The 72,089-nt window shown below is 33.6% G+C and overlaps 3 protein-coding genes and 1 long non-coding RNA gene across 6 annotated transcripts; 2 read left to right on the top strand and 2 right to left on the bottom strand.

Annotated features, from left to right (window-relative positions):
* Positions 1 to 3,315: 3,315 nt before the first annotated feature.
* LOC147076176 (uncharacterized) lies at positions 3,316 to 6,707 on the bottom strand. The gene is made up of 3 exons (XM_085941204.1): positions 6,511 to 6,707; positions 5,529 to 5,675; positions 3,316 to 4,276 (listed from the first exon to the last, which is right to left on the bottom strand). The coding sequence occupies exons 1-3, from the start codon at positions 6,676 to 6,678 to the stop codon at positions 4,151 to 4,153; spliced, it is 441 nt and encodes a 146-aa protein (XP_085797330.1). The 5' UTR covers positions 6,679 to 6,707; the 3' UTR covers positions 3,316 to 4,150.
* A 6,329-nt stretch (positions 6,708 to 13,036) lies between these two features.
* On the bottom strand, positions 13,037 to 18,886 carry LOC147076175 (uncharacterized). Of its 2 annotated transcripts, XR_015069867.1 has the most exons (4): positions 18,680 to 18,886; positions 18,275 to 18,421; positions 17,511 to 17,648; positions 13,037 to 14,515 (listed from the first exon to the last, which is right to left on the bottom strand). XR_015069867.1 is itself a non-coding variant. In XM_085941653.1 (3 exons), exons 1-3 carry the CDS (start codon positions 18,833 to 18,835, stop codon positions 17,469 to 17,471), a joined length of 483 nt encoding a protein of 160 aa, XP_085797779.1. In that variant the 5' UTR covers positions 18,836 to 18,884; the 3' UTR covers positions 16,558 to 17,468. The 2 variants fall into 2 exon arrangements, 1 of the variants encoding a protein (XP_085797779.1); XM_085941653.1 differs by lacking the exon at positions 13,037 to 14,515 and having other exon boundaries at positions 16,558 to 17,648; positions 18,680 to 18,884.
* A 2,724-nt stretch (positions 18,887 to 21,610) lies between these two features.
* Positions 21,611 to 30,558, top strand: LOC147076174 (uncharacterized). The gene is made up of 4 exons (XM_085941645.1): positions 21,611 to 21,816; positions 22,186 to 22,305; positions 25,356 to 25,508; positions 27,989 to 30,558. Exons 1-4 carry the CDS (start codon positions 21,670 to 21,672, stop codon positions 28,235 to 28,237), a joined length of 669 nt encoding a protein of 222 aa, XP_085797771.1. The 5' UTR covers positions 21,611 to 21,669; the 3' UTR covers positions 28,238 to 30,558.
* An 18,800-nt stretch (positions 30,559 to 49,358) lies between these two features.
* LOC147076173 (uncharacterized) lies at positions 49,359 to 55,586 on the top strand. Of its 2 annotated transcripts, none has more exons than XR_015069869.1 (3): positions 49,359 to 49,556; positions 50,133 to 50,237; positions 52,015 to 52,813. It is a non-coding gene; the product is annotated as an uncharacterized LOC147076173 (long non-coding RNA). The 2 variants fall into 2 exon arrangements; XR_015069870.1 differs by lacking the exons at positions 50,133 to 50,237; positions 52,015 to 52,813 and adding exons at positions 52,846 to 52,998; positions 54,275 to 55,586 and having other exon boundaries at positions 49,362 to 49,556.
* The last annotated feature ends 16,503 nt before the right edge of the window (positions 55,587 to 72,089 follow it).

Here is a 72,089-nt window from a genome sequence, read left to right as displayed (position 1 = left end):
AAATCAATATTTTAATGTGTAGGTAGCAAAATAAAGGAAGAGTATTAAATTTATCGGATAGTATTAGGTATATTTAACTGTCATATTTGTACAAAAAAATCTCTCTACCTATATAATTAAATACTAGTTATTATCTATCATGCCATGTTAAAAAGTATTCCCATAAATACTATAATATAAATAAGACTTATTCGAAGGTATTTTTCAAAAACAAAAAATTACAAAATAATCAATATATTATATACCAATTATACTAAAACTATGCACGTAATTTTATAATCCATTAAGGTACTACTTCGAGTAGATGTGTTTTAAAAATGTCATTTATTGTGTATTTTTTATTTTTAATCGGGAAGGTATATAGGTAATAGATATAGTCTTTTGTACACACTATACTTTAAGAATTTATTATTTCCTTAGCTTATTCCATGTAACCACATAATTATTGTAATTTATAATTTTATTTAGCATTCAAACCTCATCTTATCTCTTTTGTACATCCCTTTTATATTACAATATTGTTTTATGTAAGTAATTAATAATACTTCGTTTTTTCAATCAATTACATTGAATGCGGTATGATTTGATGCGGTGAACGTGCGTACGCAAAACCACATATTATGCGGTTTAAGGTGACCACCACCCCATCGACATCCGACTTTGTCCTGAAGATGATCAATGATGACATATTGTAGCGGCCGTTTCTACTAATTCAGAACGAGAAAAGCCTTAATCGGATTCGGACATGAACGTACGGTTCTTGATGGACGATTACGTGTTAATTGCATGTTATGTACACAAAACAATGTGTAAATCGATGACCAAAGAGTTTTAAAAATCATTGTTAACCACTTGAAACGATCATTTATCTTTAAAAACGAAGTAAAATGCCAAATTTATTAAATGTAGACAGAGTCTAACGCATGGCATCGTACAATATTTTAGGGATTGCATGTAAAAGGTTAACTTAACAATATTCTTTTATTATGTTATTTCAAATCTGATGTTAAGGATGAGACGAAAAAATAAGAAATTTTACACCAAAATGTGTCATTTTTGATTTCAGTGATTTCAAGCCACCGCATTGTGTACAGTAGTATCAGAATAAATAAAAATTGAAATAGTATACACATAAGTATTAATATCCTACAACCTTAAAATGCTTTTCGCCAGAATGTGGTGTAGCATGCATGTGGAATGTAGGTTATGATTGATTACACGAGTAATCTCATAGTTTAAATTTGAACAGCATTTAATCAGTATGAGTCAAGTTATACGATCTAAGTGTACCAGGTTGGGCACATGAGTAATTACATTGATCACATTAAAATGGCTTTTCGCCAGAATGCGACATCCTGTGTCTTTTAAGGCTGCTAGAATATATACAAGAGTAATCACACTGATCACATTTAATTAGCTTTTCACCAGAATGAGTCATTTTGTGTTTTTTCATGTTAACATATGTTCTAGATGAATAATTACATTGGTTATATTTAAATGACTTTTCACCAGAATGAGTCATTCTATGTTTTTTTATGTCACCAAATGTTATAGATAAATAATTACATTGGTCACATTTAAATAGCTTTTCACCAGAATGAGTCATTTTGTGTGTTTTCATGTTACCAAATAGTATACACGAGTAGTCACATTGGTCGCATTTAAATGGCTGTTCACCAGAATGAGTAATTTTGTGCGTTTTCATCTGATTAGATGTAATAGATGAGTAATTGCATTGGTCACATTTAAAAGGCTTTTCACCAGAATGAGTCATTTTATGCGTTTTCATCTGACCAGATGTAATAGATGAGTGATTGCATTGGTCACATTTAAAAGGCTTTTCACCAGAATGAGTCATTTTGTGTTTTTTCATGTAACCAGGTTGTATACACGAATAATTACATTGGTCACATTTAAATGGCTTTTCACCAGAATGAGTCATTTTGTGTAATTTCATGTTACCAAATGTTATAGATGAATAATTACATTGGTCACATTTAAATGGCTTTTCACCAGAATGAGTAATTCTGTGTTTTTTCATGTTACCAAATGTTATAGATGAATAATTACATTGGTCACATTTAAATAGCTTTTCACCAGAATGACTCATTTTGTGTCTTTTCATGTTACCAAATAGCATACACGAGTAATCACATTGGTCGCATTTAAATGGCTTTTCACCAGAATGAGTAATTTTGTGCGTTTTCATCTGATTAGATGTAATAGATGAGTAATTGCATTGGTCACATTTAAAAGGCTTTTCACCAGAATGAGTAATTTTGTGCGTTTTCATATGATTAGATGTAATAGATGAGTAATTGCATTGGTCACATTTAAAAGGCTTTTCACCAGAATGAGTCATTTTATGCGTTCTCATCTGACCAGATGTAATAGATGAGTGATTGCATTGGTCACATTTAAAAGGCTTTTCACCAGAATGAGTCATTTTGTGTTTTTTCATGTAACCAGGTTGTATACACGAATAATTACATTGGTCACATTTCAATGGCTTTTCACCATAATGAGTCATTTTGTGTAATTTCATGTTACTAGATCGTTTACATGAGTAAACACATTGGTCGCATTTAAAAGGCTTTTCTTCAGAATGGTTTATTATATTTAGATTCTTGACATCATATCGAATGCTTTCGAAATTTTTCATTTTATCCGCTATTGATTTTTTATGACACGCTTTGTGAAGCTTCAATAGAGATAACGATGCAAAAAAATCAAAACAAAAACTGCACGCAAAATTTTCGTTACTAAACGATTTTTTTTCTAACTTTATTACGGCTACTAATAATTTGGGGTCTGTGACTTTAGATTGTGTGTGCTTACGTTTAGCAGTGCGACTGCCTATATTCGTGATAGTTTCATATACTCCCAATTCTTTTTTAATGTCTAGATAGTCAATCTGTATTTCATCGTATGGCTCCTGTTCTTCTAAGATCCTCTCTGGCAATCCGAGACTAGCGGAACATTTCATGGCAGTAGTTGCAGGAATCAACTAAAATAACATAGAGTATTGAAAATAAACAAAATATGAAGGTATAAAAGACTTTAAAATGAAGATTTTATGCTATTTTCTAAGCATGATCCTGGATATTTCGTAAACGTTGTAGATAAACTATATATATAGTTTTGAAGCCTTATTATCCTTTATATTTATTTTAAATATTTGATGACTGCATAAAGTATTTTTATTACATGAAATAGTATTGTTTTAAACCTCTCGCTCTAATGTTTTAGAATATAGTCATATTTCGGAACATTTATGTGCAGTGGTGTTATTATTTTTTAGATTTTTTAATTTTTAAACGCATACTGATTATAAGCTATGTCTTTGAACATTCAAATGTGATAAACAAACTGCGCATGTGGGCCGTTAAATATATGTAGGATTTTCAAAATGCTGAGAGGGTAGAATTTAGAGGAAGAATGGGTGTGTTGAAAAATTATATCAGAATGTTTATTTGAAGTATATACGCATGGATCCTAAATATATAATTTCAGACGATTGCTTATGTTTCTAACACTACATATTATATTATTATCCGATGCCCATTTCTAAGGCATGCGTAAGAATTAAAGATAGCACTTCTACGGAATCTGGCTACATGTATTCACTTGACCTTATGGGGATTCATAATAGAACACCAGTCTCCCATCTATTTGTATCAAATAATAGTAATCGGGGCCCAGTGGCGAATGGTGGAGGTAGACTATTAACATCCTACATAAAAATAGTTCATATTAAACTTTGTCAGTCATAATTATGTTCATGAAATAAGACTACAGTTTACAGTTGGTGAAATTATTACATACATTTTAACGTTTACGAAAGTTACCATAACGTACTTCGTGCGAAAAGGATAAAAAATATCTTGTATATACATTCACCGACTCTGTAGTTCAGCCAATTAGCGAAACAGTAGACACCTTATAATAACAAAGTGCACGTGACATATTGACAATTATTACTTCAACGTTCACTTTGTGGAAGAACCCATATCATCTACAAATGTCCTAATATCTGTTGTGAAAAGAAAATGTCTTTTATTCCATTGCCCCGATGTGTACTTTCAAAGTAGAAACAAACCCTTTGACATAAACTTCTCCATATCAGTACGTACATACACTGTTCAAGTTTCTAAGAATATTGTGTACCTACCTGACTTACTGGTGTGCATTCCGAATAAGGGCAACCGGGTTTTGGAACCTCATGAATGCTTTGGCTTATTGTGTCTTCAACATACTCCTCTTTAAAATCAACTCCCTGAAAATTAATATCAGATTGTTTAGTGACCTTCTGAAACTATAATAATTTATTTCAAATACATTTTAAAATAAAACAAATCAGATTTGTGATAAGGTTGCAGCCTACAATCGGTATTGGAAAATCTGGTAGGAGATTGTTCTATAACGGACATCATGTGCGGGTTTTTATCCCGCCTGCAGCCACCGCATGAAGAAGCATGATAAGGTGAAAGTACAGCATGTTGTAAGGAAAGAGTGACAACAGAGGGGTAAGTACGTCGTGTACATGGGATTCGGAATGGCCAAAACGATGGCAGATAAAAACCTTAGCAAACAATATGTTTGTTGGACTGAGACATTGAACGGTGATCAAGCAGTTCGTTTTGTTATAATTAATAAAACATCCTTTTTCATTTATTCACGTTGTAAAATCAAGACAGATGGTAAATCAATGTGATATACGACGGTTAGACTTGAGCAGTTATAGTTTGTTATCTGATCACTTTAGCAAGTGGTGATGGATTGTCTTTCTCCGCGTTATCACTCCTCCACTGCTATCCGACTACTTTACGCAGTGTGCTTTTCGAGAAGTACACCTAATAAATATTGATCTAGTAGTTTTTTTTAAATTGTTGCAGAATTCGAGAAAACTATAAAAAACATTAAGTACCTATATAAAAAGCAAAAATTTATATCGAAATCATGAACACTTAATTATTGTATTATGTATAAGTATTGGGCCCACGATGGCCGAGCGGCTTAAGCATCGGTCTATAATTCTGTGGGTCCAGGTACGAATCCTGGGTCTGGCGAATATTATTTTTTTCTCTTCCTGTTTGTAGTCTTAGAGTATGGACCTCATAGGTTGAGCACGTGGCAACATCCATTTCTCGTAAAAAAATCTGTTAATACAAACCTCTACTTTTTGGCGGCACAATATTATCATCCTATTAAGATCGGACATGGTCGAAAAAAAGAAAATTAGTATTCGAAGATTTTGTCGTCACTGGCATTTCTGATTTTTAATGTATTCGTGTATTCGAGTGTTGTCAGTTCATTCCATCCCTTACACGATCAGTATTTCTGTCAATATCGGTGTTGCCAACCGTACTATAATTGTAGTACAATACTATAATTTTGAAGGATTCGAGACGAAAAGTGTTCCTGTACTATATTTTTTTCTGAAATACTATAATTTTTACCCTTTTGAACTATAGTTAACATAGAAAAAGATGGCAACACTGGTCAGTATTTAAAATAAAAGTCCCTACCCGATGAACTCGCTGCGAATAAGAACCACCTTGTTGCTGATCTTCATAATTTATTGGGAATTTTACGTCTTCAATAAACTCAGTCTTGATGTCAATTAGCGGAGTGTCTGACTTCAATGTTATTAGTTTCGGGTCTGAAACAATATTCTGAAAAACAAAATATTGTGTTATAAATCATATTTTTAAGAAGACCGATAATACGTGTGTAGCTCGACCACATACTTGAAGAGCCTCAGGTCGTACACTCTGCAATGTGGATATGGTGTCTGTCGTTATCTACCTACTAAACAAAATAAACAATCAAACAATAGGTACTAATCTACGAGAACATTTTAATTGTTAATGTCAATTATTATTCATAACTAGTAGGTACCTATAAATTAGTTTGAAATAAAACAAATTAATAATATTAATATAATTGGAGGAAACTTGTCGATAGGTACTCAATTATGTCGACCAATCAATGGCTATTAACCTTTTGAATAAGAATACTCAATGTCCATTCAAAAATAAATGATCCGGTGTTTATTTTGTCGTTTGTGTTATTGTTATTACTGTTTGTGACAACGTACCTACCCAAGGAAATCAAACGAATCCAGTTTCAAATCGTCGCCGCCAATAATAAAGCTTTTATTATCATTTGTTGCTCTATCGAGTTCAGTAATGTATTTTGTTTTAGTTTCTTTTATTGGAGTCCCATGTAAATAAATGCCCTGTTTGTGGGCAAAGATATCAATAACAATGACAATGATAGGTGTGGTATCAATTGTTAAGAAAACTCATAGTTATAAGTACAGGGATAGTGTTAGCAGCAAAGTTAACTGGGTTTATACGGGTCAAATAGGCCGCTCGGAACTGTGTCGCATTTGCACGCAGTTTTCATTACACAAAATAGATACTTACACTGTTTATTACGTCTGACGACACACATCTTTAAACAACCAATAGTACGACATACAACAATCCGTTATGAAAAACTAACCTCAAAAGTGTATCCGGCCTCGTCGGTGTCCTCTAGCTTTATGTAGGTAAGCAGCTGGCTGTTTGGATCATGATTCACAGGCACCTCAAACCATTGCTTCCCTTCTGCGACAGGTTCGGAGTCTTCTCGTTCGCGTTTAATATCCATTTTATGCATGCGATCGGTCATCAAGTTAATTTGATCGTGGAACACAAAACGTAGTAGGCGAGACTTGACGTAAGCATTTCACCATAGACAAAAAGAGTTTACCGTGTTGCCACTTTCGCAATATTATAAAATTAAATACAAAACTAAACTTCCTTTACGACCTAAACGACCTTTACGAAATACAAAACTAAAACTGTACGAAACAAATCCAATTAAACCATAGACAATATACATACAAATTATTGTATGAGACCGGAAATGGTTTGAGATTTGACGTTTGGTTCAGTGTATCATTGAAAATCAAACCGTTCTCGGATCATCAGAAATGGTTTGACATGAAACTTCAAACCAATTCGGACGATTCATAGACTAAGACGATCTGTCAAACGGGAAATCATTAAAAAGTATACATAACCTGAAAACGATATCGATATAATATTTTCTACAAATATTTCGTTTGTTATTTTCACGGCATTTGACTTTTAATATAATATTTTTTAGGATTAAGGAAAATCGACATGCCTAAAAACAGCATTTTCTGGCATGTGTAAGATCATCGTGATATGTTAATATTACCTAATATTTTAGATTTAGTACTTTGTATTTTTGGTTTTCAATACAATGGATTTATTTCAATGTATCCCATTATTTTTTGAATGGTCGTTGGAAGATTCGTCTGATGATGATTTTTTCATGCTGGAAGACTTTCAGCCCATTGTCAATAAGAAAATGAAAATTATTGCGAAGATACTGTTGCAGAGTACACGGACAGGCAGTTCATGATGCATTTTCGCGTTTCTAGAAATGTGCATGCAGATCTCACGGAGCGATTTCAAAATTCTTCTTATTTTCCAACCCAAAACAGAGGCGGCAATGATAGAATCATTGCCACTAACCATTTACTCATATTCCTTTGGTTTGCTGGACATCAAACTGCGTCATTTCGAGATGTGGCTGATAGATTTAATATCACTATCGGTTCTCTCTCCAGAGTCATCAAAAGAGTGACTGTGCTTATTAGTAATTTATCCCCAGAAATAATACAATGGCCAACGAATTCTGAGAAAGCAGTTATAGAAATGGCTTTTAGGGAGAATGGGTTTCCGGGAGTCATCGGTGTCATTGATGGTAGTCATATAAAAATAGATAAGCCAGAAGATGATCCATTGTCATACATCAATAGGAAATCATATTATTCAATGCAGGTAAGACAAGATATTTTTCTATGATATTTCTTTGTTTTAGATATAATTGTGTTTTAAAATAACAAAAAAGACTCGCCTTAGATTGAAGAATAAATAATCTAGTAGAATAAATTTAATCATAGCACTGGTTCAAAGAATGTTATTTAATAAGTTTTCCAAGTACCTAGCTGAAAATCACAAATCTCATTCGTGCCATACTTGTTTGCGGGATTTTATTGCTTTCTGTATGACTAACTATCCTTTATTTTAGTTGCAGTCTGTGTGTGATGATAATCTCAAATTTCGAAATATCTATGTTGGATATCCAGGCTCAGTGCATGATAGTCGAGTATATCGAAATTCTTCACTGTATAGACAACTACCAAGTAAATGTAACGACAAATATATACTTGGCGACAGTGGATATCCCTGCCTTAGGAATTTGCTGACACCTTATAAAGCCAGGGGAGTACTAAATCAAACACAAATTAATTATAATACCAAACTCAGTAAAAGTAGAATCAAAATTGAGCACGCATTTGGTCTACTGAAACAAAAATTTAGACAACTCTACCACTTAAAACATTGTTTTAATTACTCACTTTATTCGAGCATGTTGTGTTTTACACAATATGTCTTTAAATGACCAGTTTGAGTGGGATATTGATTCACCTACTGGAATTAAGTGTTGAAGCAGGTTCATCCTATTTATCCCGCAATAATAGTACAACTGGTGCAGATAGACGAAATGAGATAGCTCAACTTCTTGCATCCAGGAACTTTCCATAAAATTTTTAATGATTTAGTATATGTATAGGCAGAGTTCAATATTTCAGTTAAGTACCTACCTATCATGTTTTTATCTGTAACTTGTTTCTATGGTATCTATTTTTTGTTGTTCGCCGGTAGTAGGTATATTTTGTTACTTCATCAAAATATAGATTTTGTGGGAGCAAAAAGTATCAACTGAATGGAGTCCTACCTGGTATTCTCAAAGTACCTCTTACCTAGTGTAATTTGTCTTTAATATTTTGTTTAATGGTTAGATATAGGTTATTAGTTTTAGTTAGTCTAGTTTTTTTAATTTTATTTAGGTACCTTACTAGTCTTTATTAGTTACTATATTTGTTTCCACACTTCACTATAAATATGTTTTCTATTTTGTTTAATGGTTAGATATAGGTTGGTAGTTATATTGACATACATTGTATATACTTATTTTTGCTTAGGTTAGCAATAGTTTCAACATAATAAGTATAACAAAAGTATTACTTCTTCTTCTTCGGCCATATCCATCCCTTAGTTGGAGCATATAGACACCACGAGGCGCGCCCAAGAATCCTTGTCGCTTGCCAGTTTTCTTGCATCGTTCCAGGTCAAACCAGCATCCCGTAGCCCCGCCATACATACTCTTAAGATAGTATTTAACGGCCTTCTAGGACGCCGGAATCCAGTTGAATTGAAGAACAGGCAAGCCATGTTGAAATTCTCTTCTGGCATCCGCAGTACGTGGCTGAGCCAGGTCCAATGTCGCCTCTTCACTCTCAGTGCGATGAGAGGCTGCTTGGTGCGTTATACCTCCTCGTTGCTCCTACAGTCATACCAGTATCCATCGCAAACATCTGTTTTCGAAGCTCAGTCAACTTTATACTTAGCTTCGAAAAATATGTAGAAGGCTTCTTTTTCTGTGTACATATATATTACTTATATTGACCATAATGAAGAGACTTTTAAATATAAAACGCTGTGGAATATGCCTCCTGGGGAAACCACAAAGTAAAAAAAAACGCACCATAGCACTATACCTCCAGGGTGGTGTGGAAATCAGTACCTACATAATATTTGTTTCGGTGTTGTAAGTGCCTATTATTTAACGAATATAATATCATATAAAAATAATTCACTGGAATACAACCACACAATTCAGGTTCAAAATCCCACAAAGCCAAGTGTGATTTCAGCCACTGGCATAGTGCCATATACGCTAAAAACTGCTGGAGAAGGGACTCGTGGAATTAAGAAGAAAAAGAATATGCTATGAATATAAATAAAACAATATCTATCAGAAATGGTCGAGGAAGATGCAATGATAGACTTAGCCACGCCTTACAGGTACTTACCCACTGGCTGATCTGGAAAGATATAGAAGATTCGCGTTGTATCTCAGGATACCATTGTGATATAACAATAAAACTAGACTGCTCTTTTAAAATTACATATGACTTAATTGAAATAAAATCATAATGTGTTAAAACTTGTTTTTTTTTACAATTTTCCATAAGTACCATTTCGTAGGTTACCATCCGGCACCACCAGATTTTCTAGTGCTAGTTTACTGAGATTACATCATGATGTTGGGCATAAATTCTAGTTCTGAGACTAGTTTTCATAAATTCTAAAACTTATTCAATTAGTTTTAATTTCAAATCTTGCCAATACAGTTCAATCAAATTTTAAAATAAAGTGAATTAATGATGGAAAGTATATTGTCATGGTAATGCTTAAAAAAGAAAATGTAGAATGTTTTTAATATTTTTATTAGATTAAAAATGGGCATTGGAATTTTAATTACAATAATGGAAAAGGTCACATAAGTATTTAACAAATCAACTTAACTATCACAAAAACTATAGCACAGATCAAAAGTAAACTTGATGTTAATGGAAATATTATTTTTAAATATAAAATAGCAAAGGAACATTATGTGACACATTACTGTGTCGGACAAATACAACCATACATAGGAAATATAAAAAATCAGTTGGTAAAGCCGCGTTCACACGGTCCAAGTACACTTGGACCGAGTGCCATCCAAGCGCATTCGTATGAGACAGCTTTATACAAATTACTCCTATCCAAGTTAGCTTGGATAGGAGTAATTTGTATAAAGCTGTCTCATACGAGTGCGCTTGGATGGCACTCGGTCCGAGTCAACGCGGCTCAAATGATCACAAACATAAGATTGTCAATTGCACAATGGTGCTGCGGTACTCCAATCCGCACAAAGGTATTTCTGAAACAAAATGTATACACATTAATAATCAGTATGAAGGTAGCCATTCAAAAATGCGTTTTATACATGAAAGCAAAATAGGGTAGATTGTTTATCATTGCTGTGTAAACTGAATATTTTGTAATGTTATTAGGCAGCTGAAATTTTGCGAGTATTAACTATAATGTTTGAGACATTCATGGTTGTCACTTTTTTGTGTGAAAATCAATTCTGCGTATTTAAAGGTTGTGAAAATACCAAGCACTTTGTAAACACCAACCCATGCTATGTTTAGTAGGGAACGAGATGCTGCAAGAAATCCACGTGGTGTCCATAACATCTCACTCATGAATATTGATTATCTTGGGACGAGTAAGAGATATAAGTACATCGATATAGTATTAGCCAAAGATATCTGTAACACCGCGACCACGCCAAACTATTTATTATTACGACAATATAGACAGTTCCGCAGAACTGACTTTTATACGCGTGGGTACAACACTTTGGTATTTGTTTTAAATAGTCTGAAACAACTTACCTTGTTCCATTTTGAATCTACGTAAACTTCGTCTCAATTTCTGTTTGACCACGTTAACTGTTGTTAGGCTTCGTTGTAGTGTTGTACAATAATTATTATTCGGACGCGCTGAAGGACTGCCGGTTGACGTTTCAAAGTTAATTTTTGACAGTTTTTTGTTTTGTTTGGTAATGGTGTTGTGACGTAGAGTTGCCGTTTTATGGAAATAAATGATTGAATTAATTTTAAGCATTGGCAACACTAATTAGTTGTCAGAAAAGCGTCTCTGTGGACATTTACCAAACGGTCCCAAACCCAACCAGCCGATTTCGTTTGTTTGATGCAGGTTGCATGATACATACTTTAAGTAAACAGGAAAAAATGCGTTTCCGGAAGAAATATGTTGTCACTTCGGAAATAGAAAGGGTAATTTTTCAACGGCTGTGGAAGGAAACTCTTGAATACTTTTCCAATTATAATTATTGTAAATAAGTCGCCAGTAATGGTACGCTCTATTAATTGATTTAGATAAGATAAGTTTGGAACGTTCGTTTTGAATTTAAATTACGAAAATGTTCTTGTGATAGTACTAAAACAATATAAGTAGGTATCTAGTAATTTAATTGGTCCACATGATTGTCTAACGACCGGTTTCGTTCCCTTTGAGAACATTTTTACCCAATATATTGTTCTATTTTTAATTATATTACTATAAATACATATGAATTGCCATGTGGCATTGTTAATCAATGTGATGTGGTTTTGTTAGCACTTTTCTTGTTGTCATTCTATTTTAAAACGGCTACTCGCAATGACATTAATATGGACGAAGCATCTGGAAAAAATGACACTTTCTTTGTCGTTTCTGCCGAAAGGTATAATCTGTTCTAACACCATTACAATAAAGGTGGTATAGCTATAAATTCCTAATGCTTTTTGTCGGTCTGCTGAATGGTTCGGTTCGAAAAGGGTTCGCTCAAATGAACATTTACACTAGAAACACTGTTCTAACACCATTACAATACAGGTGATATTCCTATAAATTTCCGATGCGTGATATCGCATAATGGAAATTGCTTGACGTCTACCTATGCATGTGCGAATGTCACTATGCGCGAATTTACTTTCCAGCTACTGTATTGACTGCGCTGTCCATTAATAATGTCATTGGCTACTCGTGAATACTGTTGTAGAGTACATAGGTACCTTATGGATGTTTGAAGAATGACCAATGTAGTGACTCTCTGTTTCCACACAAAAAATCACAACCCGATTTAATGCAGACACACTTTCGTGAGAGTATGGTGGGTCCACTCGGCTCGAGTGGCTATTACTCATCAGCGTTCGCATAGCATTATTAAAACCACTATGGCGTATACTTACAATTTGACAGCGTTAATCAGTGATGCCAACCGTACTATAATTATAGTACAATACAATAATTTTGTTTCGCGAAAAATGTAAAATACTATAATCTTCGCCAAATATACCGAAATACTATAATTTTAAAGGATTCAAGACGAAAAATGTTCCTCTACTATATATTTTTCAATATATTATATTTTTATATAATATATATATTATAAATATATTTTTAAAAATGTTAAATAAATAATGTTCTTTTGTTATAATATTTCAAATAACCTGCTGTTATAGATGAGGCAAAAAAAATAAGAAGTTTTTCACCAGAATGTGATATTTTTAATTTTAGTGATTTCAAGTTACCGTATTATGTACAGAAGTATTAGAATAATTAAAAAATAAAATATTGTAAGTACACATTAGTACTTATATTCGACAACAATTTCAGAAATTTTCAGGTTAAGATTGATAACACGTGTAATCTCATAGATTAAATTTTAACAGCACTTCACCAAAATGAGTCATTGTATACGATCTAAGTGCATCAGGTCCTGCACACGAGTAACTACATTGATCACATTAAAATGGATTTTCACTAGAATGCGACATCCTGTGTCTTTTAAGGCTGCTAGAATATATACAAGAGTAATCACACTGATCACATTTTATTGGTTTTTCACCGGAATGAGTCATTTTGTGTTTTTTCATAACATTATATTGGATACATGAGTAACTACACTGGTCACATTTGAATGGCTTTTCACCAGAATGAGTCATTCTATGTTTTTTCATGCTACTAAACGTTATAGATGAATAATTACATTGGTCACATTTAAATGGCTTTTCACCAGAATGAGTCATTTTGTGTTTTTTCATGTAAGCAGATAGTATACACGAGTATTCACATTGATCACATTTAAATGATTTTTCACCAGAATGAGTCATTTTGTGTGTTTTCATGTTATAAGATAGTATACACGAATAATCACATTGCGCACATTTAAGTGGCCTGTTACCAGAATGAGTCATTTTGTGTTTTTTCATATCACCAGATCTTATACAAGAGTAATTACACTGGTCACATTTAAATGGCTTTTCACCAGAATGAATCATTTTGTGTATTTTAAGATCACTAGATTGTAAAGAACAGTAATTACATTGGTCACATTTAAATGGCTTTTCACCAGAATGAGTCATGTTGTGCATTTTCATCCGACTAGATCTAAAAGATGAGTAATTGCATTGGTCACATTTAAATGGCTTTTCACCAGAATGACTCATTTTGTGTACTTTAAGATCACTAGATTTTATAGAAGCGTAATTACATTGGTCACATTTAAATTGCTTTTTACCGGAATGAGTCATTTTGTGTATTTTCATATGACGAGGTTGGATACAAGAGTAATTACATTGGTCACATTTAAATGGCTTTTCATCGGAATGATTTGTTATATTTAGATTCTTGGCATCGTATCGAATGCTTTTGAAATTTATCATTTTATCCGCTATTGATTTTTTATGACACGCTTTGTGAAGCTTCAATAGAGATAACGATGCAAAAAAATCAAAACAAAAACTGCACACAAAATTTACCTTGTTAAACGATTTTTTTTCTAGCTTTATTTCGGCTACAAATAATTTGGGATCTGTAACGTTAGATTGTGTATGCTTAAGCCCTAATTCTTTTTTAATGTCTTGATAGTCAATCTGTATTTCATCGTATGGCTCTTGTACTTCTAAGAGCCTCTTTGGCAATCCGAGACTTACAGAATATGGCATGGCAGTAGTTGCAGGAATCAACTAAAAGAAAGTGGAGTATTTTGCATTAAACAACATTATATGTATGTATAACAGAAATTAATATTAAAAAAATCACACACCTTAAGCGAGGACGTGCGCCTTGTAAGTCAAAATAGAGTTTTTATGCTATTTTCAAAGCATGATCCTAGACATTCCATAAACGTTGTAGATAATCTATTTATATAATTTTGAAGACTTATATTCCTATATATTTATTTTAAATATTTGATAACTGCATAAAGTATTTTATTACATAAAATAGTATTTATTATAGTATTCGTCAGATATTTATCACACTTGAATGGTCAAATACATGGCTTATAATCAGTACGCAACTTTGCTTCGAGACTGTTAAATATTTTAAATATAATATGTGGTTGTGCATTGCAATTTGATGTGATACCAATATTATGATGATTGCTGAATCACATCTGCATATGCCAATCAACCTATTATACCAATTTGAATTTGAGTGATGATTTGATGAAATTGGATTGAGTACTATTGAAAAGGAAAAAAAATATAGAATTAAACAAAACCCCTAGTTCAATTTTGATTGAATCGAAGTGAAGAAGTAATATAATACTTTGTCAAGAAATCAATGCAAGTTGTAAGTAAAGTAGGTACGGCTATATCATTCGTATTATCATATTTTTATGCGAAACGGGATTTTCTGCATTAGCTGCAATGAAATCCAAATATCGACCCTGTTTAGTAGAAAAAGTGCACTTAGTGCAAAGAAACAAGCAGATCCAGCGCATGAAAAACAAATTAATGTAGAGATAAATATACTTAGTAAAATCTTATTTATTTAACAACGTTTTTCTTAACTCGTAATCTTATTTGTCCGGTAAAATCTTGCAATCGATTTTTAACTAACTTCCCGACTAGCTAATGATACCGGGGGAAAGGGAACTCATGTGCATCTAGGTAAGTGTCCTGATCCGGTATCACTTCAGGTTCGAGGTTATGTGTAACATCAGGACAGGATATAATTTTGATAAAACACATTTTTGATTTGACAGTTTTGCGCAGAAAAGCAATTTATTTAAGCTAACACATAGGCAAACATTGATAAATTTACAATATAGGCTACAACAAGGATCTTAGATTACACACATTATTGTCGATATTTTTGTGCACGTGTTTGGTCACACCGGCGGCATTGGCGCCCAAGCACTTTTTTGGACACGTGATTCATTTCAAGGGTAGTTATATGTATCGTTATTGACGTAAAAATGGTAAAAGGGGTCACAGAATTGAAAAGAACTGGGAACAAGCGCGGCCTGCATTTTTGTATTGAGGAAAGCCGCGCGGCCACGTCGACCATAGCGCGTGGCACTATCCACCGTCCTCCCTCGCCTAGGAATTTGCACTGTCTTGCCATTATCTCAATCACAAATCTAAGGGCTGGCTCGGTATGCGAGAGGTGCGGAGCGGGTTACATGAGAGATTTCTAAAGCGATGCGTTCGGAACTATCTCAAGGTTGAATGTTATTTGTTATCTTGGGGCGAGCAGGAGCCCATGGTCTTGGTTTGAAAAGGATACCGAGGTAGCGCCTTCGTTTTGCAAAAATGTTCAAATTTTGTGTTTGTAGTGCAGGGCTTTTTAACTTTTTCAGGGGTATTTTAATATTGATGTTAAATTCCTGATACGGCATTCGAGACCTTTTTATGGAGGAGGGTTGTATTTGGTAATACTAGACATGTGAAACTTTTAGAATATATCAGAACACAATGTCAATGCATTTTTTTTAATTCTTTTAGCCATCTTTAAGTTGAATTGAATTCATTTTCAGTTAATTATATTTTGTATAAAAAAGTTATTTCGACACCATTATTGGTTGTTAGGGGCTGGGGTCCTAGCAACAAAATTATTTATATATATACGTGCGTTACTATGGAAATCAATATGACATGTCAAGTACAAATTTTTTTGATCGTTTAAGCCAGTCAAGTCAAGTTTATATGGTTTAACAGAATTTAAAAACGTTGTATATAATAAGTTCTTTTTATCTTGTAATTATTTTTTTTTCTTTGTTGCATTTAGTAGTACATTTTTGGCTATTTAAAAAGATATCTGTATTATTTAATGAAATAAAGGAGGGGAGGCTCCAAGATTAGGTTTTTTTAAAAGGGAGGCGTAGTAACATAAAGTTTGGAAACCACTGATCTACAACGTTTAAGGAATGTCCAGAGTTATGCTTTCAAAATAGCATTAAAACTCCATTGTGACCTACGCTGAGCATGTGGGCAGTTAAATATATATAAGAAAATTATACAGAGAGGGAAGAATTTAGAGAAAGAATGGGTGTGTTGAAAAGTTATATCAGTATGTTTATTTGAAGTAATTACGCATGGATCCTAAATATATAATTATAGACGATTGCTTATATTCCCAACAATACATATATTATTGATGCAGATTTCTAAGGTATGCGTAAGACCTAAATATAACACTTATACGGAATCTGGCTACATGTTTTCACTTGACCTTATGGGGATTTATAATAAAACACCAGTCTCCAATCTATTTTTATAAATTACTAGTAATCGGGGGCCAGTGGCGAAGGGTGCAGGTAGGCTACTAACATCCCACATACAAGTAACGCACATTAAATTTTGTCAGTCTCACGTAATTACGACTACAGTTTACAGATGGTGAAATTATTACATACATTTTAAAGTTTGCGGAAGTTACCATAATATACCTCGTGCGAAAAGGATAAAAAATATCTTGTATTCACATTCCTCGAATCCGTAGTTCAGCCAATTAATAAAGCATTAGATTCCTAATAATTAAAAAGAGCACGTGACATATTGACAATTTATACATAAACTTTCACGTTTGTGGAAGTAACCACACCATCTACATTTATGTTCACTCGCCCCGATATGTGACTTCAAAGTTGAAATAAATCCTCTGACATAAACTTTTCCATGCCATTACTACCTACATGCATTGTTCAAGTTTCTTAGAATATTGTGTACCCACCTGACTTACTACTGTGTATTCCGAATAAGAGGAACCAGGTTTTGGATCCTCATGGATGCTTTGGCTTATTATGTCTTCAACATATTCCTCTTTGAAATCAACTACCAGCAAATTAATTTCAGATTGTTTAGCGGCGTCCTGAAAAAATAATAATTTATATTTACATTAAAAAAAAAAACAAATCAGTTATTTGATAAGGGTGCAACGTAATATCTGTATTGGAAAATCTGATCTGAGAGATTTTTCTAGAACAGACATCATGTGCGGGCCTTTATTTTGCCTGCAGCTACCGCATGAATAAACATGCGTAAAGTGAAAGTACTGCATGTTGCATGGAAAAGGTATCAACTGAGAGGTAGGTACGTCCAGTGTACATTGGATTCAAATGGCCAGAACCATGGCAGTTAAAAACCATAGCAAATAAAAAATATGTACGTACTGGGACATTCAACATTGGTCAAGACGTTCGTTTTGTTTTTATTAAAAAATATTGGCATTCATTTATTCGCGTTGTAGAATCAAGGCAGTTGGTAAATCAATGGATATACAACAATTAGACTTGAGCAGTTTTACTATTTATACTGACGTACATTATGATCCAATTAGGATCAAACATGGTCGAAAGAAAGAAATAAGCAATCGAAGATTTTGTCTTCATTGGTATTACAGATTATTCATATATTAGAGTGTTGTTGGTTCATTCCATCTCTTAAAGTTTTTACACGATCAGTATTTCTGTCAGTATTTAAAATAAAAGTACCTACCCGATTCACTCGCTCTGAATAAGAACAACCCCGATGCTGATCTTCACAATTGAATGGGGTTTTGACGTCTTCAATAGACTCAGTCTTGATGTCAAGTAGCTCAGTATCTCTTTTCAATGTTATTGATGTCGGGTCTGATACAATATTCTAAAAAACAAAATATTACAGCAAATATTTATACAGTACATTATAATAGTACAGTAAATACAAAAATATTATGACAGTGTTAGCAGCAAAATTAAGTGGGGTTATATAATACGGGTGACGTAGGCCGCTCGGAACATTGTCGCAATTTGCACGCAGTTTTTATTACACAAAATACACACACTGTTAATAACGTCTGACGACACACGTGTTAAAACAAACAATACTACGATGTACAACAATCCGTTATGAAAAACTAACCTCAAAAGAGCATCCGGCCTCGTCGGTGTCCTCTTGCTTTATGTAGGTTAGCAGCTGGCTGTTTGGACCATGATTCACAGGTACCTCAAACCATTGCTTCCCTTCTGCAATAGGTTCGGAGTCTTCTCGTTCGCGTTTAATATCCATTTTATGCATACAAATAATTGGTCTTCAAGTTGATCGTGGCACACAGAACGTGGTAGGCGTGACTTGACGTAAGCCTTTCGCCATAGACAAAAATAGTTAACCGTGTGGCCACTTTCGCAATATTATAAAAATTAAATACAAAACTAAACTTCCTTTGATTCATCTCCACCTGCCGCTTTCCAGATATAATCTTTCTAGTCTACTTATGTCCAAAATAATTGGATTGGATCTAGAATGCTAAATTTTTTGATAATAATTGTCCCATGTCAGTGAAATTCATTCGGATTTAGACATTTTAAAAGAGTTTTTCGCTCGTTGATAGATTTATGTAATTACCAAATGATAATAATTATTCATCTATCCACCTGAGCAGCAGAAAGCAATCATATTATGCAATAATTGACTTTTGATCATTTTGGTTAACAATACAGTAAATAGGTACCTGGGAAGGTATTATATGGGTAGGTGAATGATATTTTAAAAAATAATACCTATCCCGAAGGATAATATTATTATCACAACGTCATTATAATGAGTAAATTATTCTTAAACTTAAGGTTAGGAAATATAACATCAAAGCACACCTATCTGTGGTTGGTTGAACTGTCAAACTTTTTCAGTTGTAAAACTTGTTAAATACTTTAATTCGGCATCATTGATATGACCGGAGTGACCACGTTCAATGTTTTTTTTTCTCATTCTTATCCATTTGAGTGTCATTCTTTTGACCCCAATAGGTACTTATATGTCACATAACAAATGTCTGAAATATAAATGTCAACAACATCGCCATGAACCAACTTATTGTTTAATAATTTATGGTACTGACATACACCCCGGTCCCGGAATAATCTCAAAGGCATTTAATCTTCAACCGGCCCTGCCCTTAGACCGATTGAGAACCTTTGCTTAGCTAGCTCAATCTTATTTGGGAGAGGGTGGTCACCTAAAGTTCTTGTCCGACACTATATGAATGCACTGTGACAATATTATTTAACTTTTTATTGCTTAGAATCGTCACCTAGTAGTAGGTTGACGTTTAGGTCATTAATTATCTAATTGACCTTCAAATCAAATTTACTTTCGTAAATATTTACGTAATCACCAACGACAGCTGATCTCCTGTCACTTGTCTTTGAATCAGATGTTTTCCGTAGAATACATCGCGGGTTATTGTTTTAAATAAAAAAAAAATAACTTCTTCGATAATACTGATTTAATTGTTTATTTAAATTAATTTCAGTAAATAGATTTATTATAAAATTCAAATGTTTATTAACAATTACACAATTTATTTTAGCTTCAAATAATTACTTAATTATTTTATAAACTTATTTTAGTTACTTAATTTTATTATATACCTACGTATTTATTTTAATACTTATTTAATTACACACGTCACACATATTCATGAGGTCCTCTAGATTGAGGGTTATTGATTTTAGCACTTAAATCCTCGTAAGGGTACTGCAAACCGGTTGTCATACGCGGCTGATGATGAATGATGTCATCGTAAAGTGATGCAATTGTTTACATCAAACGCGGAATAATCGAGATAATTACAATTTCGTTACCTACACTTTAAGTGCCTCTCGAATTCAATTCGTAGCAAGGGCTTTCTCACAGAAAACTAATAAATGCATTGAATGCACACTATTTACGCGGTTAAATCTCAGCTTTCTTCCCGAGTGAATATTTTCAAGTTATTTTTGGCCGAGGCACCAACACAACCTTCCCCTGCGGATTATACTTTCCCACTCCCAAAATAAAAATTTTAATTTAAGATCCTGGACGCTATCGAAAAAAAATGACAACATTTCTGGCGAATCATAGTCCAGTTAAATGATGACATTCTTGTTTAATTTTATACTGATGCCCATTGGTCGAGAATGTCTTCGCATTCGACCAATTGAATGCTATAAAATGTCATGCTACTAAAGATTTTACATTGCCCAAAATAGATCAATTACGTTATTGATTATTTTTATCCTCTCTCGCGCGGATTAAAAATATTACGTATATGTACGTAAAATGATTTTATATAATGCAAAGAAGATTATAGTTATAAATTAGCTTTAGTTTACAACATTTAGCTATTGATATTGCATAAGTTATTTACATGCAATGGTTTATATTTAACCTTAAGCTCTAGACTTCTTAATTACTTACATTTTACTTACAAGACCGTTTGGTCTATCTGAAAGAAATCATCCATAGTTCACTCTGAGTGGCTATGAGCCGCTCAGACTGTACTATGGGACTCATTACATAATTGTTATAGCTTTGTTTAGAGGTAGGCCACGTATTTTTAAGTAAAAATCGATATTTAAGGTCAGACCGAAAAGTTGTGACGTCACAAATTTATTGCAATAAATGCCAGCTGAAGACGTGCATTTTTATGGCCTTGTCAGTACCTACGCATAAATTGCTATGATTTATTTTGTACAAAAGTAGGTACTTATCTGATATCATAATAATAATATTATCTATGATGTAGTTGTAGGTAGGTAAAGATTTTTTCATATTTTCGTCAACAGCATTCAGAAATAGAAACTTATCTGCAGAATGGGATGGGAAGTCATTGTCAAAGCAAACTAAACAAAGCCTCGTAACTGGCAAAATCTGACATTCAAATAAAATTTTCAAAAAGGCGTCCTATCGTTGTTCGTAGTTCCATTTTAGGCCATTCTATAGAATATAAGTTTGTACGCCTGTGAAGTTGTCACAGTGACCATACCGACGTTTTGTCTATGGCCGAGAGATGAATAAAGTTCAATTGTCTATTGTCACGTCGCTGTCAATCTACTTACCGAGAAATTTTTTCGTGTATTAAACTTCGTAAAATGGATATAAAACGTGAACTAGATGCTTTTGAAGATGATGCGGAAGTGCAGCAATGGTTCGATGTGCCAATAATCTATCCAAACAATCCGCTTACAAACATTTGTATAAAGCAAGAGAATGCTTTCGATGCCAACAGCACTATTGAGGTTAGGTTTTCCAAACTTATTATTCATTCTAAGTTGAAATGGTTTCTTACAGATGCAAATAAAACAGTTGCGTGAAATAATGGACTTTACTAACTGAAACATGCAATAATACTTATACACGGTTGTGTTGACACTTACGTAATAACGATTGTTTGACCAAATACCTACCTATAGGTTCTACGTCTCTATGGCTGCAGGCTAAGTACTCTCATTCATCGGAAGACAGCTGTTGCACGTTTATTCATAAAAGCTAGACAGTATCAAACCGTGATAATACCTATGTCACATACAGAGACCGTGTGTTTGGGCTCAACGTATAATAATATAGGTGTAAACACGTATTATAAAACACCTTGTCTTGTGTTTCAGAGCCCTGTAACCAGCCTTGCCAATGTTAAAACTGAGACTGACCCTCTTCGAGTTGATTTGAAAGAAGACAGTGATCCGCAACCTGGCTGCTCATATTCAAAATGCGAGCCAATAAATCAGGTGCTGACATACTTATACAATATTGTGTAATATACATACATCGCGCTTGTTAGTGATCATGTCTATTTGACTCCCGGGCTCTATGTTACGACCGTACTCCCTGGATAAACGTCAGATTTTTAAATTCAATACTTGAAAGCATCTAAGCGAGATTTTTTGAGCATAGACAATCATCGAAAAAATCGCTATTATATGGCGAAAACGCTATTATAAGCGTAGACAATAAGTAAAAATATAAAAATAATTTACAATGTAAGTATAAAATTCAAACATTTTAAATTAACAAAATTCGCCGTTTTCAAAAATCAGTATAGCATAATAGAGTTCGCCAATGCATTTCATAAAATTTAAATAATTATAAAGTAACCTAAAACATTCGTGCACACACCAAAGCGAATTATTCGCCAATCAAGCTCGTATTGGCTTACGGGAAAGAGAACGCGACGTTCAGATTTCGGAAGGGAATTAAGTTATTATCTTACAAAGTTCAATATGGAGCGCTGCGATTGTTTGACGTTTCGGTATCGAGCATTCAAATAATATATCAATAATTTTATATTATCATTGATACAATTATTTGCTCTGACACTGCCATCCATTCGCATTTACCACGTCAAAATAACCCGAAAAAAGCACCCGCATCGATATGGAAGGTCCGGTCAAAAGAGTCTCAAAAAATAGCCAAATATATGACAAATTTATGGCTTTCATTGTATCTTTTGATCCCCTGCGTGAATAAATGTCACGTTTGTTCATTAACAACAGGTAAGTAGAGAGCATTACAGCGGCATAGGCTTTTTTTGAGACTCTTTTGACCGGACCTTCCGTACCGATGGCGGGTGCTTTTTTTGGGATATTTTGACGGGGTATTTGGTGAATATTCGCGTTGGTTTGTGCGAGCCTTAACCTTCACATAAAAACGCTCTAAATAGATAAGTAGGTATGCGAAAATAAGGAACATTTTTCAAAATAACGTTATAGAAAACAATATTTGATATATAAAATTGAGCCATTTTAACTAAACGACATTGTTATAATTTCTTCACTGGCTTTTATTTACTCTTTGATTAGTGATTGTTTATATAAGATTGTAATATTAATATCCATAATCAGTATTCCGTATTAACGCATTACCGAGAAAATTAAGATTAAAAAAAATACGAGGTTAGTTTGGTATAATATTTAATATGAAAGATAACACGCTTCATGCATATTTATGATATGTATATTATGCCGAAAGGTAAGTTTTAAGTAGGAAAAGTGGCATTTTAATGAAAACCAGTGACGTTTAATTTCAATCAGTGTGAGCCGTTTTATCGAGGCTATTTGACCGGGCCATTTGTTTGTGGAAGCGAAATAATAAATATCATAAACTGGAGCCTGTTTTATTTATTATACATTTAATTAAATGAATATAAATTAAATACGGAATACTGACTATGGATAAATATTATTATCTTATAAAAACAATCACTAATCAAAGTGTAAATAAGAACAATTCAAGCCATTTTCACTCGTATTTCTTATTTTATTGATTAAATTTGAGTCGAAATTATCTGAAATAATAACAATATCGTTTAGTTATGTAACACGGAAAATTCTTATACAAAAAATATTGTTATCTATAACGTTATTTTGAAAAATGTTCCTTATTTTCGCATACTTAAGCCTCAATTACATTGAGCTTCTTTACGAGTTGTTTGTTGGCGAATTTATAATCTGCCTGTAAATTCGCCAATAAACAGCTCGTAAAGAAGCTCAATGTAATTGAGGCTTTACCTACCTTTTCAGAGCGTTTTTTGACGAAGGTTTAAGCACGAGTGTCTTTGTGTCAAAGATTACTTTATAATTATTAAAATTTTATGAAATGCATTGGCGAACTCTAATATACTATACTGATTTTTGAAAACGGCGAATTTTATTAGGTAATTGAAAATGTTTTAATTTTATTCGTTGTAAAAAATTTTTATATTTGTTCTTATTGTCTACGCTTATAATAGCGCCTAAGCCATATAATAGCAATTTTTCCGATGATTGTCTATGCTCAAAAAGTGACGCTTAGATGCTTTCAAGTATTGACTATAGAAATCTGACGTTTATCCAGGGAGTACGGTCGTAACATAGAGCCGACTCCCGTATTAGTATATCATTGAATACGGCGTATTTTGTAAGAATATGTATTATATAAATTTGTCGTAACGAACAAAACCGTACATAATAATATATCACATGTAAAGATTTCAGCTCCTTCGGTGCTTTGTTTTCGGATACTAGATTTCTGAAAAGTTACGTCTCATAAATGTGTTGCATATTAATCCCAGTGCTGTGCGTTTCTATAGCGATGTTTTGTTCTGCACATTTATTATTTAGGAGCAATGTTTCATATCAGGTATTTGGTATTATTGTTTTATCTGTAGAAAGCAGCGAATTACGATATAAAGTTTGGTCTTGTGTTCAATACGAAAGTACCTACCGAAACATTTTATATGATCGTGCAAGTAAAATTATTGAGGAAGTCCCTAGATTTTCACAGCATTACTTAGGTGGTACCTACTTACGTGTGAAACGGGATAAGAAATCTCTTTTAGGCGAGTGTTATGATAGCTAGTTACCAGGGCTTTTTTAAAAACAAAGGTGCCGGAACTCACTTCTTGCCAAACTTCTTACCTACTAAAGAAAATATATTCAAACATCATTTAAAGCTAATTTTCCTATGCCGTGTAAGGATTATAATAATATATTTTTGTACTCACGAAATGATTATGCGATCACAGAATTTTCTCGTTTGTTGCATTTCTTTCTTGACTAACTTTATGGTAGGTATGCTGAATTTTTATTGATTTTTGTTTAACAAAAGTAATTATTGGTCGAAAACAATCGATTTTTTTGTGACATCTCTATTGAGGTGTAACTTTTTAATAGATGGCAAAAATATTTTGATACACTACAACTATTTTACATACACAAATTTTTGATACACTATATTATATTTTCAGAAGAAGACACTGATATACTTTTATATTTATAAATTCAATGTAAGTATTTTTTAGATCGCTTCAAAATACCCTTCCAATTTAAAATCGGAGACTGATTTCGAGCTCATTGACTCAGAGATTGAGTTTGTTCAAGAGGATGTAAGGCAAAGCAATGATGCTTACCCTCAACCTAGTTGCTCTTATTCCGAATGCAACCCAGGAAATGAGGTATATAACAATCTATTAATTTAAAACAATCTACTAATACTGATATCACTTATCAACTTATATCATATTGTACACCTTTTTCTTTTAAAATTGATCCTCCCAGATGGTCAAAATTCCTACATAATATATTTAGTAAATCCTTTTTCACTCTGGTCAATTTTTTCAAAACGTATTAGCTTTTCTGATCAAAATTCTTTCTTTCTTGTAGAAGTTTAAAGTTAGAAAACTTGTGATGTTTATATTAAATAATAACTAATACTTATCCAGCGAGGGAAAAATGTCAATGAATTTGTCTGTTGTACCTGAATACACAAGAAAAACTCATTTTTCTAAATTTGATATATAAAAAAAAACTTCATTAGATTTAGGTCATCGTGTTAGACAATTCGTATAACCATTATTGACGAAATGGTTTTTTGTTACGATTTGCAAAAAAATGCGATATAGGACTTAAATTTACTTAAAGTAATACGTATGCTTTTAATATATTATTGTATAGTATCATATATTACCCATATATTATGTGAATAGTTCAGAACACAGGTAACATAACCGTAAATGATACTTAAATTCTTGGAGCGGTTTCTTTTTAATTATCCTGTGACTCATTGCAATTTCGTTCGTACGCAAACTATTAACTGGCTGTCATATTCAAGATGACGTCTGGTATTAATTTGTGAATAGGTTTCTTACGTAAAAGGGGCCTACCTTTGGATAGAAAGTATAAACAAGCGATTCCACTAGTTTTGATCACTGTACATGGTGTTTAACACATAATATTTACAATGTATTTAATTAATGATATTTATTTTAAATTTTGTTATAACAATAAAAATAGTTTGCGATTTAAACCTTTAAACCAATGTAACTTGCGTTAATCAGAATATATTTTCAAAGTATGAATTTTTTCAAAGCATACGCCAACATGAAGTGCCGGTTTGTTAACCCGACTGAAAATAGTCTATGGGCTCCAAACAATTTGTTGGTGTATTCGGCCCAATTATTCTATTTTATGATGTAAAATGGTAGTAGACAATGAGTACCTACCATGTTTTCGTTGAGTTACATGATGTCGTAGGATTATTGGGTGTTTTATTGGTGAAGCTGGATTATTGGGTGCTGGATTGTCGCGTGTTGGTTTAATAGGTGTTGAAGGTCTTATCTTCTTCATTACTATCATCGCTGAGATATGCACTTCGCCTTCTTTTGGGCGGGATAATACCGCTTTCACTATCTGTATCATTATGATAATTAACGGCCCTCCCGATCAAACTATCTTCTTTAGTTTGTTCGCTGAAAGAACTATCATTGCTGGTTCCGATAATGACATTTCCACTATCCGCGTCTCTACGACTATTTCCGATATTTCCTAAATTTTGAATAAGTACGCGTTCGACATCATCAAAATTGATACTATAAAATGTATACAAATCTTCGTCGTCACTTGTATCGAAATGATCACTATCGAAATTTTAATTGACGTTTTCCATGATGATTGTTATTTAATTATTTTCTTAATCACGTTATTTACTGTAGATATTTATATATATTAATAGGTACCTACTGTTTTGGAACGGCGAGATGAACTTCATTAAATACGAATTTATAATAAATAAACTGGTTTTATTAGAATGTAATATAAGTATAATAGCTTATTTTGTGTTGATTATGTTATGTTATTTTAACCGTTACTAGATGCAGTTATTTACGGTCGAGACAATGCTGAAGTTGAAAGGGTAATGAGATTATATTAAATAATCATATGATGCAGTGCATTCTTAGATATTTAGATTGATAAGAAAAGTGTAACTCAACACAATATACTTACTTCATACAAAAATAATGGGGTGTTCAAATGACAATGTAAATAATAATGGAACGATTAAGATAAGCAATCAAAAGCGTTCTCATACCCCGTTATATATTGGGTGTTTGATTACCCATTCGATATAAGCTAATTTAATGATACTGATAATATGACACGTCATGTTCAAATTATTGTATGTATTAAGAATATCATATATATAAGAAAAATATTAGTTCTTTAATACAAACAAATATGGTCACTGTAAGTAGGAAAGGCATTACAAATCCGCCCCTTATACGATGGACTATCTCAAAATTATTTGAAAATTGCAAATATTTAATCAGTTGGATAGATAGGTACATCAATTTTTCCAAGAATTTATTCAACCCAACGGTTGATACTAACGTAAATTTGATGATTTATCCTGCGTGTTATAATGTAGTTAAATTTGTCGGCAATAACATTTTATAGAATTTGTTTTCACTTTTGATAAATCGGGGAGTAAATGCATACCTGCTGTGCAGCTGGGCTCCCTACTAAAATTGTTCGGGCCAGAATGTCTGGCCAAGAGAGTACAAAGAGTTGATTTGAAAGATGTTTGATTTTTAAATATTATTCTCTCATATACCTATGTCGTCTGCCTATAATAATGTGATACTTCACCTTCTTTTAGTTGATTCCTGTAACCACTGCAATGACCTATTTCGGTAGTCTCGAAGTGTCAGAGAGGATCTTAGAGGTGCATGGGCCATACGATGAAATACAGATTGACCATCAAGACGTTAAAAAAGAATTGGGGTTATATGAAACCAATACAAATATAGTCAGTCGCACTGCTAAACGTAAGCATATCCAATCTTACGTCACAGATCAAAAACTATTAGTAGCTGTCATAAAGTTGGAAAAAAAAAACATTCAATGACATAAATTTTGCGTGCAGTTTTTGTTTTGATTTTTTCGCATCGTTATCTCTATTAAAGCTTCACAAAGCTTGTCATAAAAAATCAATAGCGCATAAAATGGAAAAGTACAAAAGCAGTCGATCTGATTTCAAGAATGAAAACATAGTAAATCATTCTGATGTAAAGCCATTTAAATGTGACCAATGTAATTACTCATGTATAAGATCTAACCGGATGAAAACACACAAAATGACTCATTCTGGCGAAAAGCCATTGAAATGTGACCAATGTAATTACTCATGTATAAGATCTAGTAATATGAAAATACACAAAATGACTCATTCCGGTGAAAAGCCATTTAAATGTGACCAATGTAAATACTCTTGTTTAACATCTAGTGCGATGAAAATACACAAAATGACTCATTCTGGTGAAAAGCCAAATAAATGTGACCGTTGTGATTACTCGTGTATAACATCTAGTAATATGAAAAAAAACAAAATGATTCATTCTGGTGAAAAGCCATTTAAATGTGACCGTTGTGATTACTCGTGTACAACAGCTGGTAATATGAAAATACACAAAATGACTCATTCTGGGGAAAAGCCATTTCAATGTGACCGTTGTGATTTCTCGTGTATAACAGCTGGTAATAAGAAAATACACAAAATGACTCATTCTGGTGAAAAGCCATTTAAATGTGACCAATGTGATTACTCGTGTATAACATCTGGTAATATTAAAATACACAAAATGACTCATTCTGGTGAAAAGCCATTTAAATGTGACCAATGTGATTACTCTTGTATAACACATAATTCGTTGAAATTACACAAAATGACTCATTTTGGTAAATCAAAATGGTGATAATGCCACTGTAACGGCTAAGGGCCTTAGTGTCTAATGAAAAGAATGTAGCGTATAAAATCACAGCTTTGTGATATAAGATTATAAGGCAATAGAAAGAATATTACCACAAATTCCCCATTTCGACGGATTAACTCAGTTCCTGAGTATGGAAATAGAGCACATGAGACTTTATAGAAATCAAAAATATGATAACGGGTCGTGAGAGCGGATTTTCTACGCTGCCTACCTTCAGTTCAACTTGTGCACAATGGAATGTAACTAGTGATAATTAGGGCGCAATGCCTGATCTATTCTACTGGGAAAAACACAATGGGAATAGTCAGGCAACTTTAAAAAAAATAAAAGAATGTTTATGCTAGGAACCATGTCCAAATCAAAAGGTTTATTAGAACAAAAGTTAAAAAAAACATCGTCGGTGAAATATAAACATAGATGCGAACCAGGAATAACGAACATATAACTAGGCCTATTCTCTACGAGATAGATATCGTGTGGGGTATTTAATAGTAGAGACAGAAGAATTAAACCATATCGTATAATAATGATACTGTTAAAATACCGCCATGACCGTTTTCGATCGGTCCAAACGACGAATGTGAAGATCCTTCCTTCGAAACGTCCTTCTACGGCGATGTCGGTTGTAGAACTCCCTGTTGATCGGCGTTATGACGTTCACGACGCATACGTACCAACGTAAGCGTTTCATATTTCTCAGGCTTGCAACATATCGGTTGCATATATTCTTAACTGCCAGGTGTGGCCAGCGTTAAGTAACGTATTTTTAATTTATGTTGGATAAAGATCGTTACAGTGTCCATTGTAATTACACACATATGACACATTTTGGTGAATAGCCATTTAACTGTGACCATTGTAATTACTCTTGTAAAAAATCTAGTAATATGAAAAGACACAAAATGACTCATTCTGCTGAAAAGCCATTTAAATGTTCCCAATGTAATTACTCATGTATCACATCTAATTTGATGAAAATACACAAAACGTTTCATTCTGGTAAAAAGCCATATAAATGTGATATTTGTGAATACTCCAGTACGCATTCCAGTTACTTGACATTACACAAAATAAATCTCGGAGAGAGATTAAGAAACGATTAAGAAGACCAGAGGCTGGTGACAAGGACTTACGTGTGGGGCACCAGGCAGGACGGACGTGGAGAAGTGGGCCGGTGGCCATTTCGGTCCGCCCGAATGAGTGATGGCTTTCCGACGTCATCATAACGCCCAGACAAAGGCTTGTCGGCGTCGGAACTTGGTTCTACCTCGCAGACCTGGAATACCGTAAGCTGTATCGTTCCATTCGTCCATTTATTTATTAATCCCTCTCGCGGGATTGTCAGAGTGTCTTGATTTCCGCTAGACTTTGATCCGCTAGCTTCAATTGTTCATTTTCCTAACCTGTAAATTATCTGTCAAACCTTTCTCGACAATATACCTGATTATCATGAAATTAACATAAGCTTTTATTTCGCTCCTAGACTCCCAACTTCATAGCCTTTTCAGATCTAGGGGCTGGCGCCCACATACCAGCATTTGTTCTGGGTAATATACATTTAGTTTGCCTTTAGAATGGATTGTTCCGGAGGAATGAAATTTGAGAACGGCCGTTGGTACTCAAAAAACCCACGACCGGAAGGTAGTAGTCTCTTATATTGGCTAGCCGGCCTATATATATATATCTCCTTTATAAACCGTGACACTAAACCTACGTGACAATTGGCGCCAACAGTGTTTTAGTGACAGTTTCTTTTATGTTTCTTTTTTTCGTTTTTATCACTGCTCACTCTAAACAAGTGCCATGCGTGCGTTATTTCATTTCTCCGGATCATTTTCATACATTGTTTGGATTATCTATCATCCCATATATCACTCTGGCAATCTCGGTCGATAGGCGATTTTTTTTTATTTTCGTGTTTTGTGTTGTGCAGTGAAGCTAACCTATTTGATTTTTTTTCGTATCTCGACCTCGCGGCCATTTTGAATACCACCACCTTGTCCTGTGTGCAATGCGGGTTGCATAAGCGCAGGCGCTACTTAATTACGTATAGATTAAAAATTGTTGCAATATCGGCTAGAAAAAAACATCATTAACTCGCCAGACGTCCACAAGTATAGACGCTTTAATTTTTTCTCTTCGCTTGAATTAAAATATTTCATTTAAAATTAACAGTTATTCGTTATTTTGGTCATTATTTTTTTCGCAACAAAGTTTATTTATCTCAATCTAAATTGGAAACGGTTTGGAAATCCTTCATACTTCATTGGACCTTGTCAGGTTCCTAGCAGCAAGAACGTGGATGGGAGGGAGCTCATATTCTACAAACTAAAGGTATTTCCAACTGAATAACCACCATCTTATTGCTGCTATTTTATAAATTTTTACCATCGCTTGACTTCCTGTACCCTTAACTTGTTGAGATATCGCTAATCTGGTTTTCCGCCCATGTTTCAGAATACAATCGGGAATCGTCATGCTGCTGTGGAATAATATGTGAAACAATCTGTGAAATAATCGTTATACTGCTGTGACAAAGCTGCTGTGACAAAATTCGTCATGCTGCTGTGAACAAATAAGCCAGGAATCACAAAAGGAAGTTCGGCAGGATAAAATTGACGAAAACACGGAATTACAACACACTTCTGAAACATAAGGAAAACCAGCTCTGCAATCCCTTGGGATAACCACATGGAGACGCAGATTCCCTGGAGAATACTAAAGATATGTACTTTTTACTAAACATGTGATATTTTTTTTGTAAAAATTTATTTTGCCACGGAAATTATTGTCGTCATTTAGTAACGAGAGTAACATATATTTTTCTAGTTTATCAAATCATACTCAATTCATTCAAAATTAATTAATCAATTTAAATTCATTCCTTTTCTTTCGGACGTTAATTATTGCAAATCAAGCTTAGTTAATTCAATATCTTTGGTTAGAATTTTTTACCCAGGGTGACAATACACTAGGAGTCACATGTGGCGGGGATTGTAAAAAAGGATTATTTCCAATTAACATAATCAAAGTGAAACTTTGTTGCCAATGTATTTACTATTGATTTAAATTTGAAGAAATAATTTATTGGAAAATTATTGAAGACTTATAATTTATTTAATAGAAATATTTATTGACTATTTTAGAAACGTCTATACATTTATATTTAATTTATTTCTCTGGCGAGTTAATTTTTTTTTTATTGGCTTCTGTTTTATGTTTTTATCTATCACGAATGTTGTACTTAACTCACGTTAATTTTTAATCGACAATTATTTATATAATCATTATTTATTTAATCAATTTTTGAACCAATTTTACACATTTATATGCGAGAATGCGTCCACGAATAATTATTTTTTGATTCAATGTGGTTTTTTTTTAGTGAATTTTTCTGTAACATTTTTATATATTCCGGTTTTGTACTAGTCGACAAAAACTATTCATTAACAACGTGATAGCCATTTTATTTGTAATGCATTCTAATTCCTATTTGTTTTATCGTTATTTATTGCTGGGTATTGGTGTTGTTTAGGGATTTTTATATCGTTAGGCGGTTGTGATTGCCACTGAGAGGTAATTTTTTTTTCTCTGTTCTTCTTACTAGTAGACGAGTTAATCAGTAGCAAATTTTGTCGGTTCACTTAGGTACTTCCAAATTATATTTCTTTCTTGGCCCTTGCTAGATTTTTTTTTACGCCTATTTTTATTAACACACGTTTTAGTAAGCATTATTCAATATATTATCAATAGCAAATTTTTATCTAAATTTCACTAGTGTTGTTCTGGTATTGGTACTTGTTGCTTTTGGCAGCTTCATTCCGGATGATGTAATCATTACTACTCGAGTGATTGCCACTCCTTTTTCTATTGTGATTACAATTGATAACAAGGGGTTTGTAATTATTCGCCTGCTTGTTATTGACAACCAAATTTCGATTTGGGGGGTGACGCTAGCCGAAGGGAATGAGAAATTGCCCGGAACAACGGTTTTTAATTGTTTCATTTAAGCCAGTTAGCGTCAGGTACACTACATACACGTCATTAAACACACGACCTTTCGCCAATAACGCTGGACGGCAGCGAACGTCGGATTCTCTGTTTAGTTCTTAGTCTCCAACGGTTGTTGATATCTTCCGTTCTTCGTTTACATCCGCGTTAGGTCGACATCTTACTACTTATTATACCACACACCCCCTTTCACAGCACTCTCTGGGCCAGAGTGAAGAGCGGACACGTTACCACATCACTCACGCAAATTCTGCTGGACCCATTGTTTGCGTGTAGTGAACAAATAGTTCAGTCTTTTCTTTTTTTTAGTGGTTTTCACTTCCTTTTGAACGGTAAACTTATTTATTATTTCATTTAGTAATTCAATGAATAGGTAGAGGGTATTGCAATCAAAAGTTAAGGTACGTCCTCTAGAATTATAGCTGTTCTCGTTTCAGTTTTTTTCTTATTTAACCTTCTTATATAATCTGGTAATGTTGAAAAACAACATGGATCTCGACGCGTCGGAATTAATTAACACGCCTTTCGATTTCGAAGAAACATGGAACAAATCAAAATTAGAAATAGCGTTATTAAAAAGAGGAATTACTCCTTCTAAATCATTAGGGGAAATGATATTGCAAGCCTCAGCTTGGAATGCAAGTTTTGGACCCAGGCCATCACTTGGACCATATTATGCAAATAGTACACCCCAAGCTCTGTCGCATTGTAATTCTACTCCCAAAGCTACGACTCCTCAGTCAACGAGTAAATAAATAAATAAAATTAAAAAGACAATTACATAGTAAATATTTTATTTCAAATTACATATATGCTATACAGCGTTCTATGCTCCGCAAGCTAATACTGTGGAGAGATACAATCAATCAGTTAATACTTCTTTAGCTATTTTAGTCGGCAGAGAACATCGCTTATGGGCAAATTGCCTACCCCATGTGCAAGCGGCTCTGAATTCAACTGTCAATCTTTCCACTAAATTTACTCCCTTTTATCTCATGCATGGCAGGGAAATGATATTAGACGGCCGATATCACTTTCCAAGAGACAGCCCACCCAATGTTAATTTAACTCTTCCGCCTAGCGCTGATCATTCTCAATTTCCGGATATGATTTCAAACTTACCGGAAATTTTTGATATAGTCCAGGAACAATTACTGGAAAACTTTAAAACCAATGCGCAGCGTTATAATCTCAGACGTAAACATGTACAATTCTCACCAGGAGATACGGTGTGGAGGAGAAATTTCGTTCAGTCGAACGCAGCGACTTATTTCTCACATAAACTCGCACCGCGATTCTTAGAGAACCGCGTTGTCGAGAAAATCTCTCCTACCGTGTACTTGTTAGCTGATATGCAGGGAAAACCTCTCGGTAGATTTCACGTTGAAGACATTTTAAAACAATAGCTTCCTTATGAGTAATCTCATTCTGTAGGATAGGCCTTATGCACTTCTGCTAACCACTATGGTGTTTTCTGATACTTCCAGCATATTATAACTATAAATTTGCCAATTATTATTATTCCATTATTATTTTGATTATTCTTGGATTTTAATTCATTCATTTTAAAGTAACTTTCGTTTAGATACATTTAATCATTGGTCACACCTTTTCTTGTTTTGTAAATTAACCTAGTGGTTTCTTTTATTTTTTTTCATATTAATTAACTTCTAATTTCAAACGCAGAAGTCACTGTAAATTTAGAATCCTATTAATTAATTTTCATTAAATTTTTTACCCTGCTATAAATTTTTTTATTATTGGAGTTTTACTTTATTTTAATCTAATGTTCTTTGAAATCTATTGGCATGGTGGTATACTAGTAGAAGAGTACAAATTTCTTTTCTTTTTCATTTTTGGTTGGAGGGTATCTCTTGGCTCTGCTAGCCAATCAACTATTATATAAATACCTATTTGATACATGATTTGATACATATAATATAATTACAATTATGAGATCTATTATATCACAAACTAATGAATTGTTTCATCTTACCTTATTTTGCTCTATAAAGTTTTTCCACTCCGATCTCATTATTCAATATCATAACTGGTTTATAAATTATATAATTATCATTTATTATTATTATTTGTTTTTGTTTTAAAGGAATTAGAATGCTGTTTTATTTTGTATTGTTTGTTATATATACACCCCTAATATTATTTTTTGATTTTGATTTTTTGCTCCTTTTACAAGCTCGAATTTTACAAGAATGAATTAATATTTACAACATAATTTTTACATATATATACAATCATATTAATATCAGTCGTTTTTAACGCTCTTATTTTGTAAAGGTAGAACCATTATTCATCGTAATAATTTCATTTCAGCTACTGACTTCTTTCCTGCACATGGCAATACACCCTTGTTCCGGTGAACGTCCATCGCAAAGGTGGTGGTTGCAGACCTTTCGGGAAGGAGGCCTACTCAAATTCATACCACACAAACAGCACCTGGACCATTTTTTGGTAAACAAGCATAGTTCTAAATACTACCATAAAGCCAGGATGAGTGTTACAGTGACCCCGGAAGGCGCAACCGCTGCCTTGGCGTTTGGAAGGGCCTGTCAGTTTAGCTACATAGTGATATATTTATAATAACAATTACTTATTATTTTTACCAGCTGCCTTTGTACTTGTTTTTGCGTGACGGTTTTGTTTGCTATTTGGTTTTTTTATTTTATCATATACATTAGAGTTTGGCATTGTTTTCTTATTCTTTTTTATCTTAACTTAATTCGGTTCAGGCTAGATGGATGGTGTTCGATGTTTTGTTTTGTCCATCTGCTAGGGATCTGTACCGCTACCAGAACTGAAGGTGATCTGGTAGGGTACCCCTTATTTTTCTCTCTAGCAGTATCTTGATTATTAATTATTTGGTAGCGCTGGTCGGAACTGTAGGCGTTTCCGGCTAAGCCTCCACTGGTAACGGAATCCAGCTGCCTGAGATTCCGTTGCTTCTTTCTGGTTGTATGGTGGGAGGTATGGATTCAACGCGATGCTCTACCGAATGCGGACGTTGTTTCCTACCTCGAAACCCGGTCTTACTGGGTTGGATTTTTTTTATGCAGTTTTGTTGGAGAAGGTGCCTGAACCGAAGTGAGAGAAGCCATTCCTTTTGTTTTTTTTATTTCCTATTACAGGAAAGTGGTCGTTGTAATACGTACTCGTTAGCCTTTTAATCAATTTTTTATTTTTTTGCAACCTGTGTGTGGTTCATTTTAATTACATTTAGCTTCCGATGTGATCATGGGTTCCTTGCCTTTGTTCGCTTTCTTGTGGTGCTCCGTAGAATTGTTTTTTTTTCTGTATCTGGGAGGTCCGTTTCTGATGGGTTCCGGACTCAGAACTCGCGTACCTGGGGCTGGAACACGCCACCGGAAGAAACGTATATCACCGGAGGTCTCGGGTTTGGCGGGATTGAGTTAGTCCAGAATCTGCGGCGGAGTATTTCTAAGTAGTTATAAGTGTGATATATTGTACATAATGTAATATAGTAGAGTAGTTTGAAGCGGAGCCGTATATTCTGGAACGGACGATGTTTTGCTACACCATTGTAGATTTTAAATTAGTATACTAAAGTCGTCGATTAATTTTTAATTTTACATTTTGTACTAGGAATTTCTTTCTAGCTTAGTTTTCTCCTTGTTCGCGTCATTTTATTTTTTGGAGCGCTGCTTGGGACCCGGATCGTGGCTTGGACTTCCATCTCACGTCATTTGTTTTTTTACAGGCTCAACAGAGAAACCACGTCACAGCGATTGTTTATTAACCACGTTGTCAGTTCGGTCGGATTGGTCATCTGCCTAGTATTTTGTAGTCATGTTTTAGTAGTTTTCCTTTAAATATTCGGACGGCGCTTGACGCACAGTATTTATTACTTTCCGACAGACCAGCCCTCACGCAAAACCAAATTGGCAATTATTGTTCATACATTATTATTCTGTGATTGAACCAGGTTGGTAGAATGCTCTATTTTTACATACTGTCTCTTTTATACATAAAATGTTGTGGTGATATATAGCTCACCCCAGTGTATATTATTATATTATTATTATCCCATGTGCATTATTAATCTACCAACTTTTTATGGTCAATGCTTATAAATGATTTAAAATTTATCCTTTCTTAAAAATCGATCAAATGAAAATTCATTCAAAATTAATTAATCAATTTAAATTAATTCCTTTTTCTTTCAAAATTTGCTAAATCTGTTTTTTTGCTGCACGCCTAAGCCCTCAGCTTGGATTATAATTTAAATAATAGGGGTTGTATTTGTCTTTTATTGTTGTTATTAGTCTCGTTTCAGTTTTATGTTTATTTATTTGTATATGATTATGTAATGATTTTGTAATGTTGAATGTGGATATTCTATTAATTTTTTTTTGCACGGATCAAACTCAAAATTTATTGTATCTTCATATCGCCTTTTCGCGGTAGCTAGTGGAACGAAGTAGGTAGGGAAGACCAGTGATGACTACTAGACCTTCACGACTAGTACCGGACCGCCTTACCTATGCACCACTACGTCTACTCAACGCCGACTCTGCCGCTATAAAATCAGAGTGCGAGCCCCATTTCTCCGTCTTTTTCGACCCTCGACATACCGCTCCTGGCTGCCCATAGTCCATCGCAGGCCGCGAGGCGAAATCCAAACCTTGGTCTGGATTTCTTTTTCCCAACCAAGGGGACAATGTCATGTTATTTTAACACGACACACTAAGCCAAGCGAAGTTTTTACGCTGGCAACACCGAGAAGGAGGGGTGAGCAAGATGGCGGCTGGCGACGGATGTTTGTGATTGTTTTGTGGATGACAAGCGAATTTGTGCGGAAATGGACAATCAATAATCAATTAAGACGAAGAGAGGCTGGTGTGGGGGGGCTTACGTTAGTGACCACGGTGGAGGACGGACGTCTTGGGGGGCCGTTGACAATGACGGTCCGCCGCGAGAAGAAATGGCGTTCGCGTAACTAAATAGGGGAGATTCCATCGACATTAGCCATCGGACAATAGTAAGCTGTATCGTTCCATGTTTTGTCCTAATATTTATTAGACCTATCGCAAGATTGCCAGGTTTTCTTTGTTTCTTGCCAGTCAGTTGATCCGTTGCGTAAAGTTCTTTTTCTAACCTGTAAAATCCAATGTCCAACTCTGGCGATAATATAACTTCTTTAATTGAATTTAACCTTTACTTTTATTTCGCTCCTAGTATCCAAATTCCTTCCTTATTAGACCTAGGAGCTGGCGCCCAGTACATCATTTATTAAATTATGTTTCGACTTGTGGGAGGAGGTTTCGGAGGAGCGGGGCTTTAAGACGGCCGTATGACACTCAAAGCACCTACGGCCTGGGGGTTTGAGTCCTTCTAATACCTGATAGCCGGCACCTATACTTAATTCTTAGCTTTTAACTGACTATTAAACCTCGTACAAAAAGCTATGTGATAACAGTCAGTTCAATCACACAAAGATCGGGCCTTCTTAAACAACAGGGTAACACAGCCATGGGCGCCGGCAGCGTGGATCAAATGCACCACCTTTGGTTCAGATTTGTTTTTTTTTTAAAATAATTATTGAATAATATGTAAATATTACAATTGTACTTATCGGAGCAAGTTCTACACATAAAAAAACATTTTACGAGTAGAAAAACAATTTTAATTAAAACATTTTTCAGAATATTATAAGTACTTATGTATTTATAATTCATTTATTTATTCATTATTAAATAATAATTGCAATCTATGGGGCTGCTGTGCGAACTTACATATAGCTGCGTCTTCGTTGTCCATAATATTTCTTTTTCTATGTAAACTCATCATACACAAGCCAGCTAGTCGAACTTCGCGCATAGTTAACATTGTCCATGTCCTTAGCTTGCTAAATGAGCGTTCCACGGTACATGTTGTTATAGGTAGGGAGCGTGAGCTCAATTTTATTGGCATGTAATTATAAATTATAGATAGGTAGTGGCATGGCTTATTTGTCAATTAACGCGGTGGGACGGAGTTCAGCACCTTTTTTCATGGTACTTTTAATAAATTAGAAACATGTCAATCAGACGACAACTTGACTAGAATTTACTACAATGAGAAAACAAATATTTACAAAAGCTTAGGCACGCTTAAGCCTGTGATTATCAGAACAGAAAATAAAATGAACAATAAAACCTTGGAACTGTAAGATTAATAACACAATAATGTGTGTATATGAAAAATACATAATAGATAATCAAACATTTATAAAACCATCAAACTTTCTTTTATTCAGCCTCAAGATTTTAGTAAAAATCCCAATGAACTCTAGGGATGTTACAATTACCAACTTGTTTAACTATGAATGCATTTGTATGCTATTACAAATCGATAGTACCAGCTGTCTTTCCACAGGGAATGGTTTGGTTTGGATAGATGAGTTAAATGATAAATAATACATTGGAATTAATACATCTTCTACAAATGTAATGCATATATCAATGCTACATATTTTTTGAAAATCGATATAACCACCAGTTTTTGTGTGAAATACTAGTCTGACATTGACAGCTGATGAATACAGGAATGTTTTTTTATTTATTAATAACACTGATACCTAATTAATATATTAGATTCAAGATATTTTATAATTCAACTTGAAACGAGAAAGGGCGAATTAATATGTCAAGCAATTTGGGATCTCATGTTGACATCTAAACAGTGGATAACTCGTTGCTTCTGCAAAATGTTATGCTCAGGCTTTATTAATCTAAAGATGGCGCTGACTTAATTCATTTTTCAGATAAGTGTGAAAATTTCTGTTTTGCCCATGTACCCCTTAATCAAATCCTTTTATCGAAATGCGTCATTTTGTGTCTATTCATACTACTAGAATTGATAGAACAGTAATTACATTGGTCACATTTAAATGGTTTTTCACCAAAATGAGTCATTTTGTGTATTTTCATACTACTAGACCTTATACATGAGTAATTGCATTGGTCACATTTAAATGGCTTTTCACCAGAATGAGTCATTTTGTGTATTTTCATTCCAGCAGATGTTTTAGAAGAGTGGTTACATTTGTCACATTTAAATAGCTTTTCACCAGAATGAGTCATTTTGTGTTTTTTCATATTACCAGATTCTTTACAAGAGTATTCACATTGGTTACATTTAAACGGCTTTTCACCAGTATAAGTCATTTTGTGTATTTTCATACTACCAGACCTTATACATGAGTAATTGCATTGGTCACATTTCAGTGGCTTTTCACCAGAATGAGTCATTTTGTGTTTTTTCATATCACCAGATTGTATACAAGAGTATTCACAGAAGACACATTTAAATGGTTTTTCACCAGAATGAGTCATTTTGTGAAATTTCATATTACTAGATCTTATACAAGAGTACTTACATTGATCACATTTAAATAGCCTTTCACAAGAATGAATCATTTTGTGGTTTTTCAAAACACTAGATGTGACACAAGAATAATTGCATTGGTCACATTTAAATGGCTTTTCAACAGAATGAGCCATTTTGTGTCTTTTCAAAACATTAGATGTGACACAAGAATAATTGCATTGGTCACATTTAAATGGCTTTTCAATAGAATGAGCCATTTTGTGTCTTTTCAAAACACTAGATGTGACACAAGAAAAATTGCATTGGTCACATTTAAATGGCTTTTCACCAGAATGAGTCATTTTATGTATTTTCATACTATCAGATCTTAAACACGAGTAATTACATTGGTCACATTTCAAGGGCTTTATACCAGAATGAGTCATTTTGTGTCTTTTCATTTTATTAGATGTTCTACAAGAGTAATAACATTGGTCACATTGTAATGGCTTTTCATCGGAATGGGTCATTTTGTGTATTTTCATATTACTAGATGTTATACAAGAGTAATTACATTGATCACATTTCAATGGCCTTTCACAAGAATGAGTCATTTTGTGTTTTTTCAAAACACTAGATGTGACACAAGAATAATTACATTGGTCACATTTAAATGGCTTTTCACAAGAATGAGTCATTTTGTGTATTTTCATTCCAGCAGATGTTTTAGAAGAGTGGTTACATTTGTCACACTTAAATGGCCTTACACGAGTGTGAGTCATTTTGTGTAATTTCATGCTACTAGATCTTATACATGAGTAATTACATTGGTCACATTTTAATGGCTTTTCACCAGAATGAGTCATTTTGTGCATTTTTATTCCACTAGATGTTTTAGACGAGTGGTTACATTGGTCACACTTAAATGGCCTTACACGGGAGTGATTCATTTTGTGTAGTTGAAAATTGCGAGAATGAATGCTGTAGTAATCACATTGATTACATTTAAATGCTTTTTTACCAGATTGAGCCATTTTGTTTTGATTCTTGAATTCGGATCGCATGCTTACATAATTAACGGTCTCCGCCTTTGATTTTTTACGACACGTTTTGTGAAGCTTCAATTGAGATAGCGAAGCAAAAATATCAAAACAAAAACTGCACACAAAATTTTCCTTATTAAATAATTTTTTCTCCAACTTTATAACAGCTACTAATAATTTGGGATCTGTGACGTAAGATTGGATATGCTTACGTTTAGCAGTGTGACTGACTATATTAGTAATCGTTTCATTTATGCCCAATTCTTTTTTAATGTTTTGATAGTCAATCTGTATTTCGTCGTATGGCTCTTGTGCGTCTCTCTCTGACAATCCGAGACTACCGGAATAGGTCACGGCAGTGGTTGCAGAAATCAACTAAAAGAAGATGAAATATCGCATTAACATGTAAGCAAATGACTTAGCTGTATGAGAGAATAATATATAAAAAATCAAACATCCTAATAATACACATAGGAATCTTGACAAGCATGGTGAATAAAATTTAGAGGAAAATGGGTACTTATGTTGATCAGTATTTTTATTTCAAGTCAATTCGCATGGGATTTAAATATATTATTAAGACTTAAAATATAACTATAATAATAGGGAATCTGACAAGATAATATATTGATTTCAGCTTGTGAGGATTTATAAAAAAAAACATTAGTCGTCCATATGTTTATCAGAGCATCCTATTCCTAGCTAAATATATTCGCTGCCGACCTATAGATTATTTAAGCAGCAGACTAGTAGGTACTTTGCTTGAGTGTATGTCACACTATCTCGTTTAAATTTATGGAATATTTTGTTAGTTATTGATTTACAGGTATACATCATAAAAAAGAGAAACCGGGATTTAAATTCTTATGTTTGCTTAGAGGTTTTGTATCAGCTACATACTTTTCGTTGAAATCAACTTCTTTAAATTAAGTATACGAATTAGTACGCAACCTTTTACCCGTACCTTTTCAACCTGTTATTTGACTTCGTAATGATGAGTTGTTTGAAGTGTGTTATAAATCCGCTTTCAGTTAAAAGCATCTCAATTGAAAATCAGTAAAATTTAATAGTCTTATGTACCACGTTTGATATATACTACATCACCTGCCTATTAAATAATAATTAATAATATCACTTAATAGCCCACATGTTCAGCGTAGGTCAAAATGGAGCTTTTATGTTATGTTCAGAGCAAAACCCTGGACATATCTTAAGCGTTGTTGATAATCTATTTATATAATTCTGAAGCCTTATTATCCTTTATATTTATTTGAGGTATTTGATGACTGTATAAAGTATTTTTCATAAAATAGTATTCTTTTAAATCTCTCACTCTAACGTTTTAGAATATAGTCATATTTCATTAAGTCCATGTGAAGTGATGTTAAGATTTTTTATATTTATTAATTTTTAAACGCATTTACAAAACCATTAGTAAAATTAATGTAAACAGTATATACTTAGTGAAATATTTACGATAAAAAATTATATTTTATATTCTTTGTGATACCAAATTTGTTAAGAATTAGGCATTTTATTATACAAAAAATGAGCACGATTAACACATTTGAAGATAATTCTAAAGATACTGATTATAAGCTATGTCTTTGACCATTCAAATGTGATAAACATCCTACGAATAATGTTTGCATTACAATAATTATTTACCTAAGAATAAGGTAGTATTTTTTTGAAATACGCCATTTCTATTGGCATTACCCAGTGAGTAAGCTACAACAAGGCCGTAGCCATAACTTGACAAACGATAATTGAAGTAGGGAATAAGATCATGTTAACGCGCGTCTTTGAACATGTTCCTAACCAAAAAAGAAATTATTTTTTTAAAAACGGTACACTGGTAGTTTACCCAGTACATACCTATTGGTAAAGTAGGTGCCTACTTCAACAACAGGTATGTTTTACGAATAGTACCTATACTAAATAGGTGTTGATATTGTATTGCTCTTAATTGCAGAAAAGACACGAAAAATCTAAAAATTATTAAGTAGGTACCAATGCAAATTGTTTTATTATTTCTATGGTACCTACTGGTGACAGCTAACAATATCAAAATATTCGAATGTTTTACAGTTCATTCCGTCACTATAGGTAATCATTCCATCCCATCACACGATCAGTATTAATTAAAATAAAAGTAGGAACTTACCCGATTCACTTGTTCCGAATAAGAACAACCCTGTTGCGGATCTTCATAATTGACTTCAATAAGCTCAGTCTTGATGTCAATTAGCTGAGTATCTGTCATCGAAGTTATTATTGTCGGGTCTGAAACAATATTCTGAAAACAAAACATTATGTTATAAAATCAAGAATATTTTTAAGAAGATCGACAATCGTGTGAAGCTCGACCACACACTTGAGGGTGCTCGGCACTTACACTCTGCATTGAGGACATGTAGGTTTATTCAATATTTATCGACATGTGGGCATGGTTTCTGTCGTTATCTGACGGCAAACTTCATTAAAATATAATGGTAACAAGCATATTACAAACAATACTAATCTGCTAATGTTTGAACTCTCATTGTCATACGTATTATACATTAATTTAAAATAGAACAAAATATTATTATGAATATAATTATGCAGATGACGCCATGAGGACAGGACACCTCTAAGTGGAGAAAACTTAGTGTGTGTTGCAATTTGAATGAGCGTCAGTGCATAAACCGAGAGCAGTTGTCAGAACGACGGAAAAGCTTAAAATTACGTATTCTTGACACGTGTTTAACTTTATCCCATATTCTTCTACATCCAAGATAGGTTGCCTATTATTCCACACCCATAAGGCATTTCAGTTCCCATTAATTATATGTTCCTTGGTCACTCAATGCCAGTGACGTCCCGTGGGGGTAGGCAGATTGAGCGTCGCTTGGGGGCGGCAGATACTCGAAGGGCGGCAAATCGAGGAGAATCATTTGGTATAATATAGAAATAGCTACCTAAACTTAGTTATATTATAACCAGAGCTTTGGAGATGTTTTGTTCCGGATGCTTTTTTTTATTATTACCCAGTCAGTACTCGCAGCGATTTTAGTATGATGTCACCACGCTCGACTAGTGATTTTTTAAATTTATTTTTGACTGCTCAGTTTCGTATACAAATGCTAATAAACTTGGCGCCTAGATATTTTTATAAATGTAAAACACCACAAACGAATAATAAATCAGTCATAATAATATAATGTCATTTACTCGGATTAAAGAGTTCCTTTCATAACAGTGGTAGGTATACTGCGCAAAAGCCAATTTATGTCGCGCCATGGTTATTAAAAGAAAATAATATTTTATATAATATCAACGTTGGTAACGAAACAAGGAGAATCTATGGTAGAGATTTATAGGTAGGTACATACCGTATTTTTTAATTTATCCAAATATTTTTGCCAGTCACTAGCGAGATTTAAAAGTTGCCGGATGTACCTATTGCAAATATATACCTATTCGTAATGATTATTAATCCTTATTGACATTTGACATAATCAATTAGTATTCGTGCATATAATAGGTGTTTACGTTAAGTACCAGCTAATTGTAATAAAAATGTACACTAATATGTAGCTACCTAGATTATATCATATTTATCGTGCTGTGAATACAATACTGTGCAATACCTTCTTTTAAGTCGTTTTTTTGTAAACATATTTTTTGCTGATAATAGTGTGGATTTGTAGTTTATTTCAATCATCAACGGTTGAATGTTGAGACTATTAATTAATAGTGTATTTATGATTATATTTAGGTTTATATTAAAAAATAATGAGGAAAATTATTTTGTTTACATGTTGTAGGGTACAATAATAGCATAGAAAAAATGGTGTGAAAATAATACATCTGCGTAGGTATTACTAAATGATATAAGCCAAATGTGTCAGACATATCAACCAAATGGCATCTCAGACTCTGGTGATTTGGGTAAGTGTCTAACTAATATTATTTTTATTCGCTTATTTATTTATTGATATCTAAATTTAATTTTGTATGTTTCAGCTTAGTGGTAGGTATATATTTTATTAGTAATGTATCCAAACCATGGCCCCGATAAGAGGGGGGCTGACAGGGCTCTAACCTGGGGCTCGGGCTCGATAAGTGAGATAAACACTTATCACAAATTTGCTCTAAAAGCAAAAAATTCGCCTGCGGGGCTATTTTCCTTCAATAATGATATTATTTAAAATTATGTGGTTACACAATACAATTTATAATTGTGTAGCGATACTCAAAAACTCCATAATTCAAGTGTATGTATTAAAATATACAAAAAAACACTAAATATACACATCAATTTTAACGCGTACACCATTTGGAAAACATTACTGTAGAGCGTCACACTGCTTTTATCCTTAACAATAGGTAGGGAGGGGGACAAAGATCCTAACATGGGGCCCGCTTCAGGATGAGGGGGCCATGCTTCATACAACACATTTCTTAGATACTGGAGTAATGAAAGGATGATAAAAAAATGGGGCGGCATTTTGACGCTGCCTAGGGGCGGCATTTTGTCTAGGGATGTCACTGCTCAATGCTGTTTATGACTGATATGGTGATTACCATGTAAATTAATTAGTTGGGCCAATTATGGTGGCTCTATGTTTCCCTATACTTCCCTCCACCTCAAATCCCAGCTATTGTCAGATATTGAATAACATTCAGTTACCTCATGACAACGGGCGCGTGTTGGCTTATTACAGCTATACCGTCGTTTAATGAGTAATTTAAACATACAGACTGATTCAAAAAATAAAATGCATACCACGAGCGTGTGCAGTGCAACCGTTGTGGAAGCCATAATTTCAACTTAGTCTCCGTGCAAGCTCCGTTAATCAAACCACTTGTATACGTGTTACCAGCACAGGGTGTGTCCTCATTTAGCATATCATTCATCAAAAGTGTACTGTGCAAGAACGAGAGAGCATGCACCAAGGATCAGCTTTAACCAGACCAAAGATCAACATAAAAAGTCAGTGTTTAGGATCCTACGTGTAACCGTGCCCTCTCAGCATCCACATTTACCATCCCAATCATTCCACTAATCAATTACAGTCCACTATGAAAAACGAAACCTTATATATTTCATACAAGTGTTTGAATAAGAATAGCAATAACACAATAAGAATGGAACGTACCTGTGAATCGTTATTGAACATTGACAAATCCGAGCATTCACCGAGGTCTTGGAAGGCTTGTGCTCGAAGGAGGTCCACTTCATTATCACTCAGAGATACGTCATGCATACACTTGTGATTGATCAGAATCTTTTTTGAAGAGAAAAATGCATAACATACATCGCATACAAAATTATTGCGATAAAAGGAAGCCCTTGTCAATTTTAAACAGATTTCTTTTTCGTAAGCATTCACTATTTCCTGCTTAATGTCATGTTCGTGTATTATAATTGCATCGTACCGCATTGCGGCTTGCATCTCAGGAATGTCGCCTGCTTCGTGCTGAAAAAAATGAAAAGAATGCTACTTGAATTATTTTCTTATGAATATTGTCATAAATATTGTAGATATAAATTTCTATAATGAATGAGCTGATATTTTTAACCTAGTATCAGAAAAGCTTATCATCAATATGCCTACCTATACTATGTCAGTAGTCTTTGTCAACGTTTTTTACATTTTTTTGGTATGGCCGCGATAATACGTACATCCAGCAGTAAATCCATGCACGTGTAAACGGGGATTAATAATTTCCCGGAACCCGTTATTTTTGGATTACAGTGACACTTAAATACAACAACGATTTGGATTAGGTAATATGAATAGAATGTTCCAGCAAACGTTTCTGTCTATTTAACAAATCATTTCTGACGAGTTGCCGTTTAGTTATAAATCCATATTCAGTTATTATTTTCGTAAATCGGTACCTACAACATTATAAACCGACGCGTAAACCTCTCGGCCATCGTTGGGTGCCACGTTGCAATGTTTATATTTTCTACATTTAAAATAAATGAATTCGACAATTAAATGTGTGTCCTTGTAGACGACGAGGTATGTAAGGTAGAATTTCATGATACTCTTTTCAAGTTGAAAATTATTCATGTACAGACCTACAAACTTATCTGGAGAATGAGATGGGGGAGCCACAGTCGAAAACAATCATTGCCGACTCAAGTACAAAACCGATACATTCACAACGACTGGTCCTACTTTTTCTGCCCCTCCCGTTGTTGTCTATGGATGACCTGTCAATGCCTGTCATTGTTCTATAGAATGCTCACACTGACGCGTCTGTCAAGTTCACACAGGGAATAGTTTAATACACTAGCATTAACACACCTTCTACAAATATAATGCATAGATCAATGCTACATATTTTTTGGAAAATGATATTACCACCGGTTTTGTGTGAAGGACTAGGCTGACTTTGACAGCTGAAGAATAACAGGAATTTATATTATTTATAAATAACACTGATAGTTCATATAGTTGATTTGAGATATTTTTATATCTCAATTTGAAACGAGAAAGGGCGAAAAAAGTTATGTCAAGCAATCTGGGATCTGATTTTGACAGCTGAACAGTGGACCATACGTTGCACGTGCAAAAAGATATGCTCGGGCTTTATTAATCTAAAGTTGGCGCTGAGACTACCAAATCACGACTCGTAACTGGCAAAATCTTACATTTGAATGACGTTTTTCAATATGGCGACCCATGGTAGTTTGTAGTAAATATAATAATGTATTATTGAAATAATTTTATATACTGGCAAAACTGATGATTAGTTGTAGGAAACGCTTCCTCGTAAAATATCTGTCAAATGGTTTAAATAACAATTCGACTTTATTTGGTTTGAAATGCTGTGAAACATATCTGCAAAAAACGAACTAACGTCTCGGTACATACATTCTACAACAATTAAGAATTTGTAATAACAAACTAACTTCAAAAATGCACGTGGCATCATCAGCATTCTCCCGGTTCATATTGGTGTTGGCGTCTGGTTTGCTTGTATGTTTCACATGAGAGGAATAATAAATTATTATAATCTTTTACATAAGATTCAAGCTCACATATTTCGCGTTTTACGTCCATTTTGAGTTTTTGAATAATTGAGAATAAGCCAAGGATTACCGGGACAGAACACAATCTGGCAGCGGTGAAATGACATTGACAATATGCCACAGTGTTGCCATCTTTTTGTAACCGAATTATAAGAACACACCCCAAGAAATTATAGTATGCGTTGTCATTTTAGCTGTTTGATATAATATATTTGATAATTTGAGATATCATAAGAACCTTTTTTATAATGGTTACTCTTCCAATCAAAAATGCTTACCGGTAGATTTAAAAAAATTAGTTTTAAATCAATAATTTTTTTTACCTCTTTCGAACAAATTCGTTGTAAATGATTGGATGCCCTACATTGGAAGGTATCAAGTTGCTGTAGGTTCAAAAATCGTCGGGCATCGTATTTAAAAAAAAAACACAAAATAATGATATATTTATAGAAGGTAGGTAGGTATATTATTAATCTGAGGTGTTGTCAAATCAGGTGTATTGAATACATTTTATTTGTTTGTTCCTGACCAGTTTAGGTAGACACCTAAAACAAAAAATTTAAACCTTGATCGATGTTCCAATGATAATAAATTAAATTAAATTGATCTTATAGGTACGTGCACTAACGGGTACATTCCGATTCTCGGTGCAAATAAATATGATCACATCGGATAATTAACCTAGCTTTAGTTTGCAAAATTCCCCAGTGGGAAAGATACCAAGGAAATAAAAAAACGTGGTATAATATTAAAAAACAACCCAGTTCTTGGAAAACATAAAATTTGCGATGTGAGGAATAGTTGGAAAACTGTAAAAGTGGCAACACTGTCATTGAATTTAATGTTGTCTTTGAGAAGAAAAGAAGACGCATATTCTCACATGTCCGTGACACATTCTTGATTTAAATACGTAAAATGCATATAAAACGCGAAGTAAATGAATTCGAAGCTGATGCTGAAGAGGAGAGTAGTCGAGAAGCGAACGGTATGGCGTATATTAAGCAAGAGATTCCTGATAGTGCCAGCGACAATTTTGAGGTTAGATTATTAAAACTTATTTTTTACCTACCTACCTGACTTTTCGTTAACCGATTTGGCCGATTAACTCAAAAAGTCTTATATATTTACATGTTCAATATCGTAAGCTAACTACCAGTGTGTGACCATAGAGCAACGCGTGGATAGGTTTGTTACCAATGGAAACAAAATTTGTTGATATATTGAAATGTGCTGACTACATTCCGATTCTTCTGAAGGCACATCAAATCGGAAAACATGAACCGATAATTTATCGCTTCCAACCAATGACACGCAGGCCGCACTTTTTGGTTTGCGCGGTGTACAGTTTTGCTGTCCACACACATGGGTTTGCGCAGGCAACACCATGGTGAAGCATGAGCGTATGGCCGGCCTTTAAAAAGAGAGCCGCTACATTATTTAAACACGCGTTGCCGCCATGACAGGTAGGTACGCTTCTGTGAAGACTTCTATTAATGAAACTACAGCGACTTCTGGTTATCGACGAGATCTTAATTATATTGTCCGACAGTAATCAATATTATTCAGAACCTTTCAACGCACAATCCCACTAAAAAATCTGATATTAATTTCCAGCGAGTTGATTTCAAGGCGGAGTATGTTGAAGACGCCATAAACCAAAGTATTCATGAGGGTCCTCAACCCGGGTGCTCTCATTCGGAATGGAAACCAATAAATCGGGTAGATACCTACACAATATTCTATGAATCTAAAACAATGAATGCATTTACGTACTGATATGGAGGGTTTGTTTATATATTAATCAATACCACTGATTCGGTATAATTGAATGATACAAGGTAAAGTTTTCCTTTCACACGAAATGGATAACAAAAATATATGAGAAAGTTTATGTAACAATTGTCAATAATTTGTCATGGATGCTTCATCATTATTAGAGATGAAAGAGTGTTTTATTTGTTTATAGACTGAATATTTATTATTAAAACTTGGTTAATAAGTACACGCACTATGGCAGGAAAACATAACGTATTTAAATTTGGGACTTGACTCGATATTTCCTCGGCAAATCAATGAGTCTACAAGCCAAACAGATCATGTGCAGTAATTTCGCCTATTTAATACCCACGATGGCCGAGCGATTTAAGCATCGGCTTATGATGTGGATCCTAGAGTGCAAAAATTATAATTTGAGAGTCATGGCCGCCGTTGTGGGGCTGCGATATAATATGATGAAAGGATTGTCAGTATTGTAGTTCTCGAAACGGCCACGCTTCACGTTAAACTTGCCACAGTTAGGTTCGAATGATGAATCAGGCAAATACGCATATTGTTTTTCAATTTGCGCTTAGAGTTAAGTATAAACCGTGTAGCTAACATCCGTTTCTCGTAAAAACAAAAATCTGTTAATTCGAACCTCCACTCTTTGGAAGTCCGTATGATTATATTAGGATCTTGTAAAATGAATAATTTTGGTTTTATACTTGAAGAGCTTGATCAGTTTTAGCATCAGAAACAGAAACATGTCATGTTTCCCAGGTTACATGTAAACTGTACGTAAAACATTTCACCGTGGCACAGTTCGCCGTGAGCTTTCTTATCGGGAAGAGATGACTATCACTACACGGTCTCCATTTTATTAGATTCAATATGAACATTAATTCAATCGTCAAAGCTTAGTGGTTGAATAGTTGTTTGGGTTACCCGGTTCGCGTCAATAAATTGACGTTATACTGTTTATGGATGATAAGTGATAGGTGAGGTTAATGAATGATGATGATAGGTTGTATGAATGATGAGAGCCGGTACCACGGCTTGTATGACGGTCATACTATATCAAGCTGACCTGACCGTGGCCCACGAACAACTTCTAAATCAGTCAATGCGTCAACACGCGCTCGTTTGTTCGCTTAGGGGATTTTGAGCAAGGCTGTCTAGGAGTCACGCTGTAGGTAAGAAACGACGGTAAGGTATAACAACTTGCCCACGTCCGCTTGCTGCTTATTAGTTGAGGTAACTCAATGTTATTTGCATCACGGTCTATAATGACCCGTGACTGCCGGCAGTTAGGGGGGGGTGGGGGCCAAGGAAAAGAATGTAAATTAGTCCCATAGGCTCTTTTTCTTCTTCACAGCCTAATTTCTCGTTTATCGGTCTTTTGTCTATTGCACTCGGTGTACCTACACCATGGTCCCCACATCCTGAAACAGGCCCTTAGGCTAGGATATTTGGCGAACCCCCTACCTACCGCTAAGATTAAAGGCAGTATGAAAAACTAAATTAACGTTTTCCAAATTGTATTTTAGTTCAAATTAAGGGTCCTATACAGTGAATTATTGGAGATTTTTAATACATCTACTTTAATAATAAAGCTGTCAAGTATTGACACATAATAATCAAAAAATATATTGCACAGTTATATAAGTAATTAAAAATGGTCATGACTTTTTTTACTATTAAAGCTAATTTATGATGTGTGTTTATCTCACTTATCTAGTCAATCTGACACGCCGGGCCCCCCATAACCCGGGCCCCCAGGCTAGAGCTCTGTCAGCCCTTCCAAGCTATGACCTACACCACTCCGGAATTCGGGTGAACACGGAGAATTTTTTGACAGTTCCATTAAGGATTGGGTATCTAAATAACCCGACATTAGTATTTCGAAATTTTTGTGTAAAAATTAAAATATAAGAAATTTTTCTAAAAAGAGTGCTGGAGAATAATTACAAAATCATTTTTTTGCCGTGTTTTTATTTGTCTAAGCCCAAAGGTATTTTTAAATGGCTTTCAATTTCAATGTTTTAAATCATTCTCATAATTTTTATGTTTGGGGGGTGCCAGGCCCCTTGCCCTCCCCCCCATCCCTGGGTGCGCCACTGACTGTTGGTCACTAAAGACTAAAATTTTTGAGGAGGTGAGCCTTGAATTTTTATTTTCTGATTTCGGGGGCCCATGGTATGAATAAGTTTGAAAAGCACTGGTCTAGACTCAAGAGCTACAATATTTATGCCAAATTCCACCACAATCACAATTTTCTATAAAGGTGCTGGTGAATTACATTCTGATCATTTTTATTTTGGGGTGTACCAGGGCCCCCTGCCCCCCCCTGGGTGCGCCACTGACTGCCGGTGACTCGGTTTTGTGACAATAATACTGGGATTTGAGATATAAGGATTACGGCCACCTCAATTTGGCGCAAATAATAATTATTGTACCTACTATTTTTAGTTCATTTAACATTCGCGTGCCATAGGTTCGCAATCACTGCTATATAATATAGAAATATGAAGACACTGATATGCTTTTTTTTATTATTTAAATTTTTTAGATCCCTTCAAACTACTCCACCAATATAAAATTTGAGACTGATTTCGAGCGAGATGACTCAGAGAATGAGATGTTTCAAAATCATGTAGCGCAAAGCAATTATGATTACCCTCAACCTACTTGCTCGTATTCCGAAAGCAACCCTGTAAATCAGGTAAATATATAATAATTTATTTATTTTAAATCTATATTAAATTAACATAATGGTGTGCACCAAACCTGCCGTCATTATATAAACCTCATCCTGATGTCAACCTGATCCCTAATGGTCGGTGTCCAAATAGGAATGTAGTCTATATCTAACGATTAACACATGAGACTATTAGCAAGGCCTGAACAAAACGAACCATAAGTGCGAATGAGAAAGGATTCAGCACACTTATGTCTCCGCAATATGCGTAGGAGTAAGATAGAATTTCTATGGCTGAATTAAATATTTTTTGGAAACCACGCCGGTAAATATTAGGGTTAGTAGTAGTTAATTATGTTTAGTGTATTCAGTATAAATGTAAAATATATTTAACTATGTTGCGTTTAATTTTGATAACCATACTGAGAAACAGCATGATGGTATAACGTTTTATAGTTTGTTAATAATAATAAAATTGAATTTCTAATCTTTCACTATTCAAGAATAGAAACATTAGAACCCGAGTAAAATGTTCATTAAAAACAAGTCAAACTGCTTCATTTCTGCCTGTGTAGCAAGTTACACCTGTTTTGATATAATATGCTTTACCCGTGTTCACTTTTCATACAACATTCAGCACTTTCTTTTAAGCCGGTTGGTACTGTGATGACACTACTTAGAAACCACCCCTCTCTCACTAAATCTAACCTAAACCGATAGTAGGAGTTGCTTCAACAAATATCAATTTTTTTAAACATAGCCATTGTTTTTCCCAGAGCCTTTCAACAGATTTGCTCACTACTAAATCGGATACTAATTTTCAGTTGTTTTTAATTTAGAGTATGTTTCTGATACAAAACCCTGAAGAAAACTTGTTAATTTCAACTTGGTTAAATTTGGAATGCTTACCAGTAAATCAATTCGATACCCAATATTCTATAAATTTTAACTACTATAGTTTGTGTGACTTGCACTCAGTAAGGTGTAGAAGTGTGCTGCTAAAAATATGTCAGTCAACGAATATTGGTAACTAGAATTAGGTTCCTAGTTTTTTTTATGAATCCTCCAAATGAAAATATGTCGCCCAATTTCATATAAGTGATAACTTTAGGTCTTATACGTATCCTAATATTACGCACCGGATAATAATATGTCGTGATGGGAACAAAAAGAACCGTCCGAAATAGTTTATTTAAGTTATTTGATGATTTTTATTTTTAAATGTTTTTAAAAATACTGTTTTATCATATTTATATGTTGTTTTGACTTCATGTTAATGCAATACTCCACATTCTTTTAGTTGATTCCTGTAACCACTGCAATACCCTATTCTGCTAGTCTCGGATTGTCAGAGAGAATCCTAGAAGTACAAGAGCCATACGATGAAATACAGATTGACGATCAAGACATTAAAAAAGAATTGGTGTTACATGAAATAATTGCTACTGATTTCAATAATCCAAACAAAATTAATAAAAAAATTCGTAATAAGACATTCGGCAGTCAATCTGCTTTGTTGAAACGAGACAAATTAAATTACTTTAAAGTAAAACCATTTAAATGTTCCCAATGTGACTACTCATCAAACACATATAGTAAGATGAAATTACACAAAATAATTCATTCAGATGAAAAGCTATATAAATGTGACCAATGTAGTTACTCATGTATAATATTTTGTTCGATGAGAAGCCACAAAATGACCCATGTTGGTGAAAAGCCATTTAAATGTGACCAATGTAATTACTCTTTCAAAACATCTAGTAAGATGAAATTACATAAAATGACTCATTCTGGTGAAAAGCCTCTTAAGTGTGACAGGTGTAATTACTTTACTTCACGCTCTGATACGATGAAAAAACACAAAATGACTCATTCGGGTGAAAAGCCATTTATTTGTGATCAGTGTGATTACTCATGTATTACATCCAGTGCGATGAGAATACACAAAATGACTCATTCTGGTGAAAACCCATTTAAATGTGTCGATTGCAATTATTCTTCTAAAACATTTAGTGATATGAAAAAACACAAAATGACTCATTCTGGTGAAAAGCAATTTAAATGTAATCTTTGTGATTATTCAAGTATAACATCATCTAATATGAAAATACACGAATTTTCACATTCTGGTGAAAAATCATTCAAATGTGACGATTGTGATTACTCTTGTATAACATCTCAGAATATGAAAATACACAAAATGACACATTCTGGTGAAAAACCATTTAAATGTGACCAATGTATTTACTCGTCTACAACATCTCGCAATATGAAAATACACAAAATGACTCATACTGATGAAAAACCATATAAATGTGACCAATGTTATTACTCTTGTAAAACATCTGGTAATCTAAAATTACACAAAATGACACATTCTGGTGAAAAACCATTTAAATGTGACCTGTGTAATTACTCTTGTATAACATCTGGTAATCTAAAATTGCACAAAAGGACTCATTCTGGTGAAAAGCCATTTAAATGTGACCGATGTAATTACTCTTGTAGTACATCTCGTAATATGAAAAAACACGAAATCACTCATTCTGGTGAAAAGCTATTTAATAGTAAACAATGAAATTACTGTTATATCCGATCCTTAGCTGTATAAAATTAGACAAAATGACTCATTGTGGTAAAAAGCTATTTAATGTGTCCACTGTTATTACCTTTGTATAACATGTCGTAACATTAAAAAAAACAAAATGGCTCATTCTGATGAAAAACCACTTAAAAGTGACCGATGTGACTACTCATCGATAATATCTGATAAAGTGAAATAACACAAAATGACTCATACTGATGAAAAACCATATAAATGTGACAAATGTTATTACTCTTGTAAAACATCTGGTAATCTTAAATTACACAAAATGACACATTCTGGTGAAAAACCATTTAAATGTGACCTGTGCAATTACTCTTGTATAACATCTAATAATCTAAAATTACACAAAAAGACTCATTCTGGTGAAAAGCCATTTAAATGTGACCGATGTAATTACTCTTGTATTACATCTCGTAATATGAAAAAACACGAAATCACTCATTCTGGTGAAAAGCTATTTAATTGTAAACAATGAAATTACTGTTATATCCGACTTAGCTGTATAAAATTAGACAAAATGACTCATTGTGGTAAAAAGCTATTTAATGTGACCACTGTTATTACCTTTGTATAACATCTCGTAACATTAAAAAAAACAAAATGGCTCATTCTGATGAAAAGCCACTTAAAAGTGACCGATGTGACTACTCATCGATAATATCTGATAAAATGAAATAACACAAAATGACTCATTATAGTGAAAAATCTTTTTAATTTTTAATGGCAATGTAATTACTCGTTTATTGCATTATAAAGTAGACAAATTTACTCATTCTGGTGAAAAACCTTATAATGTGATCAATTTAATTACTATTGTATAACATTTCGAAATATAAAATTACACAATATTACTCATTCTGTTGAAATGTATTATAAAGGTTATCAATGTGACTATTCGTGTATAACATCTGGTAAGATGAAATTACTTAACACGACTATTTCTGGTGAACAGCCTATTATATGTCGCCAACGTAATTGATCGTGTGGGTATATTTTCTGATCCGATGAATAATGTGATTATTCATAATATATTAGGTACATCCTATACGATGAAAATAAACAAAATGACTCACTGGTGCAAAGTGGTTTAAATGTGATATTATTTGTTTCTCGAGTATAACATATAAGTTTTAAATGTAACGACTGTAATTTCACATGTATATCAACTGTTGGATGAAGGCACACAAATTAACTCATATTGGCTTATATAAGATATTATGATAATTTCTTTATGTTTTATAAAAAAAACATAGTTGTTATCTTATATATAAAAACTGTATTCATTTATCATAAATTAGTCCAAAACTAGAGTACAGTTCAGCCGAATGAGTCAATTTAAATTCTGTACGCATGGCATCAACATTACATGAAAATTGAGATGTTATGTCATTGTTGAAATTATCAGAATTTCTCGTTAAATTTAATAATAAATAAATATAACTAAACTGGTAGATTTAAAATTAATGTGTACAACAGGTTTAATAAGAGAAATATACCATCCATTTTATAATTCATTACTAAACCATGATCGAGCTACTCTATGAAGAAGTTTCAACATTGTTTTGTCTTTTTATCTATATTTTAATATTTTTTTTTGTTTTAGAAAAATGTTATGCTTAAATAATTCAACAATTAGTTTGTACAATACTAAATTCTTTCTAATTTTGTCAATCTGTTCATCAATATGTTATTATGTCTAGGATATTTTTTAGCAATAAAATTTTGTTGTATAATTTTTTGTTTTATTTGTAGTGTACTTTTGTACTTGTCATCATTTTTTTCATACTTATATTGTGATGATACTCGCATCCAGCATAATAAATATAATATTAACCTAGTAAGGTGTGTAATTTTATGTGTATCTTATAAAAATAAGAGTGTTCGATTTTGTTATAGGTAGAAATATGGCATATTGCTAGTCAAGATTGCTAAAATCAAGCATTTTGCTAGATCTAGTACTGATGTTAAGAATATGCTGATTGAAAGTAAACTTTGCATCATACAATACACCCAAATCTTTTATCTCCGTTACCCTACTCAATATTATACCAATGTGTATGGGAACAATAAGGTGTGCCTTGAACGACTGAATGAAAAAATATTACATTTGGAGGCAGCAAATTCAAGTTTATTCAAAATAGACCATTGCGCGATAGCATCTAGATCAGACCGCATCATAGCACAGTATAATGGGGTTTCAATAGTTCGAAAAAGTACAAGTGAAGTATAAATAAACAAGATGTTTTTATTAGTATTTTTTGAAATATCAGTGTATGAAGTTACTGTGTTCAAAATTAATATTTATTTAATATAACTAAGTTACAGAGATCGCATCGTGAAATATACATAGAAAAGAAAAGATAAATATTATTTAAATCGATACAAACAATCAAAACCCAATAATGGCTTGTCTAGTCTCTCTAGGGGATTCCGGCCGATGGCGGTGGTTTGAGAACCAAAGCCGCGAAATACAAAACGGAAGATAAAACAAGAAATTAACGATATGGTACAATAGAGATAATCTATGATATAAATTATCGAGATAATATTAAAAGACTTAATCCTTGTAACACTAACAAGGAATCTTGTTCTTGAACACACAAATTAATATTAGTTAATTACCAACACACTTTACAGTTATATTGCATGAGAAAAACACTTATAATATTCAATAAAGCTATGAGAGAATGTTCGTTTTATTTAGATTACTTTAAAAAGAATCGCGGGTTATATAGAATACAACGGCAATGATTTGAAAGTTGTAAATTCTTAATAGATTGACACAAAAAAAAACAAGGAGATGGGAGAAATATTTCAAATAGAAATATGAAGATTAATTAAATAACGATGCAGCTGATAATGGTACTTAATGTTTTTGGCGAGCAAGTTGCTGAGTTCGGGGCCTTCTGGTGGTGGTGCAGAGGGAGATGAAGGGAGAGGTGGGCAGGCCTAGTCTGCAGGTCGTCAGGTAGAAAAGGAGGCCTTCTCTTCAAGATTATTTAATGCCTCCTTGGCGTCTGTTATAGGTGTGGGGGGTTGGGTCGACGCCTGTGGGGATTCTACTAACCGTATGGGGGCGAGTTTTATATTCAAAATTTATGGATTGGCTTTAGGTCGGCTCTCGGGTATTGCCCCCTATGGTATTGTCGTACCTTTGGTCATTATCGTCCCCGGCTCAGGTGTTATGGGTCCTGCGGAGGTCGTCGGTATAGCAGATTTTGGGGGTGTTCTTGGTTTGCCTCTAGCTGTCGTGAGATGGCGCCAGAGTTATCGTTTTCGCGGTACTTTGACTTACGGCGAGAAATGACACTATTCATAAAGTTACGCCGGTATGATTGTGATAGTCAGATCATCGTAGTGTTAATCAGTTTTGTACTAAGTTGATTGGGGTGGTTGTTCGATCGACGAGGTGGAGGTTGTTGATTCCGCTGGGGTGAAGTTGTTACTCGGGGTACGTACGACTTTTGTGCAGGTGGCGCTTTGTATTTCGAACTAACGCAACATGCCAGGTACCTGTAGTTTAGGGTGCTTTGGCTTTGGGGGGCTGAACCTCGTTGCGTCGCGCTTTCCAAATGACCGCATCGGGCTAATCCCGTTGGTCCAGGAGTTTCCATTCGTACCGTGGCAGGGGCTCCAAATTTTGATTTGGTAATCGTACATAGTGGTTTACACTAAATTATAAATCGACAACCTACCTTTTTGTCATTTGAAAGGTGTTTTCAAGGTATGTATGTTCACTATTTGGAATATTACATTCTCAAATCTTGTGAAAAGAAATGGTTTATTAAATATATACATCTTATGTAAAAAATAGTTGACACCCCTGCTATAGGTTTTTTTTTGGATTGTTCTAACTCCATATGAGGCAATTGACAAACGCTTTAGGTGAAAAATGAGACCAATCGCTTTACACATTTTTGACATAAACTGGTATCGCGTATTCGCAATTGAAGGAATCGACGACTGATATTAAAAGTAACGTTCTATATTTTTTCAGTTCGCCATGAACACATTTAAATAGCTTTTCACCAGAATGAGTCATTTTGTTGCAATTTTATGAAACTACATGTAAATGAGTAATACACTTGAGTAATCACTTTTAATTAGCGTTTCAATAGAATGAGTAATTTTGTGTAGTTTCATGTATTTCGAACGTGCACAATACGAATAACACTTTGACAACATCGCAATAACTTTACACCAGAATGAGTCATTCTGTGATTTTTCTTCGCATCCGATTTTATAGATGTGTAATTACATTGGGTACACTAACATGGTTTTTAGCAGAATGAGACATTTTGTGTCTTTTCATAGAACTAGACCATAGACAAGAGTAATTACATAAATCACATTTGAATGGCTTTTCACCAGAATGTGACATTTTATGTAATTTAATCTTACCAGACGTTGTACAACAGTAATGACATTGGTCACATTTAAATGGCTTTTCACCAGAATGAGTCATTTTGTGTGATTTCAACTTAGTAGATGTTATAGAACAGTAATTACATTGGTCACATTTAAATGGTTTTTCACCAGAATGAGTCATTTTGTGTGTTTTCATATAACCGGATTGTATACAAGAGTAATCACATTGGTCACATTTAAATGGCTTTTCACCAGAATGAGACATTTTATGTGATTTCAACTTAGTAGATGTTATAGAACAGTAATTACATTGGTCACATTTAAATGGCTTTTCACCAGAATGAGTCATTTTATGTATTTTCATACCATTAGACTGTATACAAGTGTAATTACATTCGTCGCATTTTAAAGGTAATTCACCGCAATGAAGCATTTTGTGTCTGCTCACTCTACTAGATGTTATTATACAAGAGTAATTACATTGTGCACATTTGAATCGCTCTGCAACATGTCTCCTTCTGTGTATTTTCATATCACGAGATTGTATACAAGAGTAATCACATTGGTCACATTTAAATGGCTTTTCGCCAGAATGCGTCATTTTGTGTATTTTCAAATTACCAGATTGTATGCAAGAGTATTCACATTGGTCACATTTAAATGGCTTTTCACCATAATGAATCAATTTGTGTGATTTCATAGTAGTGGATCGTATGCAAGAGTAATAACATTGGTCACACTCAAATGGCTTTTCGCCAGAATGCTTCATTTTGTGTATTTTCAAATTACCAGATTGTATGCAAGAGTATTCACATTGGTCACATTTAAATGGCTTTTCACTGGAATGATTCGTAATATTAAGATTTTTTAAATTAGATCGAATGCTCTTGTCATTCTCCGTTTTATTCGCTATTGCTTTTTTATGACACGCTTTGTGAAGCTTTAATAGAGGTAACGATGCAAAAAAATCAAAACAAACACTGCACGCAAAATTTTCGTTATTAAATGATTTTTTTTCTAACTTTATTACGACTTCTAATACTTTGGGATATGTGAAGTTAGATTGTGTTTGCTGACGTTTAGCAGTGCTACTTACTATATTCGTAATCGATTCATATAAGCCCAATTCTTTTTTAATGTCTTGATAGTCAATCTGTATTTCATCGTATGGCTCCTGTACTTCTAAGTTGCTCACTGGAAATCCAAGACTATCGGAGTATGTCATGGCAGTGGTTGCAGGAATCATCTAAAAGAACGCAGAGTATATTGTAAATATAACCAAGTATATAATAGCACTATCGTAATGAATGGGAAGAGTATTTTTTTCCACAGTGGCAAATGAAAAATATATTTGTATTATTTGTACTTCAAGTGTATCAATTCCGAAAAGAGGCAACATTGAAAGACATTATTTTAAACCGTCCATGGAAACTATGATGGAAATTATCCGCCTGGTACTGAGTTGCGTAAAAATATAGTGAGACAATTGTAAATACAATTGTCTGGTCAACAGTCTTTTCTCAAGAAGTTTAATGATACATCCAGACAGCTACCGTGCCTTATTTGGTAATAGCAGATGTTTTAATGAAACATAAGAAACCCTTTGAAGATGGTGAAATATAGAAAGTGGGTTTTATTAAAACTGATGAAGCATTATATAAAATTTTTATAATAAAAGTCAAAAAAAGTTAGTCAGTATTTCAATCACATATCAACGTTGCTAATAGAGTTAACCATTTGATTTAAGGATTTCTCTATTTAAGAATGATATTTTTACATTTGATGATAATATAAATGCGGAAGAAATAGCCATTAAAATTAGTGTTTTATTAGATACCGATTGTACACACCTTGCCACACTTGAAAGAGAAATATCGACACTAGACTGTTATGTGGTCATGAAAGCCAGAGCTTTAAGTATTGATAATTTTTGGAGCTTAATTTATGATAACAAATATCCACATCTTGGAAAGCTGCAGCATATTTAACTTGCATTTTTGGTTCTACATGTCTGTGCGAATCGGCTTTCTCTTCAATGAATGCAATCGAAACTAATGATATATTGACTGCGTGCTTAGGTCTAGCGGTAACTTCATATCACGTACAATATGTCAAAATTGCAAAAATATGCAATGCAAAGTTCGGATGAAAATAAAATATAAAATCTCAGGTATATATGAATTGGTTTTTACGCCAAATTTTGGAAAAAGTAGACATTGGAGGGCACTGAGTGAATCCGTAAAATGATTATATTTTTGTTGACGTGTTTGAGTGCTATGTCAAGTGCATCGTTCAAAGCGATACATTCCGCAGTAAATACAGATGCATTTTGATTAATGCTTCTTTTTATTTGAATATCCAATTCCGGACAAATGCATGCAGTTCCAACTGAAGGGGAATCTTGTACTTTATTATTTTCATATAAATTATATATTATTTTATTTTTAATTTAAATTGTTTTTCATGCGACGAACGTGCTTGTCTATTAGCACAATCAATTACAATAGTGGTCAATTCAAATTCATCATTGTTCATTCACAAATGGATTCTATCATGGGCCCAAATCCTCAAGCGGGCCCTCAGGCTAGGATCTTTCAACCATATATTTAAAATATTTAATAGTTATGAAACGAAGCAGCGCTGCAGGCGACTTTTTTACTATTATTAAAATTATGTGAAAACTAACCAAGAACTCAGTAAATAGAATTTTGTTTTGCTTTAATATATTTGGCGTAGAAATCGAAGACATGGCAAACTTATTTTTTTGTAATTTTGATTTCCTAAGCTCCAATTTTTTATGAATGCTTTTACTTTGTCTTTTTAAATCAGTGAATACATTAGTGGTCCTTGCTAAGATTTATGCAGTCATTTTTTTTTAAATTACACCAAATAGACAAGTTTCACAACAAAATTATCGTTCCTACACAAATTCGCTCTAAATTTCAACATTATGATTTGACCCCTTTATTTAATTTTTTCATGAGATAGCAGCACGCTTCACAAAAGTATAGAAGTGAGGTATTATAAAATTAGTTTCCATATTTCAGACAGGTTTGCAAACAACCTTTTATAGGACTGCTTTTTGTGTTAGTTTATAACCAGTGGCTGTTTTATAAACTATGCATTTGCAAACTGCAAACCTGTGTCTGACTTCATTAATTGTGTTAATATTTTTGCGCCTCGCTTTGCAACACTCCGCGCCTTCCCAGGGAGGCGCGCCTCCCAGTTTGGAAATCGCTGATGTAGATAATTGATTTACTGTTGTACATTATAAATAAGAGCTGTCGGGTTGAGGTTTCTTATGTTTGCTTTAGGATTTTGTATCAGCAACTTACTCTTTCTTAAAACCAACTTCCTGTAAATAAGTATACGACTTAGTAGTATAAGGGTTGTGGTAATAACAATGAGTTATACATAGGTTTTTATTAATGCATATTTATCAACGCTTACTATCGGTTTTGGTATGCAAGCGTCAATAGCAGCGCTAAGCAGTAATAGCAGTCAGCAGAAATATGGCAAGTATCTTACACACTGCACCACGAGAGCCGCGCTTCCATACTTCAATAGGGAATGATTTGCGATGAACAAAAGTTGGATGTAGGCACACATTCTTTCATCCGCACCTAATATCACTATTTCACCTTGTCTACTATATGATATCCTAATCGTGGCGAGTTGAATTGATATTTTGATTGACATTGACTTATTTTTGAAATCCTATTTAGAAACTGATCATTAGGAATCAAGTTGACGGAGGGAAGGTAACATAGGTAACGACCGCATCTTTGGAGCATCAGAGAAATGGGAAACTAATAAATTTGCACTCACATTGTGTTTAATAAGGTAAGCAAGTACCAATAAAACGTTTTTTAATTAAATCTAGGCGAAAACGTCAGTGTTTTTCGAAACATTTAATCGAATTCATTACCCTATTGAGCATCTTTTTTTTCTGTGTTACCGTTATGATCGTATTTTATATAGATTGTTATATACCTGATATCCTGGGACACATTCGGAATACGAGCAAGTGGATTGAGCGTTCGCATAATTGCTGTGCTCCACATCCTCTTGAACAAGCTCATTCTTTAAGTCAACCCGCTCGAAGCCAGTCTCCAATTTCACAGTGGTAAGATACTTTGAAGGGATCTAAAAAAATACATTGATTTTACAATTAAAAAGGGATATTAATATCATCTTATGACGATAATAAACTTTGTTCCTGTTTAGTGATATCGTTGGTGGCATTATAATGTGGATTGTCTAGAGCAGCGGTCGGCAAACCGCGCCTCGCGAGCCACATGCGGCTCTCTGGCCCCTTGAGTGTGGCTCTGACACAAATGACTACGTACGGATTAAAATAATGAAAGATAGAACAGTCGAAATGTCTTCGATTAGAAAATATTATTCACTTTCTAATGCTTTCATTCTTCAATAGTTCAAGATCTGCGTGATAAATAAAAGTTGGACAGAGACACGCATTTGTTATCTCGCACCCAATATCACCATTATGTGTGACCTAGTAGTGACGAATTGTTTAAAATGCGTTATATTTTCACTTTTTAGTTATACGCATCTACTTTAAAAACCTACTCGTAAATACACATATAGGTATATACGATTAATGTAGATTGCTTTAAATGAAAAGATTAGATTATAAACCTGATTTTCTGGATTGCATTCAGAATAAGAGCAACTAGGTTGAGGGTTATCATAATTGCTTTGGTATACATTCTCTTGAACAATCTCATTTTTCGAGTCAACCCGCTCGTATATCAGTACGTACATGGATTGTTCAAGTTTCTTAGAATATTGTGAACCTACCTTATCTACTGATTTGCATGCTGAATAAGAGCAACCAGCTTTTGGATCCCCATAAATGCTTCGGCTTATAGTGTCTTCAACATACTCCTCTTTAAAACCAACTCCCTGCAAATTAATATCAGATTGTTAAGTGACCTTCTGAAATAACAATAATTTATATCAACATTTAAAAATAAAACATAATAAATAAATAAAATCGGTTATTCTATAAAGGTGCATCCTACTATCGGTATTAACAAATCTGGTAGGAGATTATTCTAGAACGGACATCACGCGCGGGCCTTTATTTCGCTTGCAGCCACCTCATGAAGCAATATGCGTAATGTGAAAGTAGGTACTGAATGATGCAAAAAAGGGTAACAACTAAGGGGTAGGTACGTCCAATGTACATGGGATTCTTATTGGCAAAAACCATGGCAGTTAAAAATCATAGTACACAAAATATTCAACGGTGGTCAAAGTGTTCGTTTTGGTTTTATTAATAAAACATCATTTTTTATTTATTTACGTTGTAAAACCAAGACAGTTAGGTAAATCAATGGGATATAATTACAACTGTTGGACTTGAACAGTTATATTATTTATATAACGCGAATGTTTTGAAGAGAAAATAAATTACTATTTTACATTTTAAAATGTTTTTTTAATATAATATATTATAATATAATAAGTGTATTAAATAAGGCTCTAAGTACCAAAAAGTAGTATTGCCTGTAGTTACAAAATAATGAGTCATTGCAGTAAAATTTCATGAAGCAGACCTTTTGAAAAATGTAGTTTTACAGTGTGAAGCAATCACGGAAGCTTCCATAATTTTAGGTATTAAGTGCAAAGTAACTCGCAAGTGTCAACACACCATCGTCAGCTATTTTATATTGAATGCCGTTGACCACTGCAGTGCTACTTACACCATTATAAATAAAACACGCCAACGGACTTACAACGTCGACAGGTTTAATTATTTTGCTGTATTTTTTTACTTGCTTGAGGCACTTAGACTATAGTTGAAGTTATTGGCGTTGGTATGTAGAACATATTTCTATAAAAATGTCAGTTTTTATTATTTTGGTACTTAGCGCCTTAATTAATACACGTCTTCATATGATATTAAAAAATAATGACGACATTGCCATACGTATTTTCTCTTCATTATTATGTTTACACATCTGTGCGCAAACGAAAACGATGAAATTCATGCATAAATCAACACCAAACCTTCAATCAATCAATCAACAAACCCTATGAAATTATTTATCGGCAGTATAATAACTGCTCGTTATTTTGCCTCAAGCATAATCTCTGAAAATGGAAAACCGTTCAGTGATGGAGAATATAATATGAAAGAAGAGGAGTGTTTTAAATGCTTTAACGATCTCTTTGAGAAATTAGAAAGAAAGGAAAAAAATATTTAAAGAATAAAAGATATGCATTCGGCTAGAAATACAGTGCAAGATAGAATATCAAGAACTTTTTTTTTCGCCATGAAAAACTAATTGGCACGTCAGACAGTCAAAAAATATTATTTGGAAAATTTTGTCAAGCGTAGGTAAAACGGTTCGACATCCCTGGCCTATAATATCGTGAGTCTGGCAAATACACAGATCAAGGCCTGAACAAAAACGATGCATGAGTGCGAGTGAGAAAGTATTCGGCACCCTTACGATCTCTTTGACACGCGCTAGAGTAAGATAAAAGGTCTACATTTGTGTAAGCTATTTTCCAAAAATATCGCCATCAAATCGGGGCAAAACGCTTCACACAGCGTCGATAACTTGCGAGCTCGTGTTGCTAAAATTTATATTTTTGTGTTAAACATAAAGTCAGTGGTAAATATTTTTAGTTAATTAAGTAGAAAAGATGGTTCTGTGTGTTGTCTTAAAATGTGGTAGCCGTACTGATAAGCAAGAAGATGGTATAACGTTTCATAGGTAAGTTGATACATGTTCGTGATAATTTATTTGTATTTTATTATATATTTTAATATCAGTGACCTAGTGTTTATTTGAAATAACTTAAATTATAGATATCTTTATCTAATGGTTGCATTTTGACCGCTTAAAAATACTATATAACGTAAAAAAAATGAAAATTATATTTTAATTCTGAGTGTCTAGTGCGAGCACTTTGGGCGAGCACTAGCGAAATGGTCTATGGTCTCGAACATTTGTAGACGAATGCGTTTGCTCGCTCACAAACCAAACGCAAGGCAAGCGGCTTCATTTAGCAATGCAACGGGTGGCGTCTAGATGTATCTATAGTCTAAGACACAGATACTGTTTTTCAATTTATGGTTAGTTCGAATGTTTATAAGTTCATTCCATCATTCCGCCCCTCACACGAGCAGTATTTTAAATAAAAGTACCTACCCGATTCACTCGCTCCGAATAAGGACAACCTTGTTGCGGATCTTCATAAGTGAATGGTGGAGTTATGTCTTCAATAGACGCAGTCTTGATGTCAAATAGCTGAGTATCTGACTTCAATGTTATTATTCTCGGATCTGAAACAATATTCTGAAAAACAAAATATTATGTTAAAAATCAAGAATATTTGTAAGAAGACCGACAATACGTGTGAAGCTTGACCACACACTTGAGGGGTCTCAGCTCTTACACTCTGCAATGTGGACATGGTGTCTGTCGTTATCTGACGCCAAACTTCAATAAGAACGAGTATTTTAAAATATAATGACAACAAGCACATTGCAAACAATACTAATTTACGATATCGTTTGAATCATTGTCAAAGTCAATTCATACATAATACCTATTATTAATTAATTTAAAATAAAACAACATAATATTATGAATATAATTATGCAGATATCATAAGGACGTTCTCTAAGTGGATGAAACTGGTCGATAGCTACTCAATTATGTCATCCAATTCAATAGCTATATTGTGTTTGCTCTAAAATAACTAGGTAGGTATTTAATAATACCTATTAATTCAAACACGTGCATTTTCTTGATATGTCCGCGTGTATACGTACTGTCAGCAGTAAATCCATGCACCTATAAACGGGGCTTAAGGCTGTTAGGTACACTTGAATTTTAATTATCGTTTATAAACGGCGACATTTCAGCATGAAGATTTACTTATGGATATTATAATAATATTTTCGCAACTACATATTATATACATACTACATACATATTTTAACACATTTGTATTTTGTATACCTACCTATCTAAAATGGAGGTAAACTATAAATTGTCTAACTTGACACATGCCAACATTGCAGCAAACACCCCACACTATGACAAACGACAATAATTATTGATATTTTTCAAGCGTGCGTTTAGCGTGGGACTTTAAACAATCCCTTTCGACAACCTTTGTTTATGTTAGTAGCCATATAAAGTGGCATCGCATAAAAATAATGTGCAAACAAAATGTAAAATAACTAACCACCGAAATGTTGTCATATTGTATATCGTCAATTTTTTGCTTGGTAGGATCTGGGTATGGCAAAATCTTGCTTTCCAGGCTGTTTGAACGGTAACTTGTCTTATAAATAACACTGCAAGGTATTGCTTCATCGGGATCAAAGTATGCAGGTTCTCTTCCGACGTCCATCTTAATTGGAATATCTGTCAAATGTCATTGGATTGGACGTGCGCGTGCGATTCACGATTCGGTGTTGCCAAATAACCGGACCATATTATTATATTATTATATTACTACCTCTAATATTCCTTTCACTATCATCACCCTGATACGATTTGATATATGCAACAACATTCATAGTATGTATCTAAGACGCTAATAATTTTGAGAGTACATATTTTAAAATCTGTCGATTAATATTATCAATGAAATATTCTTTTTTATTTTATTTTATTTATTAAGGAACACAAACAGTTAGGTTCTTTGCTTATAATATCATAAGAGAGATATTTCAACCAGCAAAAATTCCATATCGAATGGTTAATTTGCAAACCGGCTAACTCCATTTGGGCTGGGAAAATTGGGAAAATAATAATTTAACAATTATTCCAAAAATATACCTATTTAGAAATCAGTATTTTTTACAAATAACCTGCACTATGAATAAATTAATATCTATACTATTTTTAACTTTTCTTTTATATAAAGCAGGTAGGTATAAACAAAACGGAGCGGAGTTGTTCCATTTACGATAGATACCTATTGAAAATTTGATACCTGCAGTTGGTCGTTTTGTGTGAAGAACAATATTGCATTAAGGCGCAAAATGCCCATTATCAAGGGATGGATATCAGAGGAATAGGTACCTAACGAAAATGTAACATAATATTATTATAAAACAACCCGTTATTGGGAGACATTTTCGATAGAAAGATTAGTTTTTATTTTGTAACAAAACTGCAATTATGGCAACACTGTCCTTTAATGTTGCTCAATATAATCTATGGCCGCCATCATAGATAATATACGTCAAGTTACTAGATATGGAAATGAGTCACTTAATAAAGGTCCATTTACCTGGATCACCCAATGTTAAAACTCTAACTTTTTTTGGGTGCATTTGTTTGTGCATCGTTAGTGCACGTTTGTGCACGATTTTTTTTTGTTTGTGCACATATAATAACAGAAAAAATCCAATTTCAAATTGGGTGTTCCAGCTAAACGGTAGGTAGGTCCATTTACCTGGATCACCCAATGTTAAAACTCCAACTTTTTTTGTGTGCATTTGTTTGTGCATCGTTAGTGCACGTTTGTGCACGATTTTTTTTCGTTTGTGCACCTATAATAACCGAAAAATTCCAATTTCAAATTGGGTGTTCCAGCTAAACGTTGGGTCACCCAATGTTGAAATTTCAACTTTTTTTGAGTGCATTCGTTTGTGCATCGTTAGTGCACGTTTGTGCACGCGTTTATTTCGTTTGTGCACGCACATTAAGGGGGTTATTCGCATTTCAATTTGGGTGACCCAGCTAAATGCTGGATACTTGTGTCACTAAACATGTGTTTTTCCTTAAATATAAATTGTAAACACTTGTGCGTTGGTAGTGAACGTTAGTGCACGATTTTGTTTTGCTTTTTCACCTATATTCAGCGCGCTATTTAATTTTAAAGTTTGTATGCAAAACCTGACTGGGTGGGTTTAAAAAAATATTTTGTAGTTAAAGCTCTTGTTGCATAGCTAGTGTGCAATTCTTTATACTTTTTTATTTTTTTTCTCATATAGTGCGCGAGTTATTCTATATGAAATATTTAATTAACGTTAAGTAGAACCATCCAACAAACTTTTTTAACTTTTTATTAAGTCATCAATTTGTCTATTATTGGCTTACGTTTGTGCACGTGCTTTTTTTGTTTTATCGATTATATCGTGAGAGATATTATTTTTTAAAATTTAGTGACTTGATACTTGAACCATTAAATTTGCCTTAAAATTTTTTTGTTTAGGGCATCCGATTAAATTAATTTATGTAAACTTTTAGCAGGATTTTTAAAATTTTTATCTCTTATATTAAGCTAGTAATTAGATTTTGAGCGGCCGTCAAGTTTTAAAACCAAACATTTTTTCTCCACATTTTTTAAATGCACACCTTTGAGTAATTTAATTACATGATTTTTTATGAAATTTTTGTTGTTTTTCCATTTAAATTACGCGAAAAATTCGCATTTTTCCATTTTCACTAAGTACCCCCGTCAAAATGTGCTGAACAAAAACGACCGCATCCGTTTGGAACATTCAGTCAAAAGAGTCTCCTCAAAATAGCCAAAACGGTGTAAGGCTCACTAAATATGTCGGTTTATAATAGACTACCTCAAAATTGACAATTTGATTACACAAAAATGTCAAAATTACAAAATCATTCATTTTTCTCAACATTAATCTATTTATTTATGTTTTTGAATGGATCAATGTCAGTTTCATAAGAAAAAATGCAATAAATTATATAATTATATTTACCTACTGTTTTTTTAAATTATCTGTAATAAAAAAAAATACCGTTAAGTTATTAGAATACAATTAGGTATGCATACTTTTGAAAAATGCAATAGGTATGTTTTTATGCAACGATATTTTCTTCAAAAGATAATATTGGAATGACATTTATATTTTTTTTATATAAAGGGCTTAACTTGCAGGCTCTTAACTCTTCCTAATAATATTTGCATCTTCTTTTTCTCTGTTTCTCCAGGTGGTGCAACGTATGCTTGTAGTTCTGGTAGGTGTTATGTTAGGAGAGAAGTGTTAGTCACTTCATATTATGCTATTCAGAATCGATATCAAATAAAGTTTTGTAGGTTCTTTAAAAAGTTATTGCCTCTGACGGCTTCGACAATTCTGTGGCCGGGGTGTAAAACTACATAAGTCAAAAACCAACATTTTTCAGGAGAGTGTTTTTTGTGAATATCTTTTTTTTTTCAAGAAAGCTTTGCTATTCAATTAATTTTTTTTCAGTTTATAGTTATTTTATATGTAATGAATTCATAAGACAGTATGAAATATTGAAAATAAAGTAAATAGCTGACTTATGTGTATATACACATGAGTTTTTTTCTTGTTTGGCTGACTTATGTGATTATGGCCAATTATTAGAACATTAAAAAAAATCATAATAATAATGAAAACATTTGATTTTTGTCAAGGAATATCAGATTTATTGAATATAATTTAATATTACAAAGAGGAATTTAATTTATTATAAAAAATGAGAGAGAAAAAAAGAACCAGGAGACATAAAAAACAAAATTTTACTTCAAAAATACACCAAGATACAAATGAAACACCAAAAAATACATAAATCATTGAAAACTAAATATAATTAATATTTCTTCTAGTTTTCTTCTGATTCCACTAAATCTGGATCAATATCAGGCATGTTCCTGGAGGGCAGCTGGTGATAAAACTCATGAAATATGGTTGGAATTAGCGGCAATAGAGATATAAGGTCATTCTTTTTCTCTTGGCTAATAGGTAAAGGACTGTTGCTTATCTGAGGAAAAGTTAGATCACTTGCTTCCATCCTTTCTGGAATACCTCGCCGGCTTAAACATAGTGTTTTGAAAGATTCTTCTTCTTCTAGGTTTGGTTTGAAATAAACAATTCCGATTTTTTTTGTATATCTCAGCCAACGAGCATCGTGCCACTTAAATGGGTTGCCAGATTCATCTTTCTTTCTCAGCACAAGTGGGCCTTTCAACAAACTGGAAAATTCTAAAAAGTCAGATTGTGCCATTTCAACGACTTCAAATCTATTTCCGCACGATCTGACTAGCTGAAACCAATCGTACGGGTGGTTAATTTGGCTGCTGATTTTTTTTTTCTTCTGTTCAATAACAGCATGGTCCGAATCAACTTCCATATGAGAATGGC

This window comes from Rhyacophila brunnea, unplaced genomic scaffold, assembly GCF_057557595.1.
Source record: "Rhyacophila brunnea isolate RB1 unplaced genomic scaffold, BYU_Rbru_1.0 scaffold_13, whole genome shotgun sequence".
Lineage (NCBI taxonomy): Eukaryota > Metazoa > Arthropoda > Insecta > Trichoptera > Rhyacophilidae > Rhyacophila > Rhyacophila brunnea.
Note: the sequence above shows the minus strand (reverse complement) of the source record. Positions and strands in the feature narration are given on the sequence as shown.

Excerpts from the sequence above, each read along its gene's own strand:
- LOC147076176 (XM_085941204.1), bottom strand. The coding sequence starts at position 6,678 with ATGACCGATCGCATGCATAAAATGGATATTAAACGCGAACGAGAAGAC. Across the intron at positions 5,676-6,510 it reads AGGCCGGATACACTTTTGAG|AATATTGTTTCAGACCCGAA; the intron begins GTTAGTTTTTCA and ends TTTGTTTTTCAG. Across the intron at positions 4,277-5,528 it reads ATTCGCAGCGAGTTCATCGG|GGAGTTGATTTTAAAGAGGA; the intron begins GTAGGGACTTTT and ends ATTAATTTTCAG.
- LOC147076175 (XM_085941653.1), bottom strand. The coding sequence starts at position 18,835 with ATGCATAAAATGGATATTAAACGCGAACGAGAAGACTCCGAACCTATT. Across the intron at positions 18,422-18,679 it reads AGGCCGGATGCTCTTTTGAG|AATATTGTATCAGACCCGAC; the intron begins GTTAGTTTTTCA and ends TTTGTTTTTTAG. Across the intron at positions 17,649-18,274 it reads ATTCAGAGCGAGTGAATCGG|GACGCCGCTAAACAATCTGA; the intron begins GTAGGTACTTTT and ends TTATTTTTTCAG.
- LOC147076174 (XM_085941645.1), top strand. The coding sequence starts at position 21,670 with ATGGATATAAAACGTGAACTAGATGCTTTTGAAGATGATGCGGAAGTG. Across the intron at positions 21,817-22,185 it reads ATGCCAACAGCACTATTGAG|AGCCCTGTAACCAGCCTTGC; the intron begins GTTAGGTTTTCC and ends CTTGTGTTTCAG. Across the intron at positions 22,306-25,355 it reads AATGCGAGCCAATAAATCAG|ATCGCTTCAAAATACCCTTC; the intron begins GTGCTGACATAC and ends AGTATTTTTTAG.